This window comes from Primulina tabacum, chromosome 16 (assembly GCF_025594145.1).
Source record: "Primulina tabacum isolate GXHZ01 chromosome 16, ASM2559414v2, whole genome shotgun sequence".
Taxonomy (NCBI): Eukaryota; Viridiplantae; Streptophyta; class Magnoliopsida; order Lamiales; family Gesneriaceae; genus Primulina; species Primulina tabacum.
In genome coordinates, this window is record NC_134565.1 from 33,490,211 (window position 1) to 33,555,391 (window position 65,181).

The following is a 65,181-nucleotide window of genomic DNA, read 5'->3' on the forward strand; positions in this document are numbered from 1 at the left end:
TCTCCAAATGGCTGCTGCTATCAAAGCCACAAAATTTTACCAGTTCTTGTTTTTACTTAAATAATTTGCGTTGAATTCGCTTCCTATTTTTTAACAATTTTTTCAATGTTAAATGATTTTCAAATGTAACATATTGTGACGTCACGCATGACTTCTTGTCTGAAAGAAGAAGATTCCTCGTCCTTTATTGGACTTAACCTTATTTATCTATGTTAACCTCGGTTTTCAAATGCAAGGAATACAAGATTTATAGAAAATACACTTGCACAATGAATATTTTATCGTACCGTTTTTATATAATATATGAAACAATTGTGATACCCTCATTCTTTATTAGTCGAAAATAAAAGTTTAAAATTGTTTATATTGACTTATAATAGATATATATATAGCAATTTGAGTTAAATTGTTTAGTAAAATGAGGACGGATACTTAAAAGTTAAAACTAATAACCATTAATATTTCACAGGATATTTAGTATCTGAAAATTTTCGAATTGGGCTGCCAAAAAAATTGGGCCGAAAAAATTGGATTTCATGTGTAGATCTGGCCTAAAACTAGAATCATAGAAAATTCATGGTAGTTTGGGTGAGTTGGTGTCAAGAAATAGCCCTGAATTCGAATCTGCGGCCCATTTGTGGCAGGCCTAAGAGCATAAGTGATGGAATCTCCATGTACCGTCCAAGATTCCTGGATCCACAATCCGACGGCCTACAATAACTCTTTCCCAAGATTCCTTCCACACAAATTCCATGCTCAAGTTCAGAACCTTTCGAGCTGAAATAAAGATGGCGAATTCAATCTTGAAATCCCATATTCTCTGCTCGAAGAATCTTCCAGATTTCCCATGGCTGCGCCACCGTGACAGTAATGCTAGTCTCTGCCACAGACGATTACCCCACCTTCGCGCTCTTGTACGCAGTCTTCATCTTTATCTTTTTCCTCTTTCTCTTTCGGTTCCTCGCCCTTTTCTTCTTCCTCCTGCTCCTTTTATTCCTATGTTGCGAAGTCGTTTACCTCCTCTCGTCTCTCCTATGTCCGCCTCCGTGAACTTCTCCCAGGATAAGGATGCACCCGCCGCCGACTCAAATGCTAAAACTGTGAGAAATCATCCGTTTCGCATATTTATACTGATTTTATGCTTCAATTTTGATAATTTGTTCTGCGCTAAAGGATTATGTTTTTGGTCCGAGAATCTGTTGATGATATCGATTCTTTATCAGCTTTTACGGGCCTTTGTTGTATCTGTGTCTGGTTTTAAGTTGGGATGAAGTCGGTGAAAATTTCAATAAAATTTTGAAGAATGAATGTGTTTGTGACTGCTTCTTTCTTTTTTTTGGCGGTGTATTGTAGGTAAGAGTGATGATAAAGGGGAGGGTTCAGGGTGTATTCTACAGAAATTGGACAATTGACAATGCCAATGAATTGGGGCTCAAGGGTTGGGTTCGGAACATGAGAGATGGCTCTGTGGAAGCCCTGTTTTCTGGGAACCCCGATAAAGTTGAGGAGATGGAGCAACGCTGCCGGAGGGGTCCACCAGATGCCATGGTCACCGGTCTCCAGGTCTTCCCAAGTACCGATGATCCCGGAACCTCTTTTCAGCGTAAGCCAACTGCATGATCAAATGTGTCTTTTGGCTTATGCATTGTGAGATCGATCGATCATATGCCTATTTCACTTGTGGACTAGATTGATTGATGAAAGTATAAAGCATGCTGTATGTTCAGGTAATCATAGAGGCGATCTTGTACTAAGAAATCCTGGAAATATTTCATATATCTAAAATGTTATGGATATAGCAGGGTGTCATTACCACATTCTCCTATTTGAGTTTATTTCTGCTATGACATGGAGGTGTTTGTTAGTGAGATGGTACCTTAGGACTATAGCCGTAGAGATGTATAAACATTTATTCTTACATGTGTGATTCAGTACTTTTTTCAGTTAACCTCACTTGTAAAGAATAAAGATAAGTGTCTATCATTGGATGCATATTCAAGAAATTATCCTAAAGGTAACATGAAATTAGAATTCTAGATCCTAGAATCAACAAGTAAAGTTGCAGAGGTTCCCGATGGTGTGAAAACATCTTAATCAAGAAACAACACAAATATTATCATACTGTCAGCTCAAAGGCTTCAAACAATTAATGATTTATGGATGTGATCTTGTAATAATTTAATGAAAATCAATGTGTAGTATCACAAAATGTATATGAAGTTCTGTTGAAAGATTGTCGTACAGGAGAACCAAGCATACATAGAAACAAATACTAAGAACCACATATTTTCATTTTACTTCTGAGCAGTTGTTTGCACCCACAGGTTCTCTCAAGCAGGTCGAGATTTCGGCATTGATAGATGCGTCCTCACCTACTCAAGATCAAAACTATCTTACTAACGGTAAAAGTTTCATAATATTGACCGTACTAATGTGACTTGAGGAACTTTAACCTTTTCTCTCCAGTAAAAAACGTTTCCATATTTCCCGGCTAATCGGCTCCAGAAACTGCACGGTATGTCTAAATCCACCGAAGCTCCAACATTGAAGTTTTTAATATGTTTCTTGGTTGATAACAAAGAACATAAAAATAAAAGTTGGGAGTCGAGGAAGAGAGAAAAATATTGGTTTAGTCCTCTACCGAAGTTGGGATCGGCCACGAATACTATTGTATTAGCATCCACGTTCCAGAAATCTTTGATCGCTAGACATGTGAAAAAAATTGAAAGGGTGGATCTCATTATGTTATCAGAAAATACACTCTTAGATGTTCGATATCACACCCCACGTTGCATTAAAACCCTTTGGATAGATTTTCATTTGGCGCAAGATTCTACTTATGTTGGAGACATCTCAATGTCAATAGATCAATGTGCTAGGTCGTGACGAAGCTATCTCCTTTTAAAGACTGATGATTGTGTCTCTAATTCCATATCGAGTTATCCGAGGGGTGTAGACATATAGATTATATTAGAAAGTGGACTCTTCTAATAACTTGGGAAAATCATTTTAGCAAAGCTCATTCTGTAAAGTGTCAATTGTTTGAGAAAGAGATAGATAAACCCCACTATGTTTTTAAAATCTACACAGAAAGAAACCCAAAATATTTGATGTCATACAAGGAGTATCAGGATAGTTTTGAGCTAAAACTCGCAACTTACATCCTGTATCTTTTTCAAGGGCATCGATCTCCAGGGCTATTCTATTCTTCTGCAGATCAAATTGAACAATATGATACTATTTAGCGTTGCATCTCATTCATGCATTGATTTCTAAGCCATTTGACAGAACTATCATAGAAACAAAGGTTGACTCTCTATGAATTGTTGTCTGAAAGGATTCGAAACTTGGAAAAAATAATGTAAGAAATTGAATTTAATTCGAAGAAACGATAAGTAAAAATCGACACCTGACCCTCTGAAAGGAAACCAGCAGCATCAATAACCGTTGTAAACACTTTAGGAAGCAATTCAGGCTTGTTAACCCCAACTTTTTGTCGGTCTCATGTATGACAACTTGATATAATAAATATGAAAATAAAGAATAAACTGGACACTGAAATTTACGTGAAAAACCTTAAAAATTACTAGGGTAAAAACCACTGACAAGATGAAAAGAATTTCACTATAATATTTTATGATGTAAAATCGCTCACTGTGTTTACAAAGAGAACACACACTCTCTTAATACATGAGAACAAACACTTTCCAAATATTATAAAAAAATAATAAGAAGAAAACTCAATAATATAATGAATTGCTTGAGAATGAGATGATATCTTAATGATGAGAGGAGCTCTACTCCTCGTCAGTGTGAAAACGCGTCTTTCCGTCTGTTTTCTTTGTCAAATATGCATCTTAATACTTCCTGCTGTCAGTCATTTATTTTGCCGACATTTCTCCCATTTGGAGATTTGATCCAATTGCACTTTGTTTAAGAAGTAGTAGAATAAGGAAGTATTGATATGCAGAAGATCCATATAAAGGATAATATAGCTGATGTTCTGACTAAGTTACTGAACGCTGATAAGTTTGAGTGTTGTTGATCCTCAAGTGGCCTAGCAGAAACGTAAGCAGCATGTAATGACAAGATTGAAAGGATGAGTGGAGATGCGTTTGATTCTCAATCAAATTTTCAAGTGGGAGAAATGTCGGCAAAATAAATGAATGATGACATGAAGCATTAATGATGATAGATGCATATTTGACAAAGAAAGCAGACGGGAAGATGTGTTTTCATACGCGTTTTCACACTGACGAGGATCAGAGCTCCTCTCATCATTCATATATAATCTCGTTTTCAAGTAATTCATTATATTCTCGAGTTTTCTTCTTATTATTATTATTATTTCTATAATGTTTGTAAGATGTTTGTTCTCCTGTATTAAGAGAGTGAGTGTTATCTTTGGAAACACAGTGAGTTGTTATGCACCATAAATATTATAGTGAAATTATTTTCATCTTGCATGTAATTTTTACCCTAATAATTTTTAAGGATTTTTTTACGTAAATTTCGGTGTCCAATTTATTCTTTATTTTCATATTTATTATCTCAAGTTCTCACACATGGACCAACAAGTGGTATTAAAACCTTGGTTTAAAATTTCTTCAAATTCTGAGTATGCTATGTGGTTGCAGCTCAGACCGATCTCCTACATCAGAAAAGATTTTTTTATTAAGGCGATATTATTTTGTCCAATCTATTAAATTGTTGTAAACATAATGACGGGCAGATACGAGATAACAAAGTTCAATATAAACAATTTTATGTTGTGAAAAATAAAGATACAAGCAATTTTAAGAAATGAGAATTGTTTGGCGGCTATTGGAGAAATGTCGGCAAAATAAATGAATAACAACATGAAACATTAATGATGGTAGGTGCATATTTAACAAAGAAAGCAGAGGGGAAGGCGCGTTTTCACATGACGAGGAGCCCCTCCCCTCATTCGTAATCTCATTTTCAAACAATTCATTATATTCTTGAGTTTTCTTCTTAAACCTATTATTTCTATAATATTTGTGAGATGTTTGTTCTCCTGTATTAACATAGTGTGTGTTCTCTTTGAAAATACAATGAGTGTTTGTATACCATAAAATATTATACTAGAATTCTTTTCATCTTGCCAGTGGTTTTTATTTTAATAATTTTTAGGGATTTTCCACATAAATCTCGTGTCCAATTTATTTTTTATTTTTATATTTATTATATTAAGTTTTCGCATGTGCGACCAACACATTTCCCTCATCAGCTCTACTCCTACAAAGTGTAATTCATTTTGCACAACTGTAAAACCAGCAATGATATATGCATTTGTATCAGTGCAATAAATACGAAGATCAAAAGAAATGAACACCTCAAAATTCTCACACTTGTGGAAACTGAGAGATAAGGTGCCCTCGAGAATTTAGATTCAATAAAAAAAATTACAAGTTTTGTATGAAATTCCGATCAAGAAAAAGGAACAACTTTTGTCATGAATCCATTACATATTTAATATGGTATTAGTTTGGAGTGACTTTGAATCCAGGGAAAATTGACAGAAACTTATATAAATTCACTCATAGTCATACCACATAAGTTCGTTGCTTAATAAACAGACGCAAAGATTTACCGAGAGAAAGAGCTAAAGATCCAGATAGCAAGAAATTCAAATATTTCGGAGGGATACGGATGTTGCAAGAAAGTGATGCTGCGGTGGATTTTGCCGAGACAGGGAGAGGGATTTGTCGAAATGCGAGGAATGAAGACGGATGCTGCAGAAGATGAGCCATTGGACCGCTTATAAAAACATAGAAATCTTGACTCGATTCGGTCATAATGGTTTTACGTTTATTTATTTATTTTAAAAAATGGAGGAAGGTATGATTTTTTTTATTAACGATGAAACTTATGCTAATTATAAGCATAATAATTTATTATAGGATAATCATGTGAGTATTTATCCTAAATTATTTACCAATTTGCCGCAATCACTTTTATTCTTTGTTTTCATTCGGCTAATTTTGCCTATTTTTTTTATTCAAATTCTTTCGAAAATCAATCGAATTTTTAAAGCGAAAATTCATCGGCACCCAAATTTGAAAAAAACAAAAACTTGTGTGTGATGGTCTCACGAGTCGTATTTTGTCATTTATCTTATTTGGGTTATCCATGAAAAAATATTACTTTTTATGCTAAGAGTATTGTTTTTTTATTGTGAATATCGGTAGGGTTGATCCGTCTCACAGATAAAGATTCGTGAGACCGTCTCACAAGAGACCTACTCTTTGAAAAAAGTGGATTTAGATGGAAAAATCTAATTAATTTGGAGCTTTGTAAAGGTAATTTTTTGATTTTTTACAAGAATTTAATATTTTTTGGCCAAAATATTCAATCTAATCTTTTATCTAACTTAATTTTTAATTATTCAACTGAGCCACAAAAAGAGACACATTCTAATAGCTTATTCGTCAACTAATAAGAATTGAAAAATAAATAATTCGATTCATAAAACCCATATGAATGAAATTTAATGGTTAATTTTTAAATATCACAGTTCCATCTGTATAATTTATCTCTATATTCGTTATATTTCTCTTTGAATAGTTTAGTAGGTTTTTTGTGAGACGATCTCACGAATTTTTATCTGTGAGACGGGTCAATCTACTGATATTCACAATAAAAAGTAATACTCTCAGCACAAAAGTTAATATTTTTTTATGGATGATCCAATAAGAGATCCGTCTCACAAAAATTTTTGTCGATCGAATGGATCATTCATTTAAAAAAACTAAGAAGAATCAATGGATCAAATAATTGTGACATGATAACTCTATTCATATTTATTTCATAAAATTGATTCGTGAGCCGGTTTGGTTTTACTGATGTTTTTATAAAAATAAATTACAATAATTTTAACTGAAATTGTTTGAATCCTGATTATGGCTCCGTCCATAAATACCCTCAACATGCTCTACAGATCCACGCTCTCATTTCCAGTTTCTTGGTAGGGTTCTAAGCTCTACCGTATTATCTGTAAACCCCCAATTTCATTCTCCGAATCGACAATTGTATATGAAACCCTAAAGTTGTGCTATTTTGTGTCGAGGGTTTGACGCAATTGATGCAATACGCTTTCGCCCATCACCGACTTCAAGTTTGTGGGATTCGGTAGACTCTGGGAACTGCATATCTTGTAAGTATTCCATAATACACTCAATCTTATTCGCATTAACACAATATGTGGGTAAACTGGTTGATATTTCAGCTGGGGTTGATATTTCAGCTGGACCATTTGGGTTTCGTGGCTGTTCATAGGGGGACATGGATGGAATGTATATAAATTGTGCCCTAGTTCTGCTGTGGAGGTGTTTGGGTTTATGAGGTTAGTGTTTTTGAGTTTCTGGAGTTGAATAAGACCTTAGTGGTTGGGGAATCTGAATATGAACGGTGGAGGTGAAGTAGATGGACGGAGAGATGACCAAGGTCCGATAATTCGATCTGGCACCAATGTATTTGGCCGAGCAATTTCAAGGGTATTTGTGGGGCAGATGTGTGAGAGTATTGGTTTTCAGGGAGTCAACGAGTCTGCTCTTGATTCCCTAGCTGGAATTGTGATTAGCTACATCAGTGACCTGGGAAAAACTTCAAAATTTAATGCAAATTTGGCTGGTAGGGCCGAGTGCAATGTCTTTGATGTCATTCAAGGATTAGTGGATTTGGGCTGGTCACAAGGTTTTTCTGGTGTTTCTGAGGCCCGAAATGATTGTGTAATTAGTTCTGGTCCTATCAAAGAGCTCGAGGAGTATGTGGCGTCTGCGGAGGAGATACCTTTTGCTCAGCCAGTTCCACAGTTTCCTGTGATCAGGGGACGGAAAATGATACCTAGTTTCTCGCAAATGGGCGAGACACCCAGTTCTAAGCATATCCCAGTTTGGTTGCCTGCATTTCCAGATCCTCACACATATATACAAACGCCTGTATGGAATGAGAGGGACACTGACCCTCGTACAGATATGATTGAGCTGGCAAGGCAGCGTAGAAAGGCAGAAAGGTCCTTGTTAAGCTTGCAGCAGCGTCTGGTGTGTAATGCGTCATTAGTGGCTGCAGCCTCAGCTGGAGAATTAGCTGAACCAGATGAGGTGGGGAAGTCCAAGTTTTTTGAAATTGAAAATTCTGTTCTTGTTAAGCCGTTGCAGGATGGTGGGAGAAACTTGTTACCGGTTGATGTGCATGCTAAGCTTCCCAGTGAGTCACACACAGAAAAGCGTGCCTCTTTATTGGAGACATTTGCTCCTGCTATCGAGGCAATGAAGGACGGGCTTGATTCTGGAAGTGATGGGGACAAGCTTCTTCCGGAAAAGAGGAAACCTATATTTCTGGAGTTGAAGGGTGGTAAAAAAGTCTTTGGAGAATCACTTGATTTGAGGATTCAGAACAAGGCCGCTGCTAGAACTTCATCCTGGTTCGAACGTGAGGACGAAAAAGATGATAAGAAGAGGAGGGTCGAGTTTGTACTCCGGAAGTCTATGGAAAACCAGCTAGAACTCCCTCAGTTGTAAATTTGTAATTCCTCGAGTGACTTAGTCAAAGAGAATTTGCATACGCTAGCTCAAGATTATAGCAGTTGATTAGGTTAGTCTAACTAGAAATTGTAGTTAGTTGTGCTGGTGAATGTGATTAGAATCCACACAGGTATCGGACCTAATCTAAGACATTTTTCGAGAAAATTTAGTGTGTGTTTTTAGTTTCTTTTGTAAGTCTACATTATGATTTTTCCGATGAATGAAAATGTATCTTTACTTGTTTATCTTACAGATATCTGTGTACCCATTTTAGTTGGTGCAGTTTACTCAGCATGTAGGTGGTGTAAACTTCAATTTGTACATTGTATTACTGCATTTATTACAGTGCTATACTTTTCAAGTATGATATCTATCATCGATGTTATTTGCACTTAACTATGCTAAAATGGGAATTAAGACTTCTTTAAATTGACAGGTCTTCTCATCCTCTATACCCTGATTTGAAGGTTGTAGAAGAGGAGCGATAGCTTTAGCTGTAAGTTGTTAGCATGCTTTAAGCAATATGTGCCTTGTTTAAGAAACTTCATCCAAGCTCATTGACGTTTTACCAAGACTATGATATTGAGTTAATGCTGAACTTCTTATATTTATCATCAGTTTGAGCTAGTAATTCTCAATATATAATGGGAAGAAGAGGTATTTGTGTCTCTCTTCTCTTCTCAACTTTTGTAATTTAGTTTTTTCTCTTCTTTACAATTGTTGGTTGGAATGTATGATAAAGCACAAATTATATAATGATTTTATGTTTATCTAGAAAAATAAGGAAGAATCTTTATTTCTCTAGAACTCAAATTCTACCAATTTCGAAGGGAAAAGGACTTTTTTTTTCAGTTATAAATAGGACTTATTCATTCAAGGACTTCTGTCAATTATTTTTGTAGGCGGTTTGAGAGAGGAGGAAGATGACTTCAAGTGGGAATTGCGCCATTCAAGTCGAAATTTTCTTAATTTCATTTTTGTAATTCATTATCATGATCTGAAACATTGTTTTTATGCTTTGTTATGCATTTTTGAAATGATTTCTTTTAGATCAAGACCACGATATGATGGAGAGAACCCTTTGTTTTGATATTTAGTAATTATTCAATAAATTATATATTGATGATGATTTCATATTGTTTGTGAATAATATAGTCAAATATTCATATGCTTGTTTGATTATTCTTGAATTGGAGGAGGATTGATTAAATATAGTTTAAAAGATATCAATCAACATATGATTAAATCAACTACAAATAATATCGGATAGATTTTTAATGTATTTTTATTTAATCAAGTTCAATTAGGAATAATTGGATTGTCATCTAAAAATGTATTCATTCATTCTAGAAATAGATTAATCAATAATTCAGGAAATTCCACCATAATCGAGTGAAAGTTTGATACTTAACTGAATTTAAATAGGTGTCAATAGATATTATAATTTTTATCGTTGTTTGTGTTGGTTCTTTTATTTGAATTCAGAATCTTCTTTTATCATAGGCTATTGTTAATTTTAATCGGAAAATTTTCTTAGTTTTAATTTTTTTTGGATTTATAAGTTCTCTGTCACTTAATTAATTTACTGTAGATTTAAACTTTAATAATTAAATATTAACCTTATGGGAATTCGACTATATTACAACTTGATCTAAGTGTGCTTGCATGTTGCAAGTCCCTACCGAAACAAGTTAAGGATCAAGTGATAATGGGCCATACAAATACAACGATTACAGCCTGAGTTAAAACATGAGCAAGTGAATCCCATATCCATGAGAGTACGAGTCTCTGGAATCTAGTGGGAAGAATTGATAGATTTTGTGAATATTTATCTTGTTAATTTGTTACAACCGAAACAAAACTTTGTCTATTTGTCAAGTTTCCATTAGCTGTAGTGATTTCTAAATAGTGTGATTAGCCTCTGTAATCATCGATTCAATTACAAGAAATGGAATGCATTTGGTTTTCTTCTTTTCTAACTAAAAAGATGGTCAATAAACCAATAACCTTCCTTTTTACTGTCTTTCTTTGATTTTTTGCATGTTTTTCTTACAGATGTGTTACCAGTCTTACAATTTTCCTTCTCACCTTCATTTAGTTGCTGCAAGTTTGATTTCTCCCCGTCCATTTGGGAATGATACATGCATTATCTTGTTTCCTGTGCAAGCACTAAAATTTATCTCAATTGGCTGTTTTATATGCATTGACTGCTGGTGCACACAATAATGACCGTGTGGCTGTATCAAAGGGGAAAAGGTTTTGATCTGATTTGGAAAGACTAACGCATGGTTCATTTCTAATTTGTTTTCTGGCTATCATGATGGGATGAAAAACCAATGATCATTTATCGCAATGTGGACTGGTCTTGAACTTTCATGTGTGATGCAAAAGCAGAAATGTGGAGAGAAATGCAAGGTGTTGATTTATTTCGTTCAAGTAAACAATATAGATTCGATATCTTGTCCGAGCTCTGTGCTGTTATTTTTAACAGCTTTTTGACATTTACAGAGATGTCCATTTTCTCGGTTAAAGTCACCTCAAACATGCAATTTGTGTTTTGGAGCGCAGTTGCTTCACAAAGTATGGCAAACACACCCTGTTGTTCGAATCTAAATTCTTTCTCTTCTGCTTCGAGCACCCCTATGAAAGGGGGATATGAAAGGCAAGCTAATTCTACCATGAACTTCTTTGGCTCTGCATTACCAATCGTAATGACCGGAAAATACCCATCTTCGGCGATTCTCTTTTATGACCAGTCATCCAGGTGCTGTTGCATCGTTTGGTTACCCAATTTACAAGGTAAACGGAGAACTTGTTCACTAGTTTTTTGGATGGCTTGATTATTACGAAGGAGCTAGTTGTTCTGCATTTTGAACCCATCCCCGTTTCTTGGTTTTTTTTTCGATTCTTTCTTGATTCAACAGGAAATCTTTATCTGCTATATGTAGATTGATGTGAATCGAATGTGAGTCTATTAATGGAACATGGGGAATCTTCACATTTTGCCTGCCTTGTAGTAAAAAAAAAACTTTACATTTTAACTCTATGATAAGATCTTCACATTTTTATAAAGTCTGGGGATATGCATGAATCATTGCTATTATGCATCATTTTCAAGCAAAAGTGGTGCCTGCCTTTTTGTCCCTTTTTGGGATGTTGCTGCAAATCTGATAACGTGTTCTGTAGGGTAGATGTACACACAAGCTTTACTTCGATCCCTCACTTCAAAGCTCGAGTTCCACTGGACATTAAAATGCAACTTTGCTATATACATTTGTGCCGCTGCGTCTGAGTTGCTCGAGTATGAATTTTGAGCTCCTATCGAGCTCAGAAAACAAACCTGTATGAAAAGTAGATTATTTAGTCAAGAATTTATGTATGAGAGTGATGATATAAATGTAATGTAAGGAAAAAAATTTAAGACGAGATACGTTGGGACAGGAAATATATATTCAAATATAAGCCAATCAATTACCGAAGCGAACAAATTCTGTTACATGTCGGTCGTGTGGCATTGGGCTGACTTGGCTCACTAAAACGTTAAAAGTTTAAAACCCACCACTTTTAAACATTTTCTTTCATCATAAACCCAAAAAACATAATTTTTTATGGGCTCAGTATATAATAACACATTCATTTTCTATATTTTAATTTAAAAACTTTATTTATAATTTTCATTTATATATTTAACTAAATATATATATTTATAATAGCCATCTTAATTTGTATATTTATTTTATTAATCATATATATTGATTATTCTGATAATTAATAACAAATTATAAAACAAAATATTTTGTCGAAATTTTATTGAGAACTTTAAAAATTCAAAATCAAGGAATACCACCAAAAAAAATTACAAACAATTCAAAAAATAAAACACAAAGGTAATTGATTATTGAATAGGTCTTTTGTGAGACGGTCTCACGAATCTTTATCTGTGAGACGGATCAATCATATCGATATTCACAATAAAAGTAATATTTTTAGCATAAAAAATAATACTTTTTCATGGATGACCTAAATAAGAGATCCGTCTCACAAAATATGACCCGTGAGATCTTCTCACACAAGTTTTTATCTTACTTATTGGCATAAAATGCCCATATCATCCATTTCATTGTGGACAATAATAAAATTGGTAGGGATCTTATGTTAAACTAATGTATGTATATAATATTAGTGATCAAGTTTTAAATTACTTTAATTGCATATGGATTATAATATTTTTTTTTAAAAAAAATTAAATAGAATTTCCAATATGGCAAAGTTGTGGGGGTGATATTAGAGTAAGGAAAACATAGGGGTGAAATTATAAATTTACAATATTCGAAGGATGACGTTCGGATAAAGAACATTATGCTAGCCGTTGATGCCCCTCGCCTCCTCCATATTCGGCAGAATGATATACTCTTGAAAAATATTCAACTGGGCGAGCAAGATGAGTCAACTTCTTGGTATTACGAGGGGGAATCTCTTATCCGAAATTTTTAATCGAAAAATTATTGCCTTGGATTCAATCAAAATCCAACAGCAGGAAGCATCTTTCCGTCTCCGAAACAGGATTTTGTGCAGGAAAAGGAAATGGCGAGCATCGCTGTTTCGATTGCCAGGTTGTTATCTTGTTATTGGATGATTTTGATATTTGTTGCTTAATCTTACAGAATCAATCACCTGATATTTTAATTTATTTTACAGTTACTTGCAAACTGGTTGATCTAGATGCACATTTACTTGGAGAAGAGGTAGATTAGTTCAATTGTCTAGTTTTTCTCTGCCTTTAGGATTGCAGTTTCGATTGACGTTTATATGACTTTTTCTTTTTGTTTGAAGATTTGTAAGTATGGTAATTCTGTATAATATATGGTCCAGCAAGCTTAACATTTCGTCAAACAGTGTGACCTCGTGAAATATTAGGACAGCCTGACATTATGAACAATTTAACGAAGAATTCTTTTTCATATGCATGCAAACGTTAGAATGCAATCATTTATAGAAATTAAAATAAATGAGCCTATGGAATCATTCAATGCTCAGATTGTTTGAGGAGACGGTTATGCAGAATTATCATGTGTGCATTTTTTTACATTTAGGATGCAGCTTCTGATGGAGCAAAAATTATTGATTTTCCTCATGTGCAAACTCTTAGAAATTTCCCCAATAAGGAGTTATTTGAAAAGGTTGTCATGGTCAGATTCGATTCAATTGTTCTACTCCACGAAAAGGAAGACCAGTCACCACCAGCCAATGCTCTTTATACCATCAAGTATTTGTATGAAGCAGGTGCAAGAGTAATTATGGTGGGCAGCTGGAGTGAGAATACCAATTCTAGCCTTCCTTCAGGAGCATATCCTTCAACAGAATCTGTAGCAGGTATACATTCTTTTGACTGATAGGTTAACCGTACTAGTTTCCCCATTTCAATTTTCTGTTGCAATATCTTAATGCTCTTTACTGATGCTCATTATGCATTCCAGAATATCTATCATTGGTTCTTGAACTCAAAGTTGTTCCAGTGAAATTTTCTGAGAGATACAAGCATTCTGGTGTAGAAGAGAGTAACAATCATGACATTCTTCTGCTCGAAAATCTTTTCTACTTGAAGGGGGAATTGTCTAACTGTTCCAAGTTTGCCAAAGAACTAGCAACTGGTGTTGATATTGTTGTTAATGACGCCTTTTCCCAGTCTCATAAAGTTCTAGCTTCGACTGTTGGCATTGCTTCCTTTTGCCCTGCCTATGTTGCTGGATTTTATCTTGAGGAAGGCCTCTATAAGCTCAAGAAACTCATCTGGACCAGTGAAAATTCCTATATGGCTATTGTAAGATTATAATCTTTGCTCAATAATTTATTTCTTTGCTCGATAATTTATTTGAACTGCCACTGGATGATTTTTTCTGACAAAATATGTAATAGAAATTTAGGGATTTGGTGCTATCTCTTTGGCAGTTGTGTTCTTTAATTTCTAGGGATAGATCACTAAGTTTGGTATCAGTTTTCCTAACTTAGAGAATTTTGTGGTATCATGTTTCTAGACTGATGGCTATAAATAGTATATCGTCATTCATTTACAAGTAAGATATAAAGTATTAAAACCAATATCTATTTGTGTTATCCTTTTTTATCGTAAATACAGACTCTCTTAATTGGCTCTTTCCTGCATTTGTTGGTCTCTTATTTATTGTGCTTCAATTTTACATGCAGATAGGAGGAGGTAACCTTGCAGACAAAGCAGCTGCCCTGCAGATTTTGGCTTCTACATGTGATGGTTTAGTTTTTGTTGGGACTCTGGCCTTTCAAGTAATGCATGCCCTAGGAGTGCCTGTGCCGATGGAATTCGTGGAGCTTGGGGTGTTAAAAGATGCTATCAGTATAGTGGAGTCTGCAAAATCAAGAAATATTCCACTTGCCTTTCCAAAAGATGTTTGGTGTATCAATAATCATAATCCAGAGCAACCGAAGATATTTTCTGTTACTTCTATTAGTAAAGGTAAAGCCACAATTTACACCATTTCAGTATGTAACCAGGTATACTTTTGCGTTAAAGAGACCATTTTCTCAAGTTTCATTATCCTTCCTGTTTTTGGTATGTAAAGTTCAAACGTTGTCATTGTGAAAGAGATTCTGAGCTTGATTTGCACATGGGTTTCATATTTTCATGGTTACTGTGTGGTATTTTTATCAAGTTTTCACAGTTGACTTGTTTTTCAATGCTCGTCTTTCCAGGTTGGCAACCTGTTGATATCGGTCCAAGATCGTTGCAAGAAATGATCTATTTACTTTCAAAATGCAAGGTGCTTACAAATTTTTATAAAAACTAGGATGCGAGAACATTTATCTTCGAGCTGCTTATTGGTTTCTCATAAAAATACCCGGATACCTGGACATTCGTCAAATTTACTCGAGTTTCCCATTCACCTACTGATAGATGAACATCATGGTGGCCGCTAGTCATCTTTCTGATTTGCCACAGATTGGGGATGTTCTAAGGTATAGAAAAGCTCCAATTAGCTGTTCTAGAGGGGATAAAGAGGAATATGAAAGTGCAGTAGTGATCTCCATTGCTAGGTAGTGTATACTCAGAAGAATAGCTAACTTGATTGCTCCTTGTACTTCTTGTAGTTGATGAACTGCTGGTCTGTTTCCTAGGCAGTATAGATAATTTTCCTGCTAATTGTCAACACACTATTGAGTTTATTTTTTCAATCTTTACCAGAGAAATAGTAATTCTCAGTTTCTAGACAGAGACATAATGTATGTTTGCCCCTATGTAGAGGACAACTCTGTAGCTACACATGCAGAAAATGCCTTTATATATAATATTTCTGAGTTGAGAACTATAATTTGTTTTATTTATTAGATTCTCTTGAAAATCTGAGTTGATTGTATATGCTTGACTTCCCTCATGGATTTTACGTTTTTTTCTTGACAAAAGTAACTCTATTTTTCCAGAGAATATTGTGGATTGGCCCATTGAAGTTCAACTCGTTATGTCAGGGTAAAGGTGGAGCATTTAAACTGGCAGAAGAACTTGATACTCTAAAGAAAAGAAGTTGCGATATAACTTTTGTAGGGAACATGCAGTTTAAAGAATTATTAAGCAAATCAAAATCTTTCTCAGAAGATAATTTTGTCAAAAATGCTGCAGTTGTGTGGGAGTTTCTTAAAGGAAGAAAACTTCCTGGGCTTGAGGCATTAGATAGAGTACGCACACCGAACTCATTCTTCAAAAATTTCTGTATGTGAATCACGTTGTTGTGAGGGATTTGTGAAATCGAGAAAATGTCCCTCGTTCATTTTGGGCCAACTTCTGCTAGCTTTTCCGTTGATCTTGATTTTGTTTTTTTTAAAAAAATATTCACCCTTGTGGCATCCACCAGCTAGAGACTCTTTTCTTTAACTTAATCAATTATTTTTTGTTTTTATAAATGATCTTTCTTAGATTCCAAGTACTGTGGTATAGATGTTTATCAAAATAAAATTGACCAAGAAATGTTATTAACTAGCAATCTTTGCCATTATTTAGTTGTAGTGATGGTTTAAATGATATGCTTGTTCTGGGACTCTAAAAGACCATGTATTTACATAAATGTGCTCATGCAAAATGGAAGTGTTTTTAATTAGTAAGCTGTGTGGGAACAATATATACCTGATCAATTTACTACTCTTAGGAACTTGCAGGTAAATTATAGATTGTTTTTATCTTTGTAGGCATATCCCTTCCATGTAGACTGGAATATCGCTTATAGCAATCCAATGCTTCCTTTGGTTGTTGATGTTGGAAGTGGTAATCTTCATGTGACTACATTATTCGAATGACACAAAATTAATCTTGGATTATTAACTGAACATCTTTTTGTTTGCTACCATTATTGCGTGATTCTCGCTCGTAAGGGCACGATATCAAATTTTAATATTTGATGAGTAAAGTATCATTCCTACGAGGATTGAAAATTTACACTCACACTAAAATAATCTTAATTTTATTTTAAGAATCATAGTGAGTTTGACAATAAAATAAATAAAGATAACTAACACGAAGATAAATAAATATAAAGAAATCAATAAGAGACGGGTTCTAGAGGTTCGATTTTACTTGACCATCCGCTATGTCTTGTTTATCTTAATTCATATCTAATGAATTTTTCTAGTTTATTAGCCAAGAATCCGTATTTGTTTTCTGCTCTCTCTCCCGAGTGTTGAGGAAAAGTTATTATTCAGGTCTTCTTTGCCACAAAATGCACGTGTTACCTTGGTCCTTGCAATCTACACTAAACAACTGCCAAAACTCATAATCTACTCGGAAACAATGATATAGTTATCAAATAAGACTAGAATATGAGTGCCAAAACTGCAATTAACAACCATCTCCTTACGAAACTACCCCTTGCTCAATGTGCATGAAGTCAAATAAATAAAAATCCAAGCACCACCTTTACTAATTCCTTTGGTATCATTTGGTTGGCTGGGAAACTGTACTCGCATATGATTACCCATTCATAAAGCATTCAAAATTTTCACGCTTCTGTCCTACCATGTCAATATACAAAAACTATAGGTTTATTTCAAATTCGAATTCAAGTTTATATATTCATTTCATGCATGTTTGCATTAAAAATTCCAAGTCAAACAACATTCAGATAAAAGAAATTCAGAAATTTCTGGTGAAACTTTTGCAGTTTGACTACTATCTATGGCCCCAGAACCTCTTTGTGCTCACCAACTACTATATTAATCAGTTTGAAGCTCGACGCTGTCTATGATGTCATATTCACAGAAGGATGCAGATAGGAACTGTTTCAATCAAATTTTTTCCAATTTTTTTCTTGCCTTCTGCGTATATACACATTCTAAGTTTTGGTTAATCATTTATTCAGATAGTGGACGTCAAAGAAAGAAAATTATGTGTCCAAAATTACTTGGTTGAGTTTCCTGCATTTTATTTCGCTCTCTCGTCCTCCCATTATTTCATAATCATTTGTACTACTTGGTCATGGATTGATTTCAAGCAAATTGCATACATTTGTCTTTGCAACTACAACACCATGTCTAGAGCAACTGTGAGGGAAATTTTTGTTCAAAAATACCATAGAGCCAAACTAACTATTAGATGCTCACAAGACATATGCGGACATAAGGGATTCATTTCCAAAAGAGGAGGTTAATCATGTTAAACTCTCTTTGAAGGAATCTAATTTATTGTTCAGATCATTTTTAGTCAACAAGTTTGTGGTAATAAATTCTGTGCTCAAGGAAGTAAAGAGAGTAAATCGTGGTTGGAAAATTACAGGCAACGGCTTGTTTCTGTTTGGAATGGCAAGAAGAAGTATAGATATGAATTTTCTTGGGCTAGAGATAAATGCAAAGGTCTTTTATCCTCTCTCTGAACATATTCATTCCTAAAATTTTGATTTATGAACTTACCAATTCTGGGGTCTGGATATTTTCAGCTAGTAGATCGTTGTCTTAATGAAATTCATCTACTGGGCATCCAAAATGCGTAAGCAGTTAATTTCTGTCAAATTTATAATGCCCTAGCCATGTGATTTCATTAAATATCGGTAATAATTTTTTGGCTTTCAAACAGTACTCAGATATGCTTTTGACTATACGTGCCAGAGTAGCATCTCATAGTCTAAAATACAAAGAGAAAGAACATGCTTTTACAGGAATATAGGCAAAAACTCTACGAGAATAAGATGAATTGTCCATGCTATGGTCACTCTTGCTCATGTAGGTATAGGAGGTTGTAATTTCATGATTCAGACAAGTGGAAGTATTCCATGCATTTGGATGAGTACACTTAAATTGAAGCCTTTGTTTTCTTGCAAAATGAATAAACCATGGTTAAGGTTTGACTTTTTAGAGAATCCCTAGTACTTGGAAAACTATAGATGCTAGTGGTCTCACTCTTCACAATCTTGGTAAAATGCTAATTTGTAATGAGTGGAGGCATCACTGCAGCTCATTTACTAAGTTGCGAGGTACAAATTTTTTGAACAAAAAGCTCCAAGGAAAGCTGTAAAGATTTATATCATTGGTTCAATTAATTTATTTTCAAGTTTGTTGATGGATTTAAGGACTATCCTTAGCTTCCACTTTAAATAAATGCCTATCTTTCTTCCTTTCAGCAACTTCAAAATTGTTCTTGGCTTTATCATGATTTACAGTCAAAATCTGTCACAATACATTTCGATGACATGGTATTAGATGGTTCAAATGTTCTTACTTGAGAGTTAGTTGTGCATCTTTTGATTGATATAGTCACGAAGGAAACTAAATGAGTGTCCTGGTTTCAGATATTGGTGTCAGTTTCAGTTTCAGTCAAACATCAAGATATTTTTAAAATAATTTTAAACAGATATTCCTGTTTTGGAACTCACTAAGATAACCTGATTGTTGAAGCCATTTTACCTAACCAATTTCTCGGGTAAGTGGCTCAGTTTTTTTATTTCTGTTTTGAGACCTGTCTTTCGATTTCAAGAATTTCTCATTGGGTCACACCAATCCTCAAATTTGAAGTCCTTGGTTCTATTGTCCCAATTAATGTAATTTGTTGCTTCTATAAAAGGCGGAAGTGACTATAAAAAAAGGCGGAACTGGAACAATGAAGCCGCTTAAATACTGCTTTTTTTTTCACTGTGGGATGGGGTTGGAGAGGCCAGATAGCTATTTGGTATTTCAATTCTGTTTAACCAATTTTGGAGACACCATTTACTAATAGAGAAGCTGTTACATTTTACTCGTCCGGTTTACAGGCACTTTCTCGCAACAAATGCAACATCAACATTTCGATCAATAGTGTCGAGTTACCCAGGGGCATTGGTTCTTGTAACAGTGCAGGTGATACAGTTTATTGCATACCCAGAAACTTGCAGCTAGCTTTGTCTCTGACTCTGAATAAAATTATTCCCTCAATCATGAACCACCTAGTATCCAAGGCACATTGCTCTGTAGCATCCACATAAAATATTCGATTCAGAGAGGTTCTTTCTGATTGCAGTGTCCAAACCCTGACTTCAACAAGCCAGATAACCGGTGGAGAATGTTGCAGAGGTCATTAGTTGAAGCAATCGCAGATAGACTGGTGATTGGTGGAAAGGTACTTTATCACTTGCCACATGCTGATGATTATTACATGTTTGTAATTGACTAATAATTGTATCAATGTATTGAGAAATATTTAGCTTTATTTGACTAGTTTAATTGGTAACTCTGTGTGTGTGTGTGTGTGTGAATCTCATTCAACAATCATGGTGTCACCTCAAATACGGATATTTATTTTCCTGTTACCTTTTATTGTGATTGTATACTTCTCCTATCTATCCTTTTCTTGTGGATTTCTCTTCTCTCTGCTAAATTCTGTTCTTTTGGTTCACTATGTTCGAATCAATATGGAAGTTTACTTTAAGGCCCCAAAGCATTTATGTTTTCGGAAAATGAAATCCTCATTGTCACCAATAAACCTGACAAGCTTAATGTCATGGAAACATGATTTCTTCCACTTTTTATTTTTTCAATTCAACCACATTCTCTGTCATTTAGAAATGCTGGAAGCCTCAAGAATATTACCATACTAGAACGAATGTAGTGATCCATAAATCCAGCTGTTTTTATTTTAAAGATGAATTCTTTTATGGCGAAGTGGCACAGATTTCTGATACGCTGAAGATTAAAAATAACGACCGACAGCAAACATGTGCAGGTATTTATCCAATCTGATATAGAAGCTGTCGCTCTGAGAATGAAAAAAGAATTTATAGAATACGGCAAGAGAAAACTTTCATTGCTGAATCATGATGAGGAGAAGACTTGTGAAGGAGAATGGCTGAAGGAAAATCCCTTCGGAGTGACATCAGATTGGGAACGGCATGTGTTAGATCGTGGCGATCTCATGTACAGACTCTTACTCGTGAAAGTAACAAGCTGAGGCTCTATTTGCATCATCTGTAAATGGGCTCTATGTTCGTTCATAGCATCTGGTGAACTTTCAGATACTGTAGCAGACTACTCCTATTTGCCAACCGAACCAAATCAAGAAACTGCCCACTGCATCATGCTTTCAAAGTTTCGGGTGATAATTTTTAGGTTGATGTGTAATTTTGTGCTACGGATGGACACAAAGTGTAGCAGTACTGCTGGTGTATGACCAAAATTTTGAGCTCCAAGTTTTCCCGAAAAAGAAAAAGTCGTGATCCGATCAATGTGGAAGTGTTAAATTTCATTCTGAAAACTGAATTTTGTCTTTTTTGTTTAAAAGTTGTTATTAAGTTAATATTTGTGTTTTTAAAATAAAAAAATCGTTTCTATAATATTATTTAATAAAACGATGAGAAAATAGAGAAATATACATAATAGAAAACGTGTAACTGTGAATTCATTAATATTTCTCGAAAACATAATTTGGGAGGTTTATAATTCGTCGTTTCAGAGCCAATAAATCAATCTCTTGCGAAGCAACTTGATTGCTTCTCTAATTCTATGTATCATTTTCGATAAATTTATTCAATTCATATAATTTTTCATTTTTTTACATTGCGCACATTTATTTTGTATCGAAACTCAATTCATTCTACAAAAGATTTTACGGAGGTTAATGTGGAGGAGAGTTGCAAAATTGCACAATAAAAAGGTAAATCGATGGCTTTGTTTCACACTTCTATTATTATAATTCCTCTCAATTTTGTGAATTGAAAAAGGTCTAATTTAACGAGATCTAATTGAGATATATGTCTCATATAAGTTAGAACAGTAAAAATGGTTGGATTAAAAATACAAATATTTGCATTTATTTTTCATTAATATTTAAATTATTGCGTCCAACTTGACAATAAAGAATGACTTGATTTGAGAACAGATCTGAATAGTGAATTTGAAATGATAATCATGTGAGGTGTCATTTCAAATTCGTCGAAAATCATCGTTACATTTACAAAAATTATAAAATAATTGAATTTGAAATTCTATAGATTTCAAAACTCTTCATTACAGCACAACTTAAAAGTATTTATATCTAGATGGACTCTCATTGGATTCTTGGAGTTGTGAAGATGCTAACTGACAAATTGTAGATGAAAATACCTTCAAAAAAATTCATATTATTATTGATATATGATTGTAGTATCTTTATTACCTTTAATTCCATGTCAAGTTCACTTTTTGTTTAGTTATTTAATAATTTATTGTCCAAGCCCACAAAACATGGCATAAAATGACCATCACATCCATGGTAGTAATTGCACGTGGAATGGTGATTTCAACGAGGCATATATATGATATTGTGAAAGAAGGGATATGAATGTATACTTTTTTAAATCAAACAAAGTCTCCTCCAACTTTTAAATACTTTAAACTTCTTTTACATAAAGTTTTGGTCTTATTCAAATCATAAACTCGATTATATTTTAGTTATTGATTTTTATTGTTTCATTAATTGGATCTAATTCATAAATAATACAAATGATATCAAAATAATTTACTCTAGTATTACTATTATAAATACTGATCAGACAGATTAACAAAGTTTATTTCTAGCGTTTCTTGAACTATTCTTCTCAAATTATGGTTTTAAATCGAAAGTTTTTTGCATGGTTTGGAACAAGTTTATCATTTTTATGGTATTAATTCATCTGATCTCTGTGAGAAATTTTCTAAATCAATACAAACTAGGTTTGGAATTAGTTTAGAGGAAGAGCCGACCTTCTTTCTCCAACCACAAGTACTGACGCAAGGGATAATCATCTACCTCTTGAAATTTATTATGAAGCTACCGCAAAAGTTTAAACAGGAGCCCATTCAAGCAAAACAAGATGAACATGAACATGAAAAACCTGTGGAGATAACTTTTATGATGGTATTTTGTTGTATTTAACTGCCAACATGCACGTATCTTTTTGCATGAGTGCACCATTTCAGTGACATTACTTTTAATGACACTAAGTGAAATCTCTTAGTCTAAATATCTGAAAGTAACTAAAAATGAGTTTATTGTTGACACAGAATGAGTTCCACTTTTGATTTGGTTAATCTCTCTTATGTTGATCGCGTCATATGTAAAATCAACCTTAAAACATAAGTTTTTGTGTCATACTCTCACGGATATGTATCCATGAAACATGCTAATACGGTCAATAATTAGAGTGATTTTGACATAAAAAATAATAATTTTCACTTGTTGAGTCGGATAAGAGATTTGTGTCACAAAATTGATCCGTGAGACAGTTTCACACGAGTTTTGTGAAAAACATTATCGGTAATTGTCAAAAAAACTATTGTATTTTGTGAGATAAATCTCTTGTCTTGTCTGGTCGATGAAAAACAATAATATTTTTATATTAAAATAATTTTTTTTACTCTAAACATAGACCAAGTCGATCAATTAGACAAGTATATAATTTGATTGTGTTAATGAAATATTTCCATTATATGTTGTGATAAATAAAATAAAATAAAAGGTTTGGAGTGTAAAAATTATTATGGAATCACAATTAATTACCACTGTTGTGAAAAAGTAAAAATCTCAAACTCTCAAAATTTACCAAACTACACACTTTATAATATTTTTCTCTCTACTCAATTGTGATTTTCTTCACAAATGAGAGATCTATTTATAGGAAATCTTTACAAATAATCCAAAAATAAAATACATCATTACCTACATCATCACACACTAATTTTCAATATTTACAACTCTTATTTTCAACATTCAAATATTCAATACACACATTTTAAATATATTTTTCAACACTCCCCCTTGTGATGCTGATCATAATGATTGTCTTCATTACGTGTTTTTATACTGCCTCGTTAAAAATCTTACTAGGAAAAACCCAGTGGGATAAAAACCATAGCAAGGGAAAAAGAGTGCAGTCACGTAAACTCCCCCTCATGTTGACACGAACAATTCTTCACAAATTTCGTAGATTGCGCATCCCAATATTATATATATGTTTTCTGAATATTGACGTAGGAAGTGCCTTTGTGAAGAGATCTGATAAATTTTCACTTGATTGAATGTGACGAACATCAATACATTTATTCTTCTCAAGCTCCTTGGTGAATGCGAAGAACTTAGGAGGAATATGTTTAGTTCTGTCGCTTTTTATGTATCCTTCTTTCATTTGAGCAACACATGCAGCATTATCTTCATATAGTATCACAAGCTTCTCGTCGAATGATAATCCGCATGAGATTTGGATATGTGGGTCATTGATTTTAACCACACACATTCACGACTTGCTTCATGTAGTGCAATAATCTCGGCATGATTTGATGAAGTTGTTACGAGCGTTTGTTTCTGTGAACGCCAAGAAATTGCAGTGCCTCCACGAGTAAAAACATATCCAGTTTGGGAACGTGCCTTGTGTGGATCAGATAAGTATCCAGCATCGGCATAACCAATTATACTTGGATTAGCATCTTTTGAATACAAAAGTCCCAAGTCTGTCGTTCCTCGTAGATAACGGAATATATGTTTAATTCCGTTCCAGTGTCTCTTTGTTGGATATGTGCTAAATCTTGCCAACAAATTTACGGCAAAAGATATATCAGGCCTTGTACAATTTGTAAGATACATAAGGGCACCGATAGCACTTAGATATGGTACTTCTGGACCAAGAATATCTTCATCTTCTTCACATGGTCGGAATGGATCCTTTTCTATGTTTAATGATCTAACAACCATTGGAGTACTTAAAGGATTTGATTTATCCATATTAAAACGTTTAAGGATCTTTTCTGTATAATTTGTTTGGTGAACAAACATTCCACATTCTTTTTGTTCAATTTGTAAACCCAGACTTGGTTTTTCCAAGATCCTTCATTTCAAATTCTTCCTTCAAGTATGACACAACTTCTTGAATTTCCTTATTCGTTCCAATGATGTTTAAATCATCAACATATACAGCAATAATTACGCATCCGGATGTTGTTTTCTTAATGAAAACACAAGGGCATATTGAATTATTTACATATCCCTTTTTCATCAAGTGATCACTTAGTCGATTATACCACATTCGACCAGATTGCTTTAACCCATATAATGATCTTTGTAATTTCACAGAATAACATTCTCTGGGTTTTGAACTTTGTGCTTCAGGCATCTTAAATCCTTCAGGGATTTTCATATATATATTACTATCAAGTGATCCATATAAGTAAGTTGTAACAACATCCATAAGACGCATTTCTAAATTTTCAGATACTGCCAAGCTAATCAAATACCGAAACGTAATTGCATCCATCACGGGAGAATACGTTTCTTCATAATCAATTCCAGGCCTTTGAGAAAAACCTTGTGCAACAAGTCGAGCTTTATATCTCACTATTTCATTTTTCTCATTTCTCTTTCGAATAAAAACCCATTTGTATCCAACAGGTTTTACACCATTACGTTTATTTAGCGAATCCAATTCAACCTGGATGGCTTCTTTCCATTTTATCCAATCCTGCCGATTTTTACATTCACCAAAAGATTTTGGTTCATGATCTTCATTATCATTTATGATGTCGATTGCCACATTATAAGAAAATATATCATCAATTTCTTCTATATTTTTTCGGTTCCATATTTTTCCAGTATTAATGTAATTGATAGAGATTTCATGATTCTCGTCAGTTTGTGGTTCTGACAGAATATTTTCATCATCATGTGTTTCTTCAGGAACACCATTCTCTATTTTGTGATCATCATGTGTTTCTTCAGGAACATCATTCTTTATTTTGTGATAATCGTGTTTCTCTATAAATTTTCTTTTTCGAGGATTTTTATCCTTGGAACCGACTGGCCTTCCACGCTTCAGGCGTTTAATGACATCATGAGTTTCTTCAATTTGTTTCTTTGGAATTTCAATTCGAGCAGGGGCATTTGCAGCATGTATATATGATTTAGTTACCCCTGTTGTGTCAGCAAATGCACCTGGTATTTGATTGGCTATTCTTTGCAAGTGTACAATTTGTTGTACATCTTTTTCACATTGTTTTGTTCTTGGATCCAGATGTAACAATGATGATACATGCCATGTAATTTTCTTTTCGGTATGTTTCTGTTCTCCCCCTAACATTGGGAAGATTTCCTCATTAAAATGACAATCAGCAAAACGTGCTGTGAACACGTCGCCTGTCTGAGGTTCAAGATATCGAATGATTGATGGACTATCATAACCGATATAAATTCCAACCTTTCTTTGAGGTCCCATTTTCTTTCGTTGCGGTGGTGCAATAGGCACATACACCATACATCCAAAAATTCTCAAATGAGAAATGTCTGGTTCTTTACCAAATGCAAGCTGCAATTGGGAGTATTTATGATATGCACTTGGTCTGATGCGAATTAATGAAGCAGCGTGTAAAATTGCATGTCCCCATATAGAAATAGGGAGCTTTGTTTTCATAATCATTGGTCTAGCAATCATTTGCAGACGTTTAATCAATGATTCAGCCAATCCATTCTGTGTATGTACATGAGCAACAGGATGCTCAACAATGATTCCCATAGACATACAATAATCATTGAAAGTTTGGGAAGTAAATTCACCAGCATTATCAAGTCTAATTTTCTTGATTGTATAATCGGGAAATTGATTCCTCAATTTTATTATTTGAGCAAGTAATCTTGCAAATGCAACATTTCGAGTTGACAATAAACATACATGTGACCATCTGCTGGAGGCATCAATCAAAACCATAAAGTATCTGAATGGTCCACATGGTGGATGGATTGGTCCACAAATATCACCCTGAATACGTTCAAGAAACATTGGTGATTCAGTTTGGATTTTGGCTGGTGATGGTCTTATAATAAGTTTTCCAAGAGAACATGCTTTACATTGAAACTTATTATTCTGAAAGATATTCTGGTCTTTCAGCGGATGACCATGTGTATTTTCTATAATTCTTCGCATCATTGTTGAACCAGGATGTCCCAATCGATCATGCCAATTGGTTAATATTGAAGAATTATCAACTACCATGTTTGATTCAATCGGACTTATATGTGTATAATGCAATCCAGTAGGGAGCATTGGTAGTTTTTCAATCACATATTTCTTTCCTGATTTATATGTGATAAGACACATATATTTCTTATTCCCTTCATTCATTGTTTGAGTATCATACCCATGGGAATATATATCATTAAAACTCAACAAATTTCTTTTCGATTGTGGTGAATATAAAGCATCATTGATCAAAAATTTTGTACCATTAGGTAACAAAAATTGTGCTTTACCACATCCTTTAATCAAGTCTACAGGACCTGATATTGTATTCACCGTTGTTTTTGTTGGTTTTAGTTCCAAGAAATATCTTTTATCTCGGAGGATAGTGTGCGTTGTACCACTATCGGGTATGCAAACTTCAGCTTTGCTCATAGCATTTTCCATTTTTTGAACTTCAAAAAAATATGCAATGAAATAAAATTACTGGCAATATATATTTAAATATAACACATATCATAATTATACAATAAAACATTATATGGATACATGAAAAATAAATTATTGTACATTTATATTCTACCACTATATTGTTCATTTTCAGAGAAATCATTGAGAAAATCTGCAGCATCAATATTGTTCATTTCTATCCCACCAACATATTGATCATTTCCAGAGAAATCATTCATAAAATCACCAGCATCAAAATGAGTTGAATCACTCAAATGGTCACTGCGTTCAGTGAAGTTGGTCTCCTTTTATTTCCCCTTTAATGATTCTTTATAAAGTTTACAAAGGTGTTCAGGGGCTCGACAAATTTTGGACCAATGTCCTGGAGTACCACATCTGAAACAAGAACTTTCATATCTTTTTGAGTGATTCTCATTAACACTTGTATTCTCATGATGTCTTTTCTGTGGATGGTTTGGGACGCTCTTTTGAGATGAATTATAAAAATAACTATCTCTATTGTTTTCAAAACCACGGCCTCGACCACGACCACGGCCAATTCCACGTCCACGTCCACGTCCACGACCTCGACCTCGACCTCGACCAAAACCTTGTCTTTGAATTTGATTTTGGTTTCCAGGTTTAAATTCATTTTTACTTACATCATTTACTTCTGGAAATGCAGTTGATCCAGTGGGTCGGGACTGATGATTTCTCATTAATAGCTCGTTGTTTTTTTCCGCCACAAGAAGACATGCGATGAGTTCAGAATATCTCGCAAATCCACGTACTCTATATTGTTGCTGTAGAGTAATATTTGATGCATGAAACGTGGAAAATGTTTTTTCAAGCATTTTCGATTCTGTGACCTCATGTCCACAAAATTTTAGCTGCGAGATTATTCGATACATCGCTGAATTATAATCGCTGACTTTCTTAAAATCTTGGAATCTTAACATATTCCATTCATCACGGGCGGTCGGAAGTATAACTTCCCTTATATGTTCAAATCTTTCTTTCAATCCTTTCCACAAAGCCATGTGATCTTTTTCAATTAAATATTCACATTTCAATCCCTCGTCGAGATGTCGACGCAAAAATATAATGGCTTTTGCCTTTTCTTGTGATGTCGATATTCCATTTTCTTTTATTGTCTCACTTATACCCAATGACTCAAGATGCATTTCTATATCGAGAGTCCATGGCATATAATTTTTTCCCGTGATGTCGAGCGCAACAAATTCGAGCTTTGTCAAATTTGACATGGTGGTACTAAAAAAAATTACGATGCATTTTATTAGTTAATGAATATTGCAATACAAAGTAATGGATAAACAACAAGTACAAGCATTTGTAAAAATAAAGAAAACACACGAGGAGGATATTCTCCGATAAATAAAAGACTCGTGAGTATGATAACCAAAATAATTAAAAATAACCTTGAGAAAGCCATCTTCTTTTTTCTTCGAAAATTTAGTGAAGAATAATTTTTAGAGAAGAAGAGAAAGTTGGAGTGATTGAATGTGTTTATGAGATCATATTTATAGGGCAAAAACTAGCCGTTTTGTTACCGTTTGTGACCGTTGGTGTATAAAAAAAATAAAGATATGTATTTGTATAATTTTATGGTAATAATATGGTGTATATAATATTAGACATATTTAAATAATTATGTATATCATATCACATTATTATAATGATGTGTTATAAGTTATTTTGTTTAAAAATCTTATAGGCTTTTATACTTGTCGTATCCCTTACCGGGAGTGTGGGATGTCGTCTTAACATCCTCCCAGGATTTATAACAAGTTTTTGAAAAATTTATTTTTATTATTAATAATAACATTATATTATATATTAAATATATACACAATAAATAAATAACAGTAAAATAAATATTATTACTTTTGTTACCTTTTTCTTCTGTTTGGAGCTTGGAAAAGGATGGAGGACTTTTAGAGCTTCGTGCTGATAACGTGTTGTGAAAAAGTAAAAATTTATGGTAAAAAGTAAAAATCTCAAACTCTCAAAATTTACCAAACTACACACTTTATAATATTTTTCTCTCTACTCAATTGTGATTTTCTTCACAAATGAGAGATCTATTTATAGAAAATCTTTACAAATAATCCAAAAATAAATACATCATTACCTACATCATCACACACTAATTTTCAATATTTACAACTCTTATTTTCAACATTCAAATATTCAACATTCAAATATTCAATACACAAATTTTAAATATATTTTTCAATAGCCACAATTATATTATTTAAACAAATAGGTACAGAATTACTTCAAATGAAAGCTTTGCTATGACATCAGGTGTGTTTTTGATTCCCAATTCACCACCACCAGCAAACTTGAAACCCTAATTTCGCAGCTTTTAGTGCTTCCCATTCACCATTGAAGAAAGGGAATCCATAGAACAGGTGGTGTAAATACCCAATTCAATCTTTTTTCAATTTGGTTCAACCTGTATTTTACAATATTGTGAGCTTTAACTGCAGTTCAAAGGCATTCATTTTGGGAAGGCTTCATTTACTTTTTCATTTTCCCTTTGTTTTGTTACTCTTCAATTGATATTCCCCCGAGTTTGAATTTGATTACTGGTGAGAAATCTCCAATTTTCCTTATTATTTTTGCTGTCTTCTCCAGATATATAACTCGAATTAATGACGAAATGGGATTTTCTGTATTCCTTTCGTTACTTATCTGGAAATAGATCTTAGGGTTTTCTTTGTTCTCGATAGATATAACTTTTTGTTGATGTGTTGTGGGTTGAATTGGTTTGTAAAGTTTATTTTAAAGCTAATTTGGGGAATGATGTTTTCGAATGTTGAATCTTGATGCTTCATTGTTTGAATTATAATGAGGGATACCTAAACCCTATTTGCACATCTTGTTTCTTTTGCTAATTTGGTTTTCTATGTAGTGTTAAACGCCCATGTGATTGGGGGCATTTTAATTTTTTTTGTGGGATTTTATCAAATCTTAAGATATTGATATTACTATCTATTATTCACATTTATCTTCAAGTTAGAGATTGCGTATAAAGTCTTGTGGAACTTCAAATTATTGGTTTCTTTAACTATTAATATACTCATCCTTGTAATGTCTACAATTTGTTTATCGATGCCACTTAATTGTGCAATTGGACAAGTTTAAGTATCTTGATAATCCTTCAAAGTCGCTTTGCTGATTCTTTACTTTTTTTGTTTTTCAACCAGCCATATTAGATCCCGCGGCAAAGGTAGATTGAAGTGTCCTTGGAGACCTTCAGGGCCAGAAGGAATGAAGCGTTGCATTTTTGTGTTAGCGAAAACATAGAAATGGTATCTCAGATTTCCTTAGATTGTGAGATGCTCCTTGGCTCTGAGAATCTCGGAAGTGATGGAGTGGATTCTAGTGAACCCCCATCTGCACAAGATCAAGCTGCTGCACCAATTCCTAGTAATTTTTATTCTTTAATTTCCAGTGGTGTCCTAAAAAAGAAATATTTTACCATTGCAAGTTTATTTCTATGCAGTAAAAAAGCAAACAAGGCAATGGGCTGCTTGGACTCGTCAAGAGGAAGAAAGCTTTTTTGCTGCTCTACGGCAAGTTGGCAAGGCAAGCGATCTGCTATGTTTGTACTGATATTTCTTCAGAAAAAATTGCTTTTTCTACGTTCTGACCATAGAATACTCTTGTTCTCAGAATTTCGAGAAAATCACTTGCCGCGTTCAAAGTAAAAACAAGGATCAGGTTTTTTTTTTAATTTAATGATTTTTATGAATTTCTATGCAGTTTTTTTCCATGATTGGATTCTAACTTTTCTCCTATTTTAATGTATATTTGGCATTCAGGTCAGACATTATTATTATCGGCTTGTTAGACGAATGAACAAGTTACTTGGTCCTGAACTTTGTCTTGATGCCAAAAACTCAAAAGATACCAACGCTGCAATGCTTCGATGGTAACTCAACCATTTATAGAAAATCAATATCACATTTAATCTTGACTTTTTACCAATAGGTTTTTACACTTTCTTTTTATTATTATGCAAATCTACTTTGGCCATCTGGTTGTGAGTTATAACATCATTGTGGTTTCTTCTAACCTTGTACTCCTAATGTAGCAGCAATTATCATCACTAGCATTTGTGTGTGGCATTTTTTATCAGCATGCACTCACTTGTAATATGCTGCAATTTTGTAGTTTGCTTTATTTTCTCTGTCCTTTTCCATTTCTTATTTACTTTCTATTTGAGGGTATTGGGTCCTTTTGTCGTGATTGATACAACTCTCTTCTTTGAGTGAATCAAAGAATTTTTTCACCAACAATCAGACTTCTAACTTATTTGGTTATTAGCAGGTGGTCATTACTGGAAAAGTATAGCTGCAAAGCCTCTAAACTTCACTTGAAACCTCGAAGATTTAAGATATTTCTAGAGACTCTGGTTGGTATTATGCTTATGGATTCTTATCTCAGAGATGAAATAGTTTGAACTTTGAACCATGATTGAACTGATTATATTCCTCTTTCGTGAAGGAAAATCAACTCTTGAAAGATAGGAAGAGGAACATAAGGAAACGACTTCCTTGTGGAGAAAATCATTCTTCTACGGCATATGTCCCTGCCTCAAATGAGGTCAGAACATCAGGTCATGACAGCCGTGCTGTGAAATTGGTTCTTATAGACAGCCAAAACATCCAAAAAGTAGGAACTGGAAAAGGATCTTTGTTGAAGCGCCATGTAAATGCAGAGATGATGAATCGTGCCAAAGTAGACCCAACTGCTGTGAAAGCTACAAAACACCGGCGCAAAACAGGTCATTGGAATAATCTTTTTAAGTTCTATTAATGTTCTCATTTATCTGAAAGGTTTTGAGCATATGAATGATGCCTTGGATCTTGTTATCTCTGGACTGTGCAAGTGTACAAAAGCCTGATGCCTCAAAATTTTCTTCTTTCTTTTTGTTTACTATGGTGTTATTCCTGTATTCCCAAATCTGTATGTAGGTATTGCATCTGCAGCTGCATATAAAAGATGGGAGACAGCTGCCATAGCTGGGGTTTCATTGGTAGCTGATGCTGCTGAACATTTGGAACGAGTGATCTCCAACAAAGATATTGAAGTTGGTCAGGATAACTCAGGTTAAAACCCATATTTTCGTTCTGAACCTAGGGAAGGCAGGACTAATGAGTAAATTGATGATAAATTGTCTTATAATAGCCAATGTGTTATTGCTTAACTTTGCAGGTCATGATGGTTCTCAGCAAGTAGTGGAAATGGTGAACACTTTACCTGTATCTTCACAAACATTGTTCAATGAGAATAACATTCAGAACTCTGCAAAACTCAAGCTACAGTTGTTCCCAATTGATGAAAGCACTCGAAAAACCTTGGAGACGGTATGATAAAAGGAAGCCATCCTAGTGAACCTATTTCTTGATGACGTTTTAGGGTGGTTTATCAGTTCTTGTTAAAATTTCTGAGAATGTAAGGACTATGTTCATTTATTGTAGGAACAACACAATCCCCATCTGGAACTTACTTTGAGCGCTCGAAAGAAAATATCATCTGTGTTAGAGCATCTAAATAGAAAATGGGGTAACTCAAGCTTTAATGCACAAGAGCTGATGCTTTTTCCTTACTGGGCGCGACGGGAAAACCTGGTGGGATATCAGAGGTGGACTAAGGATTGTCCTCTTTGTGCAGTGGATATCTATCATCTAATTGGAAGCCCTTCGGTCTTCCGCCTCAGGTTTAATTCTCATACACTCAGTGTTGATGTTCGTAGAATCAATAAGAGTAACATATTTTTTTTGTACATAAGGTATGGCTGGTTCTCGAAAGCTGTGGTTGAATCTGAAACAGCTCAAACATTGTCACATCCCAATCTCAGCGAGCAAACTTTGAACACTAACCTAGCAAACAAGCAGAACTTTCTAATTGAGCGCCCTTTTAGTTTCCATGACTGTCAGCGTACCTCAACAGGACAAAAGAATGCTCACGTCCCTTCATCAAAATGTGCTCCAAACGGAACGGCTGAATGTCATGGTTCTATTTCTGATGTAAATATTTCAAGATATTATAGTGACGCTGTAGATATGTCAATGCTGAGAAGAGATACTGGAGCTTCGGCGGGTACTAGACAAGTTGAAAAAATGGTATGTATACTTTCTACTTTTGCTTTATATCTTTTAACTTGGAAGCTTTTGTTAGAACTGAATTCTGTCGTGAAAATTTTAAGTGATAGACATATAAGTTTACAAACTGCTATGTCTATTATATTAAAGTTATATGTACTGTTTATGAGACTATCCAGTATACAATTTCTATTAAAAACTTCTAATAAACTTTTTCACCTCTCGTTATGTCCATTAAAAGGAACGAATGGAAACTTTTTCTGACAATTATCGAGTACCTTGGTCACTCATGGCATGTGAGTTGTATAGCGAATGATTTAACCTGTCTATGATATCTTAATTACCGATGACAATTACAGTTAAACTTGGTCTCACATGTTGGTCAAACCAACTTCAAGATTAGTGTCGTAGCGTTTTGAGATGATAATATTTTTTTATATTGGCAGAAGGACGTGACTTTGTCATCTGGGGAGTGGGCCGATAGCCTTACTAACATTAGTGTGGGAGATCTGCTTTCTGAGTCAGCACAGAACATGGATATCAGCTGCTCTGATTTTCCCGTGCCTGTCAACTCTGACTGTCATTCACAGATCACATTCAGTTGCGACTCTTTTGATGCTGCGATTGCCGATCACATTTACAAACATCAAAACAAAGTGGACTTTCAGCCTGGATTGCAATCTAACGTGCCTTCCATTTGGGATGCTGAAGAAACATGTGATGCCTTTGCATTCCAAAAAAATGGCCCTTTATGTCGCAATAGCCACAGTGCATCAAAGAACGATTCCCCAGAGGCGTGCGCACAAGCTACTAAAAGAAATCTTGCTTCTTACAAGGAACCCGAGGTATGATTTTAAACCTGTCATTGGGTTATCTGAATGTCTGCCATGGGTATCTATGTCTTAGTAGTGACAGTATTATTCTTCCGTCTAGGAACTGCCTGAAGTGGAAAAATTGAGCTGTACTAATCCTGCTTGTGGAGACTTGATAGATAACTGTAGGCCCAGTTATACTTCAGAGAATGGTACAAAGGATATCGATGGGATCACTGATATATATTGGGTAAGATTTTCTGGAGTTCACAATTTCTATTTTCTCGTTGCAGAAGTTCGTTCTTGATTACTATCAGCTGTTCTTTCAATTATGTCGTGATTGTTAGTTTTTAAGATGATCTGATTTTAATCTTTCCCTGGCTCAGCCCGACTCTTTAGGACCGTTAGATTTGGACATACCAACCTGTAGATACCATAGCGATGATCTAATTTTTAGCGATAGCCTTGGCGGTTTGAACCGTCTTGTGGCAAACAGTTTGGATGCTTTTCAAAGTTGCTCATTATTTGGGTTGGACAAGAACGAACTGGCACCTACTGCTGAAACTCGTCAAAATGCTACCATTTCAGATTTCAAAATCGGCACTGAAGTTTAAGATTCTGCAAGAGAACTTACAGCTGAAATACAACAAATTCACACCTTAGCTTTGTCAGGTTAACCTCGACCGAAATAATTTAGTAAGGGTTGTGTGTCATTCCAAAACAATATTAACATTAGCAGACTACATAATCGGTAGCTCTGTGTTATTGAGCCAGAAGTTCTTTTGTGCTGTACAAAAATAGAAACTTGAAACTTCCACATTTTAAACAAGCTTTTTGCTGTGCTCTGTTCATTGGCGTTTGATGCATGCTAATCACCCTAAAACATATTGTTTGTGGTAAAATGAGTGAGTATCCACACAAAATCGGCTCAATGATCTCTCTCATTTTTTAAAAAAATTATAAATATTTACTTTTTTTGTTCATTTTTTCTTTCCAAATCCTATATCCCAAAATTCTCTCATCTGATTTCGGTTTCTACTTATTCTACACTTTAATGGGAATTGTAGTATTTTGATTTCAAAAATCACAAGTGATATCTTTCACTATTTATTTTCATTTTATGAACTTGAAAGATAGATTTATGACTTTTTAAATAACTTTTTTGTATTTTAGTACGAATTTTATGATCTTTTTGTGTAATATTTTTCATTAGTTTTGGTGTTTATTTGGTGTAATGTTATTTAAATTGTTTTGTCCATGTGAATAAATGTAGCAAGTAGATGATATTTTCTCAGCATTTCGATTTCACTTTCTTTTCTTTCTTTTTTTTTTTTTTTTCATTTTTCAAACATTTCTTAATATATGTCAAACCCGGATGTAATCTGATAGCCGGTGGTTTGACGATAAGGAGTAAGCTTATTTAGGGAAAAATAAAAGCAAATAAAACAATTTGATTTATTTTGAAATGGCTACAATTCGTAATACATAACCTCATCTATGGTATAGGCGTGTTTTATAGTAGGTAAAAACTTGTATGAGACGGTCTCACGGGTCGTATTTTGTGAGACAGATCTCTTATTTGGGTCATCCATGAAAAAATATTATTTTTATGTTAAGAGTATTAATTTTTTTTTAATATCGGTAAGATTGATCCGTCTCACAAATAAAGATTCGTGAGATCGTCTTACAAGAAACCTATTCTTTATAGTAATATGTTTTTTATTTTTTTGCTAAAAAATAATAACATGATGTCATATCAACCTTTTGCCCCCCAATGCGACACCCAATCCTATTTCCTTAAACGAGCAAATTGTCGGTTGTCCTAATTTGTCGGTCGTCGATTTTTTTAATACATATTTATAATTTATTTCTCACAATTTTATTATCATTCTACATCCATATCATCATTATTATTTTGAAATAAAAACACCCATATTATTATATTATAAAATATGGACTGAATAGATTAAGCACTTTGATAAAATCACGTAGGTACAAAAATCTTTACCAATTTTTTTTTAAACTTTTAACATTATCTCTAAATTTTTAGATAAAAATTATTTAATATATATGTACATAACATAATCACTATAACATCAAAAGCCACGAAATATACGAGAGATTTGTTTAATTGTGATATTTTATGGTAGAGAATAAAATTCGTAGCAAACATACGAATGATTTTTTTTTTTTATCAAGATCGTCAAAAGATAGTATTTGTAAGAGCTTATTTTAAGTATTTTTCAAATTGTATATTAGATTTTCAAATATTTCATTAACTTGGAATTTTTTAAAATAAATATAATTAGATATGTAGGACCGAGCGTTTGCCGCTTACCAAAAGTTATAGCTAGTAGTAATGGTGCAACTCAAATCTTTTAAATCCCACCGCAGCTCAAGCACCATGATTCGATCGCTCTACCAAACAAGAAAAATTATTGCACCCAACAATCCCCTCCCAATAATTGCACTCCTTGCAATCAATGAGAATCGAAACCGTGACCTTGACTTTGATACCAATTGTAGGAGCGAGCGCTTGCCGCTTCACCAAAAGCTATAGTCAGTAGTAATGTTGCAACTCAAATCTTTTTAACCGCACAGCAGCTCAAACACCACGAGACTCGATCGCTCTACCAAATAGGGACAATTATTGCATCCAACAAGATAAGTAAGGTTACTGCCCCAACCCTTCTTAATTAACATCTAATACCTTTGTTTGAGTTTATAAATCTAAAATAAATGGACATTAGAAAGAAAAAGACATTGGTCTGAAAATGATTATGGCCAGCCATTGGCTAAAGACAATGGAAAAGAATATTCTATTAATTTAATAAATTAATACTTTTGGGTCATTAATTTTCAATTCTAAAGAGAATGGAAAAGAATATTCTAATTTTCTTGGCATGTGATTATTGTATTCTAGTTTAGTGGGTTCCCACTATTTTCAACGCTCCACTAATAAAAATAATAATAATAATATATTATTATTATTTTACCCTTTAAAGAAATGAATTTCCCTTTATAAAATTTAAAATTAAATTAAAAATAATAAAATGTCCTTTGTTCTCAATAATCAATATTAAATAAATAATCTGTAACAATCTACTTGTAGTGGTAGTTAGCCAATAACATTAAATTATTATCCAAAAAAATGATTAAATTAATAAAAAAAGGCAAATGAAAAGGAAACTTGACAATCGTCCCTTTTGTTTTTTTAACCTTTGTCCGACAGTTGTAAATGTCGAGAGACAGAGACAGCTCTCCTATCCTCAGCCTCAGACACTGCCATTTTACACACAGAATCCCACCAAATTCTCCACGCTTCAATATATTTTCCCCTTTCTATTCTCTCCACCTGAAACCCAAATCCCAAATCCACCGTAGAAGCATAAAAAAAAAATGGCCGGAACCCATCGGAGGCCGCACGCCATAATGATCCCGTACCCATACCAGGGGCACATTAACCCCTTTGTGTATCTAGCCATGAAGCTCGCGTCTCATGGATTCACAATCACCTTCGTCAACACGCAATCCGTTCACTACAGGATTTCGAGGGCCCAGCTGCGGACAGACGGCGCCGACATTTTCACCAAAGCTCGGGAGTCGGGGCTGGACATCCGCTACGCCACGGTGTCCGACGGGTTTCCTCTCTCGTTTGATAGATCTATGAACCACGACCAATTTGTGGAGGGGTTGCTCCACGTTTTCTCCGCTCACGTGGACGAACTAGTGGCGAATTTGTGCAAGTCTGATCCGCCTGCTACGTGCTTGATTTCGGATACTTTCTACGTTTGGGCGTCGGAGATTGCGCTGAAGCATTGCTTGGTGAATGTTTCATTTTGGACGGAGCCTGCTCTGGTGTTGTCTATATATTATCATCTGGACCTGCTCAAGGCAAATGGCCACTTCGCCTCCGCCGGTGAGTGCTCTGTTTTTAGATATTCTTGGTTTCCTGTGGGATACTAATGGTCTTTTTAGCTTTAGCTTGTGTCGATTTCTTGTGTCGATTTCCTATGTATTGCATGCCAAGTTTGCAAATTGAGATATTGATAGACCCAAGATTATGGTTTTGAAGCGATTTGATAAATTTCGTGCGCAGTACATAGGTTTAGTATTGATTATAATACATATTTTTAAAAGATTTTCAAGACCTTTTTAGCTGTTTAACGTTGTAATATATGGAATGACCATACCTTTTTACACCGAACTGTCATTGAACTGGAACAACGGTCACGGTGACCTTTCTAGTCCTTGCTCATCTTGGTCTACCCTGAATTTAAAGGTTGCGAACATTGAGGGTGGAACTAGTATCGAGAACTTATGCATAAAGTTTGACTTTTTTTGTTTGATAAATCAGCCTCCTCGCCTAATTAAAGAATATGTATTTGTTAGAGAATAGGAAGGATATGATCGATTACATACCCGGAGTTGAGGCGATCAAGCCAACCGATCTCATGTCGTACCTCCAAGCTGCCAATATATGGACGGTGGTGCATCGGGTGATTTACCGAGCATTTGAGGACATAAAAAAAGCTGATATTATCATCTGCAACACAGTTCAAGAACTCGAATCCCAAACACTTTCAGCTCTATGCAAGAAACAGCCTACTTATGCTATTGGTCCTATTGTCTCTAGCTTCACAAACCAGACGGTTTCCACGAGCCTGTGGTCCGAGTCAGACTGTACACAGTGGCTAAACTCTAAGCCTGATGGGTCCGTTCTGTATGTCTCATTTGGTAGCCATGCTCACACCACTAGTAGACAGGACATTTGGGAGATAGCTCATGGACTATTAGCAAGCGGGGTGAATTTTTTATGGGTTGTCAGGCCTGATATTGTGAGCTCCGATGAGATTGATTTTCTCCCAGCTGGATTCGAAAATCAAATGAAAGGAAAAGGATTGATTATTCAATGGTGCAGCCAGATTAAAGTCATCTCGCATCGTGCCATTGGAGGTTTTTTATCGCACTGTGGATGGAACTCCGTTCTTGAAAGCATATGGTGCGGCATTCCTTTGATCTGCTTCCCTTTGTTCACGGATCAGTTCACGAACTGCAAATTAGTCGTCAACGACTGGAGGATTGGGATTAATCTCCGCGACAGGGAGACGATAACCCGTGAAGAAGTGGCGGAAAAGATCAAATATTTGATGAGTCGGAAGAGTTCAAAGGAGCTCAGAAGCGCAGTCATGGATGTGAGGAGGACATTGAAAAACGCCTTGCCGAGCGACGGATCGTCGGAGAAAAACTTTAGCTTGTTCATGGAAGAAATCAAGGTTCAGATGAAGAAGAAAAGCGGAGCCAGTGTTGAGATTCAGGATCAATCTTCAAATCATGTTCGGGTTCCCAATGGAGTAAATCTATGTCAGCAGGCTATCTAATTTATGCTTCTTATAAATGTCATGGTGCTAAATAGCAAGTTAGTTTTTCCTTTGCAGCTTGTTTTCTTGAAATCAATTACAAAATGTATAGGATGATTTTTGCTGCTGATGAATGAAATTGTGGAATTAAATTTAACATACACCCAAATTTCGACAACCCCTCACATTTCAAATCAAAGCAACCCTTTCATTCTCCCCTCAAAATGTCAAAATTTCGTGGAAAACACATAAATGGTTGGTTATTCACATCTTGTAGTAGGCATCTTAAAAGTACAATAATATTTTAGTAGTCACAACTATATTTATGAATTTCTATAATTTCCTTAAATGTAAATCCATTTTGCATGTATATTTTTATATTTCCATACAATGTTTTTCTAAGTTAGTATTACCAAACCAAAAATTACATTGGTGGTGTATGTATGCTAGTTTTACACACACACACACACAAAACACACACACACACATATATGTCTCACCCTTGATTCCCTTTTGTAATAGCTCAAGTTTCTTCTGGATTAGGTGAGCAAAAAAAATAAAAAAGAGAGATCGATCGTCCCCTCGAACCAAGAGGCTTTTGAGGGTATGTTATGTATAGTAGTTTGGTGTGACCCGATCTCGAAAGCAACATGAGACGAAGTCATAAGTCCAATGGGCTCAAACTAAGTATTTGATTTTTGATTAAGCTTCAAATAAGCCCAACAATTATAACCCGTGAGTCTATTTCTGAGTTTAACTAGAATAATATTATATATATATATCCATTTTTGATATGCTACACACCTACCGTGCACACCTATGTGAGCACCGATAAGGTGCCACTCACCCATTGGATGCACAATTTTTCTATATTTCATCACGTTCAATGAGTGAGTGACACCTCATCGGTGTTCACATAGGTGTCTACGGTAGGTGTGTATCATATTCCATTACTATATGTGAACATTTTGATAAAAGAGTGGGTCTCATGTGAGATCGTCTCACGAATCTTAATATGTGAAATGAGTCAATCCTACCGATATTCACAATAAAAAGCAATATTCTTGGCACAAAAAGTAATATTTTTTCATGAATGACCCAAATAAAGATTCGTCTCACAAAATACGATCCGTGAGACCGTCCCACACAAGTTTTTGCCTTGGTAAAAAGAAATTCAACAAAATGGGGAATCTTGGCTTTATTTCTATACTATATTAATTAATATAAGATTAAGGAACATTCTAGAACACAAACAACCTCAATTCTCAAGCTTTGGCTACATAAAATATTGAGAACAACAATTTTTAAATTGTAATTTAATTTTACGGCCCCAATATTCGAATCCGCCTCAACGAAGAAAGCATCCGTTAAAAAATGGCACAAAGCAACGATTTTTATTTTACCTTTTCTTTTTCAACAAGAAATACTCCATATAAAATTTGATTGATATCCTCTTGCCCCAACACAATTTTCCATAAATCTCTCACCTGCATCAGAGAATTGTTGTTTCAGAACAGCATGAGCAATCCAGCCGAATCCTCCGATTCGTAAGCGTTTCTATGCATTCTCAGATCTCTGTTGATACTTGTTCTTTTTCCTGGGTTTTGCTGAATTTTTGTGGGATTTTGTTTTCCTGTACAGAAAAGGTACAAAAAGGGATTTTAGTACAGCGATTCTAGAGAGGAAGAAGGCGCTGAATCGATTAGTGGTTGATGAGGCTACCAATGATGATAACTCTGTGGTGTCGCTTCACCCTGAAACTATGGAAAAACTTCAGCTTTTTCGGGGAGACACTATCTTGATCAAGGTTTTACCTTTTTTCCGCGTTTTAGGATTTTTGTTGGGATAATTTTGTTGGTTTTGTTGCCTATTCTGTGTTGTCTTTGAATTACGTAGTTTTCGAGTGATTTTTGTTGGGATAATTTTGTGGGTTAAATAATCACCAAAGCTTGGTAATGCATTAATTGTGATTGCACTTAACTTTACAAATTGTTGCATATACCCCGGGCAACTTAGATTTATTTGCTTTTGTTTTCTTTGTTCTTGTAATTTACAGAGTGACTTGCGTTTTAATTGGTTCTTAAGATATTATTACAATAAATTAATTTCACCATTTCCTGCTGCCACTTGGAATCTTAAGAATCCAATGGTTTAGTTATATCACATCGATTTTATATGTTATTTTAGAGGTTATTTCCTAGTTGTTTGTTAAAATTATGATACAGGGTAAGAAAAGAAAGGATACAATTTGCATTGCCCTTGCTGATGATACTTGTGATGAGCCCAAGATTCGGATGAACAAGGTTGTAAGAAACAACCTCAGGGTTAGACTTGGAGACGTGGTTTCTGTCCATCAATGCGCTGATGTGAAATATGGGAAGCGAGTCCACATTCTTCCCGTAGACGATACAATTGAAGGGGTTACAGGAAATCTTTTCGATGCTTACCTGAAACGTAAGTTCATAATTTAATTAATTTAGGTCTCGTCACTCGTGTGAGATAAATCCGGAAAATATGTAAGTTCAGAAGTTACCTTCCTTTTTTTCATGATTTTTTCTGGTTAGCATGTCTAACTTGTCCTATCGTGCACGCAGCATACTTCCTTGAAGCATACCGACCTGTGAGGAAAGGCGACCTGTTTCTTGTGAGGGGAGGGATGAGAAGCGTAGAGTTTAAAATCATTGAGACTGATCCTTCGGAATACTGTGTTGTTGCCCCGGATACTGAAATATTCTGTGAGGGAGAGCCAGTAAAAAGGGAGGATGAGGATCGTCTGGATGAGGTTGGCTATGACGATGTCGGCGGTGTTCGCAAACAGATGGCTCAAATACGTGAGTTGGTTGAGCTGCCACTTAGGCACCCACAGCTTTTTAAATCAATTGGTGTCAAGCCTCCAAAAGGAATACTACTTTATGGACCTCCGGGATCTGGAAAGACCTTAATAGCTCGAGCTGTGGCCAACGAAACTGGTGCTTTCTTTTTTTGCATCAACGGACCGGAAATAATGTCTAAATTGGCTGGAGAAAGTGAAAGCAATCTAAGGAAGGCATTTGAGGAAGCTGAGAAGAATGCTCCATCCATCATATTTATTGATGAAATTGATTCAATCGCCCCCAAGAGAGAGAAAACACATGGAGAGGTTGAGAGAAGGATAGTATCCCAACTCCTGACGTTGATGGATGGACTCAAGTCCCGTGCCCATGTTATCGTTATTGGTGCCACAAACCGTCCCAATAGCATTGATCCTGCCCTGAGGAGGTTCGGGAGATTTGATCGGGAAATAGACATTGGTGTTCCTGATGAAGTTGGGCGTCTTGAAGTACTTCGTATCCACACAAAGAACATGAAGCTTGCTGAAGATGTAAAGCTCAATTTTTCTATATTTTTATTGAATTTAACACATATGTACTTATCAAAGCTTTTGTTCTCAATCATCTGAAATCTTGACGATTTTTTGCTACTTTATCGCGAATTTTGTTCTGCCAATCTAATCTCTGATGATATTGCAGGTTGATTTGGAAAAAATTTCCAAGAACACACATGGCTATGTTGGTGCAGACCTGGCTGCTCTATGCACCGAAGCTGCCCTACAATGCATCAGGGAGAAGATGGACGTGATTGACTTGGAGGACGATTCCATCGATGCAGAAATACTGAATTCCATGGCTGTTTCTAATGAACATTTTGAGACTGCTCTTGGAACTAGCAATCCCTCGGCTCTACGTGAAACAGTATGTGTAACTCCTATTGAACCTTGTTGTTTGTTGAATTTTTCATCTTGATCAACATCTTAATTAATGCACTATTGAGGGTTGTAGGTGGTTGAAGTTCCTAATGTTAACTGGGAAGATATTGGAGGCCTTGAAAATGTCAAGCGTGAGCTCCAAGAGGTATATGTATTTCAAGATATCGATGTCCTTTGTGTTGAATTTCTAGTTCTATGTTTTGCGATGCTGGAAGTTATAACTCATTCTTTAATGCACCATTTTTTCTTGCAGACTGTTCAATATCCGGTGGAGCATCCTGAGAAGTTCGAAAAGTTTGGCATGTCACCTTCTAAGGGAGTTCTCTTTTACGGACCTCCTGGATGTGGAAAGACTTTGCTGGCCAAGGCCATTGCCAATGAATGTCAGGCCAATTTTATCAGCGTCAAGGGTCCGGAATTGCTTACGATGTGGTTTGGAGAGAGTGAGGCCAATGTTCGAGAAATCTTTGACAAGGCTCGTCAATCTGCTCCTTGTGTCCTATTTTTCGATGAATTGGACTCAATTGCAACTCAGGTTCTTTTCACTTTCAATGTGTATTTGCAGTATCCATGCTGAATGCTTTTTCTGTCTCACGCAATTGATTATTTTTTTCTTTCAGAGAGGAAGTAGTGTAGGAGATGCTGGTGGTGCTGCTGACCGAGTATTGAATCAACTTCTTACTGAAATGGATGGTATGAACGCCAAGAAAACGGTTTTCATTATTGGCGCCACCAACAGGCCAGATATAATTGATCCTGCACTGCTTCGTCCTGGCCGTCTTGATCAATTGATTTACATCCCTCTTCCTGATGAGGACTCACGCCACCAAATCTTCAAAGCGTGCTTAAGAAAGTCACCTATTTCAAAAGATGTGGAGTTAAGATCCCTTGCTAAGTACACTCAAGGATTTAGTGGTGCCGACATCACAGAAATATGCCAACGTGCATGCAAATACGCTATCAGAGAGAACATTGAAAAGGTTTGTCTTTTCCAGTTGCTTTGCATACTCAGTATGTTTAACATTCTATTGCTTTTAAGCGAATTTGGAACCATGTGCTGCTACAATTGCATATGTTATCCTGTTGTGCCAAGAATTCAAGTGGCAAATTAGCTGCTTGTACGCTTTTAAGAAAATTTGAGTTACATATTTACTATTAATTTAAAATCAATGTTCATGTATTCAATTCATAGGAGTAACAAGGTGGAACAATTGTTGGGAAAGAGATTATCAGGCTACAATAGTTTCCCTTACTGTTCCGTGTTGACTACAGAATTCTGAATCTTGAGTTTTCCTTTTTAGGATATTGAAAAAGAGAGGAGGAGAAGCGAGAATCCGGAGGCCATGGAGGAGGATGTCGAAGACGAGGTGGCTGAAATAAAGGCAGCACATTTTGAGGAATCAATGAAGTATGCTCGGAGGAGTGTGAGCGATGCTGACATTCGCAAGTACCAGTCATTTGCTCAGACATTGCAGCAGTCTAGAGGATTTGGTACTGAATTCCGGTTTGCTGAGAATAGCAGCGGTGTTGCTGCATCGGATCCTTTTGCATCTTCCGCTGGTGCAGCTGATGAAGATGATCTTTACAGTTAGGTTGTCCTTTTGAGTTTCAATCAAAATCTTGTTTTATGTCTGGAACTACGGGATTCGTATGTTTGTTAAGTTCAATTTTTGAACTCGTCAATTTGATGCTTATTAGAAGTTTATAATGTATGTTTTCTCTTCTGTTAAATTGTTGGTGTAATAATAATAATAGCTACTATTCAAACTAAAATCAGGTTCAGCATTCACTGTGTGAATTAAATAAAATGTAGCAGCACATGTAAATATGTAATAGATATTCTTATGATCAGACAACAAACGAGGACGACTTAAATTAATTTAATGGTCTTTAATTGAGGTTTTATATATAATATTACCCAGGGTATATATTATAATAATAGTTTAAGAGAGAGAAAGCTATATGACATCAAATATATATGTAATAATATTTTTTGTATTATAACTTGCATTTTATTCATTTTTTGTCATATTATTAGTCATTTTATGATATTAGTGTCTACTAATTTGTATTTTTTCAATTTTAGACCTTTTACATAGAAATACCGATGTGACATAGGAAAATGTTGATGTGATAGCTGACATTGTTGATGTATTCGATACCACTTCAACACTCCAACGAAAACGAAAAAGATTGAAAAAATATACACAAGTTAGTAGATTAAAGTTGTGAATTGAATAATAATATGACAAAAAATAAAAAAACGAGCAAATTACATTATATATATATAAAACTAAACTTGGAAATCTTGAGTTTTCAAGCAACGTATATACTTACTGAAAACCTTAAAAACTCAGAAAGAACTCTAAGATCATATAATAAACTAAACTATTTATATAATATGCAATCAAACTACATATTCACTTCATGGTTGATATTAGTACTGTATGTTGGAATACAACATTTTAAATCTAATGGTGATTTGGATGTAATACTGTGAAGTTCCAAAATGTAATATTTTATTGAAAAAAAAGTGATATATATATATATAATAATAATAATAATATAAAAAAACATTTTTGAGACTGTATTATGAATCAATTTTGTGAGGAATGTATCTTAATTGAATAACTCATAAAAAATATTATTTTTATGCCTAAAGTATTGCTTATTATTGTAAATATGAATAATGTATTACCATCTCACGGATAAAGAAAAAATCTACTATAATATAAGATAGTGTGTGTGGAAAATGAATAAAAACAAAAACTGGTCCTATAAGTTTGTTTATGTAGATTTTTCGTGATCTAATTTATCAAATTTTAATCATAGTTCAATAAATTAATTTTTTACATATTTAGTTCGATTTTTGTCAGATATTACTGAAATTTTCGATGTCATATCAGCACTTTGACTGAAATCATATCAAATATGCAAAAGAAAAACAATTTGTTACGCTAATACCAAATTCTGACAAATCAAATGATCAAAATCTTGTCGAAAAATTGTTATTATGGTCATGTATGTTTGTTTGTTTTTTTTTTAGGACAGTGGTCATCTATGTTAATGAATTTCAATTTTAGTCTACTAATAACTTTGTTTTTTTTTTTTATTAATTTCATTTAGTTTTTCGACGTGCAGCTGATATAGCACTGATGTAGCCGTGATGTGAATAGTGTCATCTCAGCACTCCCAACAAAAAAGACTAAAATTATAAAAAATCGAAAGATACGAAACTAAAATTGAAATTTGATAACATAAATATCAAAATTACAAAGAAATAAATATATGACAAAAAATATAATTTTCTCAAATCTTATCGACGCCAATTTACTTCCGGGCTCTTTTTGAAATTTTCCTAAATATCAATATTATTTTTTTTTTTTTGGTTACAAGAGAGGGGGGTCACCCAAGATTATTCACTGTTGAACAATTATTCTTCTACACGAGCCAAATCCCGTCTTGTCTTCCTGGATGATGGCGTGCAGGCCTACAGGATGAGTCCACAAAGTTTTATAGCCTCTTTCCATTTTCAGAGCTTCCGCAGCCAAAAAATCAGCAGCCCTATTTTGTTCTCTGTAGATATGCTGGATCTTAACCTCCCAGTTTTTGGCCAGTAGGCTAGCACACAATGAGATCAAGTTGATGAGAGATGGACACGGCATACCCTTGTTATTAAGCCATTTGATCACTTCTATTGAGTCAATCCCCAGCATGATCTTCCTTTGACCTGCTTCCCATGCCATTTGCAACCCTTTGTAGGCGGCCCACAGCTCTGCTTCCTCGATCGAGCACCACCCTATGTTGTGCATGAAGCCAATCATCCAATCACCATATTCGTTTCGCAGTAATCCGCCCCCACCAGCCTTCCGAATAGACTGCTAGCAGCTCCCATCAACCTCGAGTGAGCACCACCCTTCCGGAGGAGGTATCCACCTAACTATGTAATTGGCATATCTCTGGGTGTGACTTGGCATAACCCTTGAAGAACTGAAAGCTGATTTAATTTCGTTGAGTTGGTTCTTTAGCTGCTTCACTTTAAGATGCACATCTAGTCTCTTGTTATTGAAAACGAGATCATTTCGCCATTTCCAGAGCCACCAAAGAGTAATGGCAAATAGAACATTCCAATTCCTTGTGTCCATGTTCTGTCTTTCCTGGCCCAAGTTTGCCCTAAACCATTCGTCGAAGCTTAGCTTCAGAATATTTTGGAACGCATTAGTCGACATGAAACATCTCCATATTTCCCGAGCTTTTTCACATTTCCGAAAAATGTGATCCACGTCTTCCATATCATTCTGACACATAACACACATACCACTGGTGGTAAACCCTCTTTTAACTCTTTCCACATTGCTCATAATCTTTTCATGTCTTACTAGCCAAAGAAAGGCTCTTATACGGTAAGGGACCTCCAATTTCCAAATCATTCCCCATAAGTTATCAGTAGTGTGATTTTGTATGCCCATTATCAGCTCATAGGCTGAACTAATCGAGAAATTGCCACTGCTGGTTAAGCCCCAACAGATGCTGTCACCAGCATCCTCTTCTTCGCTCAGTATACACGCAGCCAGCTTATCTTCCACATGAGTGGGAATCTTCCCACCTAAATCTCTCCAATTCCATCCCTCTCCTTTAATCCAATAATCAAACACGGATTTATTCCTCTCCTCTGCTTCAATATCCTTGAGAAGATACGAATTTAGTGGTTCATTTTCCAGCCATTTATCCATCCAAAAACTTGTAGATTTACCGTTCCTCACTACACTTCTCTTCCCTTATTCTAGTGTTTGCATGGCCTTGGAAATATCTTGCCAAGTCTTGGAAGCTCCTTCTTTAGCTTGAATACCTTTACTGATATTGGTCTTGTGCATGTATTTCTCTTTCAGCACTTGAGCCCAGAGGCTATTTTTGTCGTTCATTAGTCTCCAGCCCAGTTTGGTCATGAAGGCTAAGTTCATTTGTTGCATCCTCCTAATCCCAAGGCCTCCTATAGATTTGGGTTTAGTAACCACTTCCCATTTAACCAAATGGCATTTACGTTCCCCATATTGACCTCCCCAAAGGAAGTTCCGAATTGTTTTCTCAATCTCAGAGCATATTCCCATGGGTAAGAGGCTTGTTTGCATAGTATAAAGAGGAATCGCATTGAGCACAGACTGTACCAAAACTTTCCGTCCTGCAAAGCTCAGATACTTGGTTTTCCACCCCTCAAGTCTTGACTTAATTCTATCTAACACCTGCTTGTATAGATTATTATTGGCTCTCCCATGTATGGACGACACTCCGAGGTATTTACCAAGATCATCAGTTAAGGGGATCCCCGAGGCAGTAGACAGACTGTTAGCCACCATATCATCCACATTTTTAGAGACAAAAATTTGTGATTTGTGGAAGTTAACTTTTTGGCCAGAACATGAACAAAAGCTATTCAAGCACTCAAGGATAATGTTGAGTTGTTCGATGGAAGCCTCTGCATAAAGGACCATGTCGTCGGCAAAGAGCAGATGAGAAATGGGAGGGCCATTCCGGGAAAGTCGGATAGGCTTCCAGGAACCATTACTGACTGCTTGACAGATGATGTGACTTAGTCTTTCAATACAGAGAACAAATATGTATGGGGATATTGAGTCTCCCTGTCTAATTCCTCTGCTCGGATTGATCCACTCCATCTGGTCCCCATTCCACAAAATCGAGAGCCTGGGAGATTCAATACAGTTCATGATATTTCTGACCCAAACTCTATTGAGGCCAACTTCAGTGAGAGTTTCCCGAATAAAGTCCCATGAAAGTCGGTCATAGGCTTTTTCAAGATCTATTTTGATGGCCATGTATCCCTTTCCTCTGGTTTTCTTACGCATAGTATGAAGGGCCTCTTGATACACCATAATGTTATCAGTTATTTGATGCCCCGGGACAAAGCTACTTTGGAAAGGCCCCAAGAGGTCAGCCATGACAAGCTTAAGGCGGTTGGTCATGGTTTTGGTGAGAATCTTATACCTCACGTTGCATAGACTGATCGGCCTGAACTGTGTAATAAACTCTGGATTAGGAACTTTAGGTATCAATGATATAAGGGTATCATTGGTACCCACCGGCATCTCTCCGGATTCGAAGTAATGAAGAGCAAACTCGCAAATGGAATTACCAACTATTTGCCACGTTTTCTGATAAAAACCAGCAGGTATGCCATCTGGGCCAGGGGCCTTAAAGGGTGACATGCCAAAAAGAGCCCTCTTTATTTCTTCTGGTACGAATGAAGCATTTAAGGCTTGGGAGTGGGCTTCTGGTAGCCTTGGAAACCATCCTCTCCCTAAGTCCTTAGATTCATGGATAGGATTTGGGCCGAAGAGAGATGTGTAGTAATCTTGAACCTTGTGTTTAAGGCGATCCTCCTCAGTGATCCAGTTACCATTTTCCTCCTTGAGTGCCTCAATCTTATTTCTGCTTCTTCGAACCATGGTAGAGGCATGATAGAATTTGGTATTTCTATCACCAGAGACTATCCAATCCTCCCTAGACTTTTGGTACCACAGTAGCTCTTCTTGTTCTAGTACTTTATCAAGCTCTCTTCGAAGTTTAGCATCCAGTTTGAGGAGTCTATGTCTAGGTTGGTGCCCCAGAATTCTTTGCACTCCATCGATCCTTGCTATTAGTTCCCTCTTCCGTTTGTGGATATTTTCAAAAGTTGCAGAGTTCCATTCTGTCAGGACATTGGTAAAAGAAATAACATTGTCTTTTAGCATCCGCTGGTCTTGCCATTCGTGCTGGATCACATTCTGAAAATCGCTATGGGTAAGCCAGGCAGCCTGGAAACGAAAAGGACCTTTACCCTTGTATTTCTTGTCACCATGAAGTTTGATTAATAGTGGGGCATGATCAGATTGGATGATGGGAAGATGCATCACTCGAGCCTCTGGGAACATTTCTCTCCACTCTATGGTGCATACACCTCTATCCAGGCGAGCTCCTTTGAAGGTATTACTATTATTTCCTCTCTTCCACGTGAATCTTGAACCAGTGAATCCAAGGTCTAGAAGTCCTTGGTTAAACATCCAGTCAGCAAAGCCCGCGCTTCTGCAGTAGGCCACCCCTCCAGTTGTGCTAATTTCATGCTCAGTGATTACCGAGTTAAAATCACCTAAGGACACCCAGGGTCCCTCTATGTTAAGTTTCTCTTTTGTCAGATCGTTCCGGAGCCTCTTTCTAAGCGTGGCGTTGGGGCTCCCATAAACAATAGAAAAGAACCAAGGTATCGAAGTTCTAGTATCTACCCTTACCAGAACAAACTGTGGGTGGGAGTAAATGATCTTTAATCCCAACTCATCTTTCCAAAAGATCCATATGCCCCCACTAAAACCCACCGCTTCAACTCTTAACCAATTATCATAACCCATCTTGTTGCAGATATCATCGGCATGAGATCCTGAAACACCACGTGGTTCAAGTAAGCCAAGAACACTTGGATTGAATTTCTTAATTAAATCTTTGAGGACGCGGTTCAATTCTTTAGAAGCCGCACCCTGGCAATTCCACACCATCAAGTTCATATAGACGCTATACATAGGAAGGATTCGCACCATATTATATGCAACTAAGCCACGAGCCAGGACCGGCAGATCTTAAGCTTGAGGGGATCGGGCTTCCCCCATCCATGTCTCTTTGACGATGTCGTCGTTTCTGTCCTCCACTGCATGGTCCATACACATATCATCACCCATGTTATTAGGTGTTAAGGGAGGGTCTTGGTGGTGCCCGAACCCACTATCGTCTTCCCATAAAGAGTTATATTCCCAAGCATCTCGACCCGGGACGTTATTTATCACCTCCCTAACTATGTGCTTACCTCCTTGTGATCCTCGAACGTGAACATGCTCTTCTTCGGCAGCTGCTTGTTTTGGCCCATTCTGGTATCGAACCCGACCTTTATTCATTTCTGAGCTTCTTCCCTGCATCTCTTTCTGTGGAGATTGGATACCAATATTATCGTTCCTTTGGGCCTCTTTATAATTCACTTGGATATTGGGTCTTCTGCCCTTGCCAACTGTTTTAGTTGACTTGGGTGGTAATTCCTCTGGCTTATTGGGCCCATCCTCATTTTGGTCCATATCAAGGTTGTCTCCTTCCCTTAGCACTTCGAAATTGGAGTATTCAATGCGGTTATAAGTATTATGTGCATTCTCCGAATCTTTCCTTGTGTCCAGCTTTCCAAGTTTCTCCGAGCTTCCATTTTTTAACTTTCCATTTCGACGAGAGGATCTCGCTACCATCATCCAAGGCCCGAATGTCTCCGTAATTTCCGCTGGGATTTGCACTTTCCTATTTTGGCCAGAAGGGTTACCTCTGTGCTCTTCTCGTTCTTCCCTCACCTGTTCCATCGGCCCACCACCATTTTCCGACGTCTCTCCGGAGTTGCAATCTCCTATAGCATGTCCATAAACTCCGCATTTGAAACAAATTAGGTGGCTACCTTCATACTCAATCCGTCGAACTTTCCGTCGTAACATGAACTTCGCCAATAGCGGTTTACTAATATCCACCTCCACACAAATTCTAGCAAATTTGCCTCTTGAAACCAGACTAGTGGCCTGATCCACTCTGATGGGTCTTCCAATCTTGCTGCCGATCTTCATTAGGAAGTCCTTATCATAATATTCTATCGGAAGGCAGGGAAAGCGCACCCAAACTAATACTTTTTCTGTAGTATCCGAGACCGGATCGAAATTGGGGTACCATTCCTTGACGATCAGATAGTGGTCCATGACCATCCATGGGCCTTCGTATTTAGCGTGTTCATAGTCATCCAGAGAAGCAAATCTAACAATATAGTACTCATTTTCCAAAGCTACTAGTTCAATTGGAGCCTTAGGCTTCCACAGACTCTTGATGCGTCGGAATAGATAATTATACCCAATTGACCTGCCCATCACCTTGATAATTAATGTTTGCCGCCATGGTCTCCGGAGCCTGATCTTTTCCTCCTGAGAAAGCTTGATAACCGGGCACTTCTCATCCTCTCCATCGTCATCATAGAGCTCGTCTTCCGACACAGTTCCGTCTTCCACGTGATAACTTGATGGAGAATCTACCGCCTGAATCCCAAGGAGAGTATCCTTGAATGAGTTTCCAATCAGTGCAGTCGTTAACCGGGTAGTGTCCTTCCCTTCCCCTTGATTTTCCTTCCAGGGTCCCTCCATATTCGTCACATCATTGCCTTCAAAGTTTCGGTCGCTCGTAGAAATCCTTGATTTTTTCTTACTCCGTTCCAGTTGATCTTTTTCCTCCAGAGAGAGCATTTTTTTCATATACCATTAAATATCAATATTATCTCTTACTAGAAAGAAAATTAACTTCTCCCGGTGCCCTGGCCGCCCTTTCATTCCTTATTAACTTCTCCCGGTGCCCTGGCCGCCCTTTCATTCCTTAGACTTAAGAAAGGGTTTTCAATGTAAATTGTGTCTTCATTTGCTAAAATTTCTGTTATATGTCATTTTTATTCCGTTACTCTTCAAATTTAATTTTGATGTATTGGGAACCTCATGAGCGTATGTGAGATGTGCGCGAACATCTAGTGAGAATTTAAATCTAAAGTAAAGTTCCAGAAAATTTTCAGATGAACATCTTGCGACGCTCATGATTGTCCACCCAGTGATACCAAGGATGACACAAATCTCCTAAAATATTTCATATACTATATATATCAGATTAAGGATTTAAACTAACAGAAAACTGAAAGAAATATTAACTATGAGTAGGTCTTTTGTGAGACGGTCTCACGAATCTTTATATGTGAAACGGATCAACCCTACCGATATTCACAATAAAAAGTAATACTTTTAGCATAAAAAATAATATTTTTCATAGATGACCCAAATAAGAGATATATCTCACAAAATACGATCCGTGAGACCGTCTCACACAAGTTTTTATCATTAAATATATATAAGTTACATTCGTTTAACGTTTTCAATGGCCAGAAACTAATGGACCTAAACCAATTTTTTTCACAACAGAATTTCAAAATAGGTAAAAATTCGAGATATTGAAAATAAAATAAATATAAATCACGGAATTAGAATTTTTCCAGAAATTAGTTAGAAAAAGAGAAAGCATTGATTTTAATTCATTATGTTAAATTGATCGTCATGATATCGAGTCCGGATTTCTTGGCACGAAGTTTCTCTAAATTAGATGACACGACTTGCTCCCTAAGTAGATATCATTGTCGTTTAATTGTTTTACGTATTGATCAAAATTGGTAATCCAACAATTAACTTTTGTATTAGAGCAGATTAATGTTCCTGGGGATATATAAACAATCTCTACGAAACATTTCACTATATCTGTTTTTCTTTTTCAATCAATTTCAAGAAAAAACTCTCTTGAATTCTTTATATATTTTTAATGGTTTTTGTTAGCTAAAAAGCAATCCGATTTCTTTATATATTTTTATTGGTTATATATGTTTGTTTTTTTGCGATTTCGGTTCTATGTGTCTTCAAATTTCAGTCTTAGTCATTTATTTTTTTAATTTTTAACAATTTTAATTTAGTCTTTTTCATTGAGAATACTGATATAATATTACATACGTCAGTGGAGCATCAGTGCCACATCATCGCTACGTCTGAAAGAAGAATAAAATTGCATTAAAAAAAAATTTGCCAGACTACAACTGAATTTAACAACATAAAAAACTAAAATCGCAACAAAACAAACATAAAAAAAAAAAAAAACAAACAAATTTTCCTTTATCTAAATGGCTAAATGCTCTATATATCTTTACAGAATCAGTCTTCAAATTCTTACGTCGTGAAACAATTATTACAAAATAACCATTTCGGTAACGAATTTGTTTTTATAATTTTAAATATAAAAATAAGAAGAAACTCAAAAACCAGAAATTCTAACTTATAAAAAATATATTTTTAAGTGTTCTTTTAAAACAATTTTTTTAACCATATATTATGTTTTCGTTTACATCTCCAACCAAACAGACTTTGGTTGATTTTTAAAATTGTCGCAAACCGTAATCGATTAAAATCGAATAAAAAAAATACAATTTTGTTTGGATCAATGTTCGATTTTTCTAAAGTGTGAATTGTTTTATATTTGGTACTAGGATGTCCGCCATATTTAGGCACATAACCTCACTATTACCGACAAAGTACTCTTTTCATAAATTAAATTGAATAAATCTTGTAGGAACATAAGAATATGTCTCTTGTAAGACGGTATCACGAATATTTATCTGTGAAACGGGTCAATTCTACCGATATTCACAATAAAAAGTAATATTTTTAGCATAAAAAAAGTAATATTTTTTCATGGATGATCCAAATAAGATATGTGTCTCACAAAATACGACCCGTGAGACCGTCTCACATAAATTTTTGCCGAAACCCTAAATAATATTGAATTTGGGTTTTCGATTCAAATTATTATTTTCACGGAGGAATCGACTTTTTCTTAATTTTCATATATTAGTAAAATCAGTTTAAGACTCACATATTTTATTTATTTCTTATTATGTAAATAATACATATTGTAAAATAAAAACATAACCAAGTTAAATATGAAGGATAAAACCATATTTAAATGTCATACTGATCAAAATATGGAGATCTAAGCTTCTACTTTAATTCGCGGATTAAACGCCTATTATTATACATGGGGTTAAGTTTTACGCAACTCTTGCTTTTCACAAAACTATTGTGTGCAATTCTATGTTAGAACATGATTTTCCAATGAAATTTTCGACTCGACGAATGAAAAATATTAATTTTCCAATAATTTCAACTTCCCCAGTCGTACTTCGTGACTCTGCCGATCTGGCCATGCATCTCCCCGTGTAAAATGTTTTCAAATCTCGAATAAAAAAATAGGCACCGTCTGTCCATTTCCCTCGACTAATAAATTAAATTTTTCGATGCACTGCAAGATCATAGGATGCATTTATTTCAAAATCCCACATTATTTTGTCTAAAGATTGATAAATCAAATATTTTTGGTCCCTCAAAATTTGACTTAGTGTGGTGGTTGGAGACAATATGGTACAATTATAATATTTTCCGTAATTTTCCTGTATTATTTTGGGGGAAAAGCCGGCCCTCCACTATATTAAATGACAATTTATTCGTCCCATCAATGGACTCTTTTTCTTCCAAGGACATCATCTTCGAATGGCCGACTGTTTCCGATGGAATCTGCTTTTGTTAGTTGTAATTATAGTTTTATTTTCGCACGATATCTTTATATATTTACAATTTTTATTTTTTATATTATTGAAATTGAGATTTATTCTTATATATTTTAATTTTTTAAGATATTTTAAATACTTCTGGTCGAAAGTATTGATATGAGATGATATATATGGAGTAGGTATGAGATGATATATATGGAGTAGGTCTCTTATGAGACGGTCTCACGAATCTTTATCTGTGAGACGGGTCAACATCACCGATATTCACAATAAAAAGTAATATTCTTAAGCATAAAACGTAATATTTTTTCATGGATGATCCAAATAAGAGATCCGTCTCACAAAATACGATCCGTGAGACCGTCTCACACAAGTTTTTACCATATATATGAGTATCACATCGACGTCAAGTCAATTTCGTTTCGACGTACTCATATTAGAATCAAGTCAGAAACAAGAGAGCTGAAATTGCAAAAGTAATTAAGATAACGGATTAAAACTAAAATTTATAAAGTTGAATTTTCAAAATTACATTACAATAGACAAATGTACAATATCAATATTACAATTTTAGTATTTCTAATTTATCTACTAATGCCTAATCAAAATCTATGCTCGCCCACGACACCAAGAAATGAGTATTTATCATATTGATGACTTGATCTGACTCCATACATAGTTGATATCAGTGTTTTTGAAATTGCATCGAATCGACCAGTTCGACCGAAAATCAGCTATGAGTTCGATTTAAAACACTCTCAAAAACCATTTAACAGTCATACCCATTCAAGAACCCGTCGGATCGACTATGAACGAGAAATAGGTTCGATTGGTTTCCGAAATTTATTTTATTTTTTTGAAAAAATAATTTTCTTTTTTATTGAGCAGATTTTATATATTATTCTTTTCACTTTGAAATTGGATCCATCGTAAATTTTACAATCGGTTTTTTTTTTTCCCTAGTTCGAAGATAGATATTATTTTAAACGGTACCTTTAATATATATTGGAACAATAACATCTCAATAAAAATATGTCTAATTAATAATGTAAAAAATTGAGTATCGAAATGAAAGAACAAAATGCAATCTCTACCAAATGTATGGTTTGTTAAACTAATGTCAATAAATAAATTAATAAATAAATATAAGATTAATTAAATCTTCTGATTAAGATTCCGAAAACATTTTTTAAATCACATTTGACTCGAACTATAATTATTTTTTGGCGGAGGATAAAATTTGAAAATAGAGAAGCAATAAAAAAACAAATATTTAATATTTAAAAAATAAAAGCCGTTCGGCAACCACGGCTGACATCTTTTTAATTAAACTTCGTAGGATAAAGAATCCTTAAATGTCGAATTGACTTTATTTAATGTACCATGAATACTATGTTTTTTTATTAAAAAAATTAAATTGAAAATAAAGATTTATTCCATGAAAAATGAATATTCTACATAATATTTTATAGATTCCAGCCATGAATGGACCACAAGCCGCTCAGAAAATATTATCCAATAGAGTAGCTTTTACGTGACAAATTAATAATTAATTTATTGGTACAAATCAATAAATTTGGGAATCATTCTTGTTTGATTAGGTTTTGGAGGTCGTTAATTATAAGTTTGCATATTGTACTTGGACGAATTTTTAATAATATTGTTAGTTATGATGATGCCTATTAAATCATTCACAGAAACTTTTATGAAACATTATCACCAGTCAATTTTGTGAAACAAATATCCTATTTGGGTCATCAATGAAAAAATTATTTTTTATGTCAAAAATATTAATTTATATAAATATGAAAAACAAACTAAGTTATTGTACTAAGACTTGATTTTTTTGATTATGTAGAGGACCGAAATCCAGATATAGGCGAAATTCAAAAACAAAAAAAAAATTATTTTTCCTTACAATAATATTACATTTTGTGTGAGGAAAAACATATTTGTACATATTTTATTTTTAGTAAAAATTTTGAGATACTTTAATATGTTTTTACATTACATTATGGTTTTAAATACTTTAGTACAGAACTAGATACATATATCTTTTCTGTCCCAACTATAAATATCATATTTATTTATCATATGCCTCAGATATATAGGCCACTTATTTCACGTTTCTGTGAAATATATATACGATATTAATTATTATTTTATTCACAAAAACTCTTGGGAAATCGTCTCACGGATCAATTTTGTGAAACAGATCTCCAACCTGACCCAATGAATGAAAAATATTACTTTTACTTTTTTTTTTTTTTTTGTAAAAATAGACGGAATTCAACTGATCTTATGGATATAAATATATGAGATTGTCTTACAAAAAAACTTACTCTTATTTATTTATTATTTTACCAATCTACTCTATCATTAAATACATTAAATATTTACAACAATGTTTTTATATTATTAAAACATTCGTTAAATAAGGGTAAAATAAAAAATTATTTCTAAAATTTACTTTTCCAAAAATGTTTTTAATCTACATGGAAACACAAACCAACCTAAATATATTGTACAAAGAAAGTATTATAATATGATTAATATCTATATTATATATTAGTGTCTCTTTATCTGTGTTACTTGCTTGTACAATTAAATATTTATCTAAACATAATAATTTTATTATTTTCAAATTAATAAATTTTCATATTTTTTATTAAGAATAATGAATTATCTAAAAAATTTAAAATATAAATAAATATAAGATTGAATATTTAAAAAGAAAGGCTATTTGACGAGGGAAAAATACCGGAATATAGGAGAATTTGACGCCGGAAGACCAGATCCAAATCCAAACCTAGTATAAAACCTAGACCCTCGGACACCTGAAGCTCCATATATCTTTTGTTCCAACCTTATTCACTCTTTCCACACACACTGTAACACCGCAGATTTCCCCCACAAAACCCTCGTTCTTTTTAATCTATCTTCCCAACAGATAGCAATACTAATATTCTAATACTTTTTGGAGATTGATTATCAGATTATACTTGTTGTTAATTGTCAGATGCAAAAATCTTGATTTAAATCCCTTTTTCCTGTCAGTCAGATCTTGATCTATTTATTATAATGAGTATATCTATATATGAATTTGTTTCAGGAACAATTTTGATCATCTGATCTGATCCCCGCATCACCAATCTGTACGTTTCAAATTCCAAATAGGTAAGTTCTTTTCCTACGCATACAAGATCTTATATTTGTTATGCAGAAGCTGTTTTTTCCCCAGATCAACTTCTTATGGTTACCCATTTGATTTTCATCTTCTTGATCCCAAATTCTTGAATCAATAGCCAAGAATCACTAATATTAGTCGTCTGAGGAAATGAACAGTCGTTTCTTGCAAATGCAGCGTTTTCAAGATTCACATTCAGAGAATCTCTCTCTATATATATGTGTATATATATATACATGGTAATTCGTAATGAGAATCTTGATGATGCTGCATTAGCAATTACTGACTTAGACACAATTGTTGGCGGATTTACGTACAGCCGAAATTAATTTATGAATCCAGCATAAAACCATACATAGGAGCGGGAGATGATCCCCTTCGACTTGGGTTTGAGCTCGAATTCTTAAGTTCTGGTTCTAAATCTCATGGAACTTTCAATTGTTGTCGTTATTTATTTATATATTCCAAATGTTTTACATAATATATATACCAATCAATTACCATAACATTAAAAATTTAATCAAATTCGTTTTCATGTAGTTTTGTTTGTCATTAAAAATGATGCACTATTTTCTTCATAATCACTGTATCGAGCTTTAAATCAGATCACTTACAATTCATTTTCATGTAGTTTCGATTCGAGTTCAACTCGCTAATACTGTCATAAATAGATAATGCATTGTTATCTCACTTTGGAGTGTCAAGAATGAGAAGATTACGATTTTGATTATGTAACTTGATCATTTTTTGCATTCTACGAATCATTGAAAGTTCAGTCTTAGCCTAATAATTTGGCCCTTTTAAAAATGAGAAATGGTCAAATTTGAGGGAAAAAACTGTAATTTTCCAAAGTTTATGAAGTCTATCTTCTCTCTTGTTATATATGTTAATTCTTATTTTGGGAATGGCCATAAATTGGAACTGGATGAATTCTTTTGCAGACAGGTACGAAGTATTTTATTATTTTGTGCTTCTGTCTTCTATATTCAGTGTCTTTCTTTGGAAGAATCTAAATAAACACACGTAAAGAATATGTAAATGGAGACATTATCGGGGGTTTCTTGCTCTACTAATATGGAGACTAGTAATTGAAGAGATTGCAGTGCCCCTTCCCTTAGAATTTTTACCTAATTTAATTTAAGAGAATATTTCATTGGAAAATTATCTTATAAATTAGCTTATTTAATTTTGAGTTTTGGTAATTCGATTATTCAAAATTTGATCTTAATCTAATAAGTTGTTTTTATTTACTTTAGAGGGGGTGTATTCATTCTATACTTTCAAAGATTTTTAATGATTTTTTTAAATTATGGACTTTTGTGGAGTTGATAGATTTTTATTGACTTTTATGGAATCTCATAGAATTGTAAAACAAATTTCATAGACTCTTATAGACTTTTTTTCAAGATTTTTGTAGACTTTTGTAAATTTTTTCATAGAATTATGTGAATTTTGTAGTTTATAATTGTGATTTATTTTTTATTAATTTTTTAAAATAATTATTGGATATAGATAACCTCTTCAATTTTAAATTATTTTTTTATTTATGAATGTAAATGAATTTTACTTACTTAAAAGTTAAATCAATTTAATTTGTGAAAAACGACAAATGAACTATCCAATTTATTGAAATCAAAATTTCAATTCTTTATGTCAATTCAACATATTAATGAATAATATTTTTATAAGTTCATAATAAAATTTTATTAAAAGAACACTCAAAATAATGAGTAGTCTTTTATAAAAAAAAATTAATCATTACTGACAATTTGATCAACATCGTTCTACATTTCATTGGCTATGATATCCCTCCATGCATTAGCATTTGCTCGTTGTTGTTTTTGAGTATTAAATAACTGATCAAATTCGCCACCTTCATAAACTTGTGTTGATGAAGACAATTGAGCTTCATTATCTAGTTCAATTTGAAATTCATCAAATTGACACTTCTTTCAAAGAAAATTGTATAATATAGCACATGCCAATACAAACCCTGTTAGGGGTGGGAAAAAATACCGAATTTTCGGTATACCGAGATTACCATAACAAAAAAATATTGAATTTACCGAATTTTAAGTATACCGAAGATTTCGAGATGGTTCGGTAACAATACCGAATTTTTCGGTACGATAACGATATCCAATTTGAAAATTTTGGTATATACCGAAATACTGGAAAAATATACAAAAATTTTAAAATATATAATATTTTAAAACAATAAATTATACATTTTTTTAAAATGTAAGGTTTTTTTGGTTCGGTATACCGAAAATTTTGGTATAGTATCAGTATGAATTTGCTTATACAATAATTTAATATATAGATTAACTAAAATTAAAGAAAATAATTTAAAATAAAATGTTATATAATAATTAATAAAAAAATTAAATTTTAATTATGTTTTTAAAAAGTACAAATAAAGGAAAAATAAATAGATGAGAAAAGAATGAAAGTTTGTATTGAATTTGAGAGATTTCTCAATTAAATGTACATCCAAATCTTTAGGTTGAATCAAAGACTTTTGCTGACATTTTATTGTTGTACCTTATACTATAATTCTTGCACTTAATAAAATTCCATAGAGCTATTAAAAGTCTATTGACATTTTGAATACCTATAAACTTTTGTAGAGTTTTTAAAAGTTAAGTTTGAATACCACATGACTTTTTAAAATTCTACAAAAGTTTACATTGAATACCACTAAACTTTTATGGAGTATATAAAAGTCTAGTTTGAATACCTCTAGACTTTTAAACTCCATAACAGTCATTAAAAGTCTATAATACTCTTAGCATAAAAAGTAATATTTTTTCATGGATAACTCAAATAAGAGATATATCTTATAAAATATGACATGTGACACAAGTTTTTGTGTATCAAACATGTTAATACAATCAATGTTCTAATGGAGAATTTCTAAAGTAGAAAAAGGAAAAAATAAATAAATCACTTTATTGGACTTTTGACATCACGCGTGATGATGGAGTCAGAATTTACCAAAAAGAATATTGAATTGCAAATATTGAAATATATTGCGAGGTGGGAAAGATGCAACATTTTTGTGGACATATAATACACAAAATGCTCGCAACATTTTTGTGGACATATACATATATATATATATATATATATATATATATATATATATATTATGTCGAAGCCCGAAAATCTTTGCTTGAAAATTTGCGGAAAATTAAAAATTTTTCTTTTATAACAAATGGAGTGCCTCAACCATAAAATCAACTGATGAATCAAGTTCAATGTTTTAAAAAAATATAACAGCGGAAGAAAATAAAGTTTGCCAAAAATAACAATTCAAAGAATGTCAAATAACTGGTAAAAATGTTTGAGCATAAAATGGCAGGTGCTGAGACTGAGGTCCTCGGGTGCCACTACTGCCGACCCAAGCTGGCTCACTGGTCCCCGCCCTCGGCCCTGGCCTCAACAGTACCTACAACAATCAAGTCTAGTGAGCCTAAAGACTCAGCATGCAAATATCGTAGGTAACGAGTAAATACTGAAGTAAAATGTGCATGGGATAAAATATCATGTCATGAGGCATACTGAAAAGAACTTGTACTGAGCAATTATAATACGTGCATAACTGAACTGAAATCATAGTAAAAATGTTTGCTCCTTGGAGCCCTGTACTGAAATAACTGGTAAAAATTTTCTGTTGAGATTATGGTCTACGCCTGTGGCCCCTGCACTGAACTGAACTGATCGGTAACTGGCTACCGGAGAGTATAAAACTGAACTGAGCTGGCCGGTCACTGGCGACTGGGTGGTACCAAACTGAACTGATCGGTCACTGGCGACCGTATAAAATAATGCTCCCATAATAGTGAATTGACCACAAGCCATATCGCATAAATCTCAAAAATAAGTATTTTCTATTTTCATGCACGTAATATAATTAAATGGCATAATGAAAATATCCTGTATATTTTACCAACTGGATTGGATCGCTCCCAGGCTCGCTGCAACCTAAATATGCCATGAAAAATATGCAATAGCTTATACTTGACCAAACTATGCAATTAAGTTTGAAAATGCGACAATTACGTCTAACGACTTCGTATTTAATCATGACTCCGAACCAACCCGAACCGACACTGAACCGACGTATAGTCATGATTAAAATACGCTTAAAATTATGAACTAATGCTCCTAAAATGATGATGGTCGAAATCTAGGTGAAATGGAGGCCAAAACAAGAAACGCTCTTTCGAGAGTCAATTTGGCACATCGCACCGTAAATTCTCGTACGACCTCAAAAATGATCCGAATCACGAACGGTCAAAAACATGACCTTCCTAACTTGATGGGGCACTGTTCAGTCCAAGGCCATAGGCTAAAAGCTAACCGAGAACTCGAACGAGCCTCCGAACCGACACAGCAACTTGCTGTAAATTTCCAGCAGCTGCAACCTTGCTTGCATCGCGTCGTTTGCGAGACTTTTGGCCATTGGGGCTTGAACCACCGACCAAAGCCTCTCCACAACGTCCCAAGGAATGGTTCAAACCATGGCTAAGGGCCCTAGGCCAGCCAAAATCCTCACCATTCCAGCAACCAACCAAAAGCTCTTACCGAGGGCCCTCATGCGTGCGTGTGTGGTGTTGTGCTTCGCTTGCTGTCTCGACTCGTTCCAGTGGCCATTGATTGACCATGGCATGATCTAGACATCTAGGGGCATGGTATGAACCGTGGCTAAGGGCCATAGGCCAACCAAGATCCACACCAAACCAACCAACTCGAAGTACATGTGCTGTCAAAACCGAAGGGGCCGAGAGGGGAGGGGGCTGTTCTTGATGTTTTATGTAAAAACCGATGAGCCATGGACCAAGCCACCAAAAGGGCGACTTAGTCACGTCTAAGACATGCTAGGGGAGTGATCTAACCATGGCTATAGACCCTTGGGGTAGCCAAGATCAGATTCAATCCCTTGACAGAAAAATCTGAAATTTCGAAGCACAAAATGGCAGTGGAGGAATGCTGCTGTCATTTTCGGTTCCATCATGCATGGGGCTGATTTGAATGGACCAACATGGTCCTAATGCACCCTATTACGTGTCTAGATGTCGCCTTGGGAGCCTGGAGTCGAACCATCCACCTGAAACCACTAAACAAGAGGAAACGTGAAGCTTGCCAAGGAAAGTCAAAAAAAATCTGCACCATGGTTTCGAAAATATTTGGACATGCATCTCGATTTTTTTCTTGATAAAACATGATCACATACTGAAAAATAATTGCTAATATGACTTGATTGAGGTTTGAAATAATCTAGACATGCCTTGGTTATCGTTTGAAATAAAAACGAAAAGAAGAGACGATGCGGCGCGGAGGAGTGGAACGCTTCTCTTGTTTCCTTGCTCTCGATTCTCACTCTTGTTCTAGGCTATGAGGGTCACGATTTTTCTACTCTATAAGCTCTGAATTTCGGTCATGGGGGGAGGGAGAATGATGGTTAGGAGAGTGAGGGAAGTGGGTGCAAGATATAGGGGATAACTCAAGACCAAGTCTTCACCTTTTGAATTTTGAATTCTAGTTTGATATCAAATGATTTTGTTGGTGCATGTTGGGGTGAGGTGACCGATCAATTACCATCCAGACTAGGTGAGGATAAGGTTGATCATTAATTAAATGGTGCTCCCAAAAATAAAAGAATTATCCTACTAATTAAATACAAAGAAAGGGTCAAAGGTGTTAAGTTGGTATATCAATGCTTAATCATCTAAGGGGCCGAAAATTCATCTAATAAATGGAAGGAAAAATGTTTTCTAGCTAGTAAATTTATAACCCTTAAAAGCCTCACTAATCCTTTAATTAATTTAGTGAATTAATCTCTTAATTAAGTAACTTAAATGAGCTTATTTCTTAATCACCTCAAGTAACTTAAATTAAATCCTCAAACCTCCTTATTAACTTAAATTAACTTACTTGCTAGCTAAAATAAAGTCTGGAAATATTTATCGAATCTTAAATTCTATCTCAAAGCTCCAACTCCAGTCCGGCCTCACTGAAATAACTGAAAAATCAAACTACTGCATGAAATAATAAAATAATTAACTTCAAAGAAAAGCATTAAAATAATCATGCAATGAAGTCAATTTAATTTAAAATACTAGAATTATGCATGGCTTATACGTAGACTGATTTACGGGTTCTACATATTATTATTATTATTATGTTAAATAAAGTTTGTTAGCAATGTCCATATAATATATTAAAATAGAAAATTTTTATATGTATTTTATTATTTTATGTAATGAGTTGTATGATCATTTAAAATTCAAATTTATAGATTAAAA

General features: G+C 34.7%; 6 protein-coding genes across 22 annotated transcripts; all 6 read left to right on the forward strand.

The window, feature by feature from the left end:
* Positions 1-527: 527 nt before the first annotated feature.
* On the forward strand, positions 528-2,699 carry LOC142528887 (uncharacterized). Of its 3 annotated transcripts, none has more exons than XM_075634152.1 (3): positions 528-1,100; positions 1,354-1,603; positions 2,325-2,699. In XM_075634152.1, exons 1-3 carry the CDS (start codon positions 753-755, stop codon positions 2,435-2,437), a joined length of 711 nt encoding a protein of 236 aa, XP_075490267.1. In that variant the 5' UTR covers positions 528-752; the 3' UTR covers positions 2,438-2,699. The 3 variants fall into 3 exon arrangements, 2 of the variants coding, with proteins under 2 accessions (XP_075490267.1, XP_075490268.1); XM_075634153.1 differs by having other exon boundaries at positions 534-1,100; positions 1,945-2,699; XR_012815787.1 differs by having other exon boundaries at positions 543-1,100; positions 1,354-1,727.
* Positions 2,700-6,888: 4,189 nt separating this feature from the next.
* Positions 6,889-12,009, forward strand: LOC142529300 (transcription initiation factor TFIID subunit 8-like). Of its 6 annotated transcripts, XR_012815878.1 has the most exons (4): positions 6,889-7,177; positions 8,983-9,042; positions 9,449-10,961; positions 11,055-12,009. XR_012815878.1 is itself a non-coding variant. In XM_075634804.1 (3 exons), the coding sequence occupies exon 3, from the start codon at positions 7,425-7,427 to the stop codon at positions 8,541-8,543; it is 1,119 nt and encodes a 372-aa protein (XP_075490919.1). In that variant the 5' UTR covers positions 6,898-6,988; positions 7,091-7,177; positions 7,250-7,424; the 3' UTR covers positions 8,544-8,796. The 6 variants fall into 6 exon arrangements, 3 of the variants coding, with proteins under 3 accessions (XP_075490919.1, XP_075490918.1, XP_075490917.1); XR_012815877.1 differs by having other exon boundaries at positions 8,983-10,961; XR_012815879.1 differs by lacking the exon at positions 9,449-10,961 and having other exon boundaries at positions 6,893-7,177.
* An 878-nt stretch (positions 12,010-12,887) lies between these two features.
* LOC142528629 (uncharacterized) lies at positions 12,888-21,279 on the forward strand. Of its 6 annotated transcripts, XM_075633703.1 has the most exons (14): positions 12,891-13,159; positions 13,245-13,291; positions 13,640-13,919; positions 14,024-14,367; positions 14,751-15,036; positions 15,273-15,340; positions 15,999-16,050; positions 16,195-16,250; positions 16,758-16,833; positions 18,337-18,413; positions 18,497-18,546; positions 19,805-19,889; positions 20,050-20,148; positions 20,752-21,279. In XM_075633703.1, the coding sequence occupies exons 1-14, from the start codon at positions 12,988-12,990 to the stop codon at positions 20,974-20,976; spliced, it is 1,917 nt and encodes a 638-aa protein (XP_075489818.1). In that variant the 5' UTR covers positions 12,891-12,987; the 3' UTR covers positions 20,977-21,279. The 6 variants fall into 6 exon arrangements, 4 of the variants coding, with proteins under 4 accessions (XP_075489818.1, XP_075489817.1, XP_075489819.1 ...); XR_012815696.1 differs by lacking the exon at positions 20,752-21,279 and adding an exon at positions 19,618-19,722 and having other exon boundaries at positions 12,888-13,159; positions 15,999-16,250; positions 20,050-20,120; XM_075633702.1 differs by having other exon boundaries at positions 15,999-16,250.
* Positions 21,280-29,726: 8,447 nt separating this feature from the next.
* LOC142529131 (TSL-kinase interacting protein 1) lies at positions 29,727-35,230 on the forward strand. Of its 5 annotated transcripts, none has more exons than XM_075634545.1 (14): positions 29,727-29,865; positions 30,664-30,886; positions 30,963-31,045; positions 31,133-31,180; positions 31,282-31,391; positions 31,787-31,874; positions 31,967-32,246; positions 32,437-32,571; positions 32,678-32,829; positions 32,944-33,182; positions 33,255-33,588; positions 34,014-34,412; positions 34,501-34,629; positions 34,766-35,230. In XM_075634545.1, the coding sequence occupies exons 2-14, from the start codon at positions 30,766-30,768 to the stop codon at positions 34,991-34,993; spliced, it is 2,346 nt and encodes a 781-aa protein (XP_075490660.1). In that variant the 5' UTR covers positions 29,727-29,865; positions 30,664-30,765; the 3' UTR covers positions 34,994-35,230. The 5 variants fall into 5 exon arrangements, with proteins under 5 accessions (XP_075490660.1, XP_075490662.1, XP_075490663.1 ...); XM_075634547.1 differs by having other exon boundaries at positions 34,017-34,412; XM_075634548.1 differs by having other exon boundaries at positions 32,452-32,571.
* Positions 35,231-37,611: 2,381 nt separating this feature from the next.
* On the forward strand, positions 37,612-39,900 carry LOC142529701 (UDP-glycosyltransferase 86A1-like). Its single transcript, XM_075635310.1, has 2 exons — positions 37,612-38,298; positions 38,772-39,900. Exons 1-2 carry the CDS (start codon positions 37,779-37,781, stop codon positions 39,758-39,760), a joined length of 1,509 nt encoding a protein of 502 aa, XP_075491425.1. The 5' UTR covers positions 37,612-37,778; the 3' UTR covers positions 39,761-39,900.
* Positions 39,901-41,067: 1,167 nt separating this feature from the next.
* Positions 41,068-45,196, forward strand: LOC142528772 (cell division control protein 48 homolog D). Its single transcript, XM_075633930.1, has 9 exons — positions 41,068-41,286; positions 41,381-41,546; positions 41,965-42,193; positions 42,334-43,100; positions 43,249-43,470; positions 43,558-43,629; positions 43,738-44,019; positions 44,105-44,464; positions 44,786-45,196. The coding sequence occupies exons 1-9, from the start codon at positions 41,258-41,260 to the stop codon at positions 45,074-45,076; spliced, it is 2,418 nt and encodes an 805-aa protein (XP_075490045.1). The 5' UTR covers positions 41,068-41,257; the 3' UTR covers positions 45,077-45,196.
* The last annotated feature ends 19,985 nt before the right edge of the window (positions 45,197-65,181 follow it).

Excerpts from the sequence above, each read along its gene's own strand:
- LOC142529300 (XM_075634804.1), top strand. The coding sequence starts at position 7,425 with ATGAACGGTGGAGGTGAAGTAGATGGACGGAGAGATGACCAAGGTCCG.
- LOC142528887 (XM_075634152.1), top strand. The coding sequence starts at position 753 with ATGCTCAAGTTCAGAACCTTTCGAGCTGAAATAAAGATGGCGAATTCA. Across the intron at positions 1,101-1,353 it reads CCGACTCAAATGCTAAAACT|GTAAGAGTGATGATAAAGGG; the intron begins GTGAGAAATCAT and ends GGTGTATTGTAG. Across the intron at positions 1,604-2,324 it reads TCCCGGAACCTCTTTTCAGC|GTTCTCTCAAGCAGGTCGAG; the intron begins GTAAGCCAACTG and ends TTGCACCCACAG.
- LOC142529701 (XM_075635310.1), top strand. The coding sequence starts at position 37,779 with ATGGCCGGAACCCATCGGAGGCCGCACGCCATAATGATCCCGTACCCA. Across the intron at positions 38,299-38,771 it reads TGGCCACTTCGCCTCCGCCG|AGAATAGGAAGGATATGATC; the intron begins GTGAGTGCTCTG and ends TGTATTTGTTAG.
- LOC142528629 (XM_075633702.1), top strand. The coding sequence starts at position 12,988 with ATGAGTCAACTTCTTGGTATTACGAGGGGGAATCTCTTATCCGAAATT. Across the intron at positions 13,920-14,023 it reads TTCAACAGAATCTGTAGCAG|AATATCTATCATTGGTTCTT; the intron begins GTATACATTCTT and ends TATGCATTCCAG. Across the intron at positions 19,890-20,049 it reads TGGTTCTTGTAACAGTGCAG|TGTCCAAACCCTGACTTCAA; the intron begins GTGATACAGTTT and ends TTCTGATTGCAG.
- LOC142528772 (XM_075633930.1), top strand. The coding sequence starts at position 41,258 with ATGAGCAATCCAGCCGAATCCTCCGATTC. Across the intron at positions 43,630-43,737 it reads TCAAGCGTGAGCTCCAAGAG|ACTGTTCAATATCCGGTGGA; the intron begins GTATATGTATTT and ends TTTTTCTTGCAG. Across the intron at positions 44,020-44,104 it reads TGGACTCAATTGCAACTCAG|AGAGGAAGTAGTGTAGGAGA; the intron begins GTTCTTTTCACT and ends TTTTTCTTTCAG.
- LOC142529131 (XM_075634545.1), top strand. The coding sequence starts at position 30,766 with ATGGTATCTCAGATTTCCTTAGATTGTGAGATGCTCCTTGGCTCTGAG. Across the intron at positions 30,887-30,962 it reads AGCTGCTGCACCAATTCCTA|TAAAAAAGCAAACAAGGCAA; the intron begins GTAATTTTTATT and ends ATTTCTATGCAG. Across the intron at positions 33,589-34,013 it reads CTAGACAAGTTGAAAAAATG|AAGGACGTGACTTTGTCATC; the intron begins GTATGTATACTT and ends TTATATTGGCAG.